Raw genomic sequence first — 67,861 nt, 5'->3', positions numbered from 1 at the left:
CGCCTCAAACGACTCAATTCGCCTATATCTTCAGTCATCGCCCTCGTCCGACACATTTCCGCGGTCTACAACCCGCACGGGCCCACTATCCGACCCAGCGAACCGAGAGTGCTGTCAGCGCCCTCACCGGATCGGACTCCAGCGAGACTTCAACACCGCTCTCACACACAGATCAGATCTGGTACAAGAAGGCCACAGCGGACCGGCCGGTCGACGGGGGACGGAAGGGGGAATACGGACGGACGGACGGTCAGCAGCACTGGACGGAGAGGGAGGTAGGCAGAGAAGTGGTGACGGAGACCACAGGCACTCACAGACCCGCCGACACCGCGTGCTTAATGTCTGACTCGCCGACACAGAGCGCCGGTCACAGGTCAGACCGAGTCGTCAGCTTATCGCCGCGTCGTGAGACTTATTGGTGTCCCCGTGAACAATACCGCGCGGCACAGAGAGTTAGGTCCGTCAGCAGTGAGCTACAGACGTCAGCATTGAGCTGTAAACCCCGGCAGTGAGCCATATACATCAGCGGTGAGCCATACATCCGGCAGAGGGTCCAGTCACTGCGTCACAACTAGCTATATCACTGGACACTGGCCACGCTGAGCGGGACCCACTAACGGCACTAACCCTAGAAACCATACAAGACTAAGCTCCGTGAGCTACACGTTCAAATGGACAGTGAGCTAACACAGCCGCTCAGTGAGCTAAGGAGCTATTCCGTGTCTCAGTGAGCTAATACGTCATAGTGCAACACTTCGGTAACAAACGAAGGGAGGAATACGCAAAAACAATCCAGCACAATACTGGGGGCGCTTCAAGCTGTTTGTGCTTTCATCAAGCATTGGTAAGCATCACTAACAAAATAACAGATCATTGGTCACCGAGATTCAAATGCCGTTTTAGCGGTTATTCCCCCGGTCGCAGAGGGCGCAAATGTGTGTATGGATGACTGCTGCGGACAGCAGCAAACGGGACGTCCCTCTAGGCACTAACACATTGTGCAAAAATTTCTTCAGATCAGTCGGTTACGTAACGGAGCCCACAGAGGCATTGAGATTCCCATAGTACTATTGAGACTAATGAGTCACGAATATACAAGGGTGATTTTTTTTACTTGTTAAAAAGTAATGAGGTTTAACGGCGCTAAAATGCAAATATGTATTGGAAAATTATATACCAGCATGACGAGCATTCTGGGACATTTTGATTTCATGCAGACACGATGTGAAGGAACGCCCATCGTGTATTTTACTTGTGCTTGAAGTTACCCCCTCTCTCACCAATACGAATTAGCCCGCCTGAGCACGTGTTGAACAGCACCATGGACTCCCATGCTCATTAGGCGGACTGAAAAGGCTCCTATCACCCATTTTCAGCTCTGCCTGATATTTCCAATGTTTTCTTGTTATATCTGCCATACCTGGGTCCAAAAACTAGAAGTCTAGAAAGGGCAGGTCGAGGATTCTGCTACTGGCGGCCCTGGTGGTGTCTGATTCGCTGTTTTTGTTTCTCCCTGAAGACTGATTCTTCAGAGGCTGCAGATACGCCAGATGGACCGTTTGAAGGTTATTCATGACTACAAGCTTGTTCGTGCATTATTTAACGTCTTTCTGAGGCATTTCCTTGATGATCGTATGCTTCGAACTGCCTCAATGCTTCAAAATCATCGTTTTGTGTCGTTCCTTACTGAACGGCGGTGGACCATGCGTACCCGATTGGTGGGACATTTTCAGGCCCCATTGGGGCCGAGGCCTTCGGTTAAAAGGGACAAATCATGACACCATGCAAAATGTCCCAGATTTATCTATCACGTGCATTGCTTTTTTGCACAAGATTTTTCGATTTAGGGACCACCATTGACGTTTACTTTTTAACAGTTAAAAAAAATCACCCTGTAGTCAAGCCGAGTTTAACTCAGCTCCCATTCTGACTAGGGATCAGGGATGACTAGCGTGCGTGACGGATTTGTACTGACTTTAGCTGAAAAGGCTCAACAATGCAGTTACACACACATATAAAATGACTAGACATGACTAGATCATCATTCACCGACCAGCAAGATCGCGAAGAAACCGCGAAGAAACCGCGGTCTTGCACTCACTCGCGCGATTCTAGCCCCTCCCTTGCCGCATCAATACAAATAACCACCTATTCAAAGTCACTTAGCTGGAGGTCGGGCGTTGTGCGGTTGCTCGCTGCTCCGTTCGGTCGGCAGATGGCAGGTGTGTCGCCGCTACTGGGCACCGTTCTCTGCTACTGGACGCTGCACGGCCGTCCGTCAGAGACCCGTCTGGCCGGCAGGTGGCGCGCCCGGCGCCGCAGTCCCTCCAGGAACACGGCCCGGTTAAACTGGCCGGCCGCCAGCGGTATGCTGCGGCACACCGGGGCGGGACAGAGGTGTGACACTCAGGATGTGGCTCTGACATTAACAGACACTAAAATAGCACCAGCTCACGTCCAGGGTACGTTAACACATACTTGAAAGCGACGAACGCCCTCGATGTAACCCAGAGTCGTCGAAATGACAGTAATTGTCACTTTACTACACACACTAGCCTCACACACCTGAAACACCCTCTCTTCCCCTTGCCCGAACACACCTCCGTTCCGTGCTTCTATCCTCAGGATACTGAAATCCTTCTCCTCCACGCCGCAACCCCCCTCCGGGCTGGACAGGCAACTTTATCTCATGCGGGCTGCTCCCTTGGAGCGGCACCGCTGCTCCCGAGGGAGCGCACCCCGTAGCCGGGTGCAGTGAGTGCCTTGGGACTGGGTGGCCTGTCCTCTGGATGGGCTCAGCCCCGGCGACTCACTAGGGTGCCTGCCCAGACCAATGTCTCCCCCTATATCCTATTATCCTCCCGGCTCTGAAATGGTCTTAATTGGACCGAAAGGGCCTAACCCAACAAAACAAAACAAAAAACAAAAAAAAACTTGCCCAAACAGCATTCAGTACTGACAGCACTGGACAGTACAGTCCCCAGACTGGTTCATGTTTAATCTAATCTCTCGTCCTTCCTCACGTACTGCTTCACCTCTAGAGGCTAGGCCGTATCCGACACTGGTACAGCCACCAGACGGGTTTGTAATCTCTCAATACCTTCAATTTGTCCTATCATCTGTCTCACCTGTCGAGACTAGGCCGTATCCGACACTGGTACAGCCCCCACACAGGCTTGTGATCCGACGTACTGAACGGCTGAACAGAATCGTACTTGATGCACCTGTGAAACGGGACAAGAAGGGAGGTTAGAGCCTGATTCAACTGAAAAATCGATGTGAATGAACGGTGAGGGGACACCTCGTGCTTGAAATAGTGCAAAACTAACACAGTGCGGCGGGGTATAGCATAGGCTGCAGCGGGAATAGTATAGCAGCGGGAAGCCTGGTTATGTTACCAGTCATCAAAGAAGCTGTCTTCTATCACACATATTCAGCAGAGCCCACTGGCGATCCCTAGCTCTCACACAACCCAAACGGCCGTTCACTATTGTGACATCCCATCTACCGCCGTGACCGGTATTGTGCTCACCGCACGCCGTCGCGCCGGCTTTTGAACAGGATCCGGTCCGTGTAGGCGGGGATGCGTTGCTTGTGTGACGTGTCGAACGTGTTCGTTCCCGGGTCGTACTTGTAGGTGGGCAGGAACGAGATGTCGCCTTCGTTGAAGCCCTCGAAAGCCCGACCTGTCGACCGGGGGGCGGCGTCACTCAATACGAATATCAGATTCCGGCGATAAAAGATGATACTATAAGATAGATCACTACCAGCCATAATTTGGGTTAACGATGACGGCATTATTTTTCCTTCACAATCTAGACGACTCCAGAGTAAAATTAGACTTCCCATCAAACAAGACACTTCGGCCTTTGCTCGGAGTGTGCTCCCCGATCGGAGAGACTTCCCAGATCAAATCCCATCCTCCCTCACCACGGCGAGTGCGCACCTTTGTGTTTGGCGTGGTTGAGCTGGTCCCACTCGAGCAGACTGCGCATACACGCCTCGGACATGGTTCGCTCGCGGAGCAGGATTGTGCTGGAGCTCTCGACGATGGTGTCGATGACGCGCGGCCGGCTCTGGTGCAGGCGGAAGTTGAGGTCGCCGAACCAGAATACGTTGTCGTACCGCTCCGTCACGTCTGTGGGAAGACGGGGGACGAGGGGCATAGGTTATGACCCATGGTCGGTTAGATTTATGAATGAAGAAGCACTGAACTGGATTTGCGTCGATAAATGTGACGTTGAAGCTAGCTGTGCTATGCAAGCGCTACGGGAAATATGACCTTCGAAAAACTTTTAACGCGCATATAAAAAGACTTCGCAATATCAAAAATGCAGTCCTACCCGCTACTGCCCCCAGTACGGCCTGTCGTATCCCTACAGCCGGTGGCGGCCCGCCGGTGCCCACCTCTGCTGCTGCTGCGGCTGGGGATGGCCTGGGGCAGGTCGAGCGCGGCGCAGATGCGGCGCACGTCGTCTATCCGCTGGTTCTGCTTCTCCAGGTGGGCAGTCAGGTGGCAGGTGAGCAGTAGGAAGGTGGTCCCTGCGGGCGCCGGAGGGGTCGGCGGTCACATACCGAGGCAGCGGCGTAGGGACGTGGTGGTGAGCACAGGTCATAAACCCACACACGGAGAAAAGGGGACAGAAGATACATAGATGTGATATTCAATTGTTTAGTTACGAAACAAAGTTATCACCCATATGTAGACCTCTAAAACAATTTTGAAATACGTAGAGGTACGTGACCCAGCATGTCATTATGTTACACAAAGCACTGTTCTGTAAACAACTCACCGAAAAACTGGAACCCGACGGCGACGCATCCTTTTGTCTTGATGGCCGTAGGCTGCCGTATGCTGTAGCTCGCCTCTTCTGGAACTACAGAGAGGCAAAGGTCATCATTTGGTTCAGAGGTACAGCCGGTTGACGGTTGATGCCGGGGAAGATAAACTGATAATAGTGCCTGTTAAACGGAGCAAATAAAAGTAACCGGCATGGCTCGTAGCTATAAGAAATACATTACATTGATCAACACATTAATATAAAAAGGAATCACGTTCTTCGTCTAAATGCACCTTCGAGTGCGCTTATCGTTTCATAGCAAAAGTTTAAGTCTTGAAAAATGTACACGACTCCGATAGCCTCAATCACATATTCTCCCCAGTCACGTCACTGATGGACTCAGTCAAATCTCCCACCTGAGCAGTACCAGACGAGGTCGCGCCGGATGAAGACGCAGATGTGCAGCGTCCCCAGCGATGCCGAGTGGAAGAGCACGTGGCTGGGGCCGAGCGTGGACTGCAGCCTCACCAGCAGGCCGCGGTGGTCGGCGTGCGACTCCTGCGTGCCCAGTGCCACCAGGTCGGGCACGAACGCCAGCGAGTCGGGCAGCACCAGGTCGTCCAGAGAAGCCGGCGGCTCCTGACGGGGGTCGAGGACGCTGTGTCACGGGCGACTGACGACATGGAGGATAGGCGGCCGACCAACCGGCCGGCCGAAAGTCCAAAGCTCGGTGTCCGTACCCCCAGGTTTTCGGTCAGTAACCAAAACTTTCTGATCGGCGGAGGAACAGATGGACGGATGAATGGACAGACCCATTGACGGTTGGACGGACGGACGAACAGACAGCCGGATGTAAGGACAGCCAGACGGACGGTCTCACAAGTACAGATGCAAATATGGTAGCGGACAAAGAAGGAGAAACTATGAGGATGGACAACGTCTAGTCAAGCCGGTCAAGGCCAATCGACTGAGCTTCAATCACACACAGGTTTGCAATTTGCATACAAAGCGTCACCGACTATGCAGTCTGCAATATGCAGCGTGATCGCCGTCGACCATATGCGTCTATCGATCGTCCACCGCACACCGCAGACTCAGCGAGTGTTTGTTCGATTCCCCAGCTGCGGTTGCGGTGTGGAAAAATAAGGCCAGAAGTCCATTCGGCACAATGGAAACAGCCCCCGAGTACACAAACAAAATAAACGAGGGTCCCAGAGCTCATCGACCAGGCGACGACACTGCACACTAACCGGTTATGTTGAGAATGGAGCACCACATTCAATGCAAAACAACGTTCAACTTCTGCAGTCTGCAGCACAATGCCATCAATATACGTTAGATATTGGATCTGCGTGGCAGCAGACACAACACCAGCTTCAATTCAGACCAGAGCTCCGTCATTAAGGGCTCTATTTCTCTCGACTGACCTTGGCGTTCATGTTCCACGTGCCGACCAGCACGTGCAGCTGTCTCTGTGGCAGGCTGGCGTCCAGCTCCTCGGCAGAGAGCAGCAGCGCGCTGCCCGTCTGGTTCACCAGGTAGCCCCTGTCGCCGTCAGCACATGTCAAGGACAAGTCAGCGGCTGCAGTAAATAACATGTAAATGTAAATTCAAACAGCTGTGTAACGCGTAGGTATTTTCAAAACTCATGAGTTTTGGTGCCATGGATATAATTATGAAAATGAACGAAAGAGAACCCGCACAGACGAACGAACGGTTCGACGAAAGATCAAACGAGCGAACGAACGAAACGAACGAATGGAGCAGTTTTCGATGACAATCTCAGAAACCATCTTACAACTCCTTCCGTCGGGCCATCCGCTCTGAGATTACCGCTCACTCGCATTGGTGACAGCGTGCGGCGGTGTGCGCGGCACCCACCTGCTGCGGGCCTTTTGAACGGTGATGCCGCTGAGCGGACTGCCGGCAGACGGCTCCGAGCAGCTGCTCAGCGTCTCCACGCTGCCCGCCAGCCCGGTCGGGAACGACCTGACACAAACGGAGAGGCGTCACCGCGAGAACCAGCGCCAACCAACAGAACACATCTTTAGAGCGGTGTTTGACGAGAAATGATGAAGGGGAGAGAAAGCTAACTAATCGTATTTGATATGACCGCATAATAAAAACATTAAGGTCAGTGACAGCTCAACAAAATTTTAAAATAGAACACAAAACCTCCTAAGTCATAAAAACGATGCATTCATCTAACGACATAATCATCGATCAACCACGAGCTCGGCCGATACTGCGACAAATCGCTTTGTAGCTCAATTCTTCACTTACGTATTTATACTCGACACAAAGAACTGTCTGCGGCCGGCAGCCCGACGCAGTTCACCCACCTGGCTCTGTGTCCGGCGTTCATGGGCTCGCAACAGGCCGGGCCGGGACTGCTGTCCGCCGGCCGGCCCTGCAGGTCGTTGGTCGAGTGTGCATGGTGCATGGCGCGTGCAGTGAGCAGACCCGACTGGCTGCCGTCGCCGCTGCCGGCCGACGAGCCGCTGCTCGCCGACGGCGAGACGCACGGCCGACCGTTCTCGGCGCACGGCGCGGCGGGCCCGTCCGAGTCCACGGGCGGACTGAGCGACAGCGCCGGCGGACTGCCGACGGCCACCGGCGGACTGCCGACGGCCGACGGCGGACTGCCGACGTCCACCAGCGGACTCCGCTCCGCCGCCGACCGCTGCAGACGCTCCCTGGCCGGCCTCTGAGGTCGACTGTCGCCGGCAGGAGGCCCCACTCGGCTGTGACTGTGCTGGCCCGCTGCGGACGGGTAGGAGTGCCGGCTGTTGTGGGTGGCCGCCGCAGCTGCGGGACCCGGCTGTATGCGTTGTTCCCCACTGCTCCTGGCCGGCCGCCGCCGGATGACTGCGAGGTGCCGCTGCGGCGCCGCTCCATTGCTGGCGCCGGAGGGTGGCAGCGGCTGCCGATCGGCGGCCCGTTCAGCGCCGCTGTCTCCCCGCACACCCTCGACCACAGCCAGCTGGCTCAGCGGCCGGGCGTTTGACGACGAGCGGTGCAGGGGCTCTTCTGCGGCTTCTTGGCTGCACTGGGACCTTTCAAGTGCTAATCGTGCCAAGGATTTTCGCTTGGACATCTCTAGACCGGATGATATAATATCTAGTGGTATCTGTAAATACAAGAAAAAGGCCAATGAAGAACATACACTTATATTTGATACCTACAATGAAACACTTTATCAATGGTCTCACAGATAAATAACAAAATGATGTAAACTAGTTTACATTGGAAGTAACAGTGTCGCCATGATATGCTGCTGGAATTTCATTTCCATTCATAAATGTAAAGAAAAAGAGAATTGGAAGCACATACAGTGTTAATATCATGTAGGCACCTAATTTCAGAAATTGGTAAGCCAACAGAGCAGTTTCACATGGTGGTACCAGCCAATGCTGTAAAAACCAAATCACCCCACAGCCTGCACCACTCCATGCAAAATCTGCAGTTGCTGCCTGACTACAATACAAACCTAAAAAAAAAAAATTGTCTAGCTTGCCATGCTTTGCAGACTTGGGGTGCCTCTGCGTGTCAAACAGCGACTCAGAAAACAGCGACTTAAAAACAGCGACAGAAAAACAGCGATCACTTTTTGAGCGACCTCTAGAAGAGCGACTATCACGCTTGAGCAATTCTAAAACGGCGATCCGTAATACAGCAGCTTCAGAGTAACAGACTATTCTAAGCTGATGGGGATTGGAAAAGCAAGGACATCAACATCTTGACATTCTCAGATATCCCAGCGCAATCGGAGGAAACTTAGCAATCAATTTGTCCCGATCAACGACGTCAACGAAAAACCACTTATCATCATCGAAACGAATTAACGACTGAGTTGAAACGAACCAGTTTTGCTGGGTTAGGCCCTTTCGATCTGATGAGCCATTTCAGGGCCGGAAGGATGATAGGAATTAGGAGGAGACATTGGCCTGGGCCAGCACACTGGTGAGTTGGCGGGGCTGGGCCCGTCCAGAGGACAGACCGACCACTCACCAGTCCCCCGAAGCACTCATCGGGCGCACACTTACAGGCATTTCCGCATGGGATAAAGCTGCCCATCCAGCCCGGAACATGGGGCTGAGGTGTGGAGGTCGGAGGAGAAGGACTTGAATGTCCTGAGCCCTGAGAAGTGAGGATGGAAATGATGGAACAGTGAAACGAACCTGCAAGTAGGATGTTAGGAAATTTAGTTTGATATGGACTCCAAACTGATTTTTTAGTACATAAACAATGATGCAAAACAAGCACATTTTATATAAAAATATTATTATGCTTCGTAAGAAATCTTCGATTTTTGCTTCTCCAATCACCATAGCCTAGAAAAGTCGCTTCGCTGTTCCTCTGAAGTCGCTCTAGGTATTACAGATCAAGATTTTACCGATTGTCCTTTCAAGCGCTCAAAAATGTGAGTCGCTATTCTAAAAGGTCGCTCTAAGCGCGGCTGCTGTTTTGAGCGAGTTGCTGTTTTTTGTTGCTTTTTCCAAATCCATGTTTTCTGAGTTGCTGTTTGAGATGTCAGCCGCCTCTGCGGACCACAGCAAAAAACAGCAACCACCTCAAGGGGAACCTCATCAGTGTGTTAAGATGAACAGACTGGTGCAATGGCTCTCTGGAAATGAAATAAATAAAATTACATGCTTAGATCAGCTTGAATAAGAATCAACATACAAATTGACATTCACAAATAATTGAAGAAATTAACCAAAACCATCCACGACCACATTCTGCTTTTCATTTATATGGGAGATTATGCACATTATGCACTGGGAGATTTTAACTTGAACTCCCAGTGCAAATGAATTGAATTGAAACCCTGCAGAGATACTTGCAATTCTTGGTTTTACAACTATATCAATATAATATTTCTTAACTTTCGCAATAACAAAACTGCATCAGGGCTATGAAACAAAAATAATTAGAATCGACACGACATACCTCTCTTCTCCCCCGTGCTCTTGCCCAAGGCCCTATATCTCTTGCCCGTGCTCTCACGTTCATAAAGTTGGCTTCAAATTCGGATTCGGATTCCAGCACCATATTCGTGGAAAAAATGACAAAAACGGACCCCTCAGAATCAATTTAAATTAACAGGGTAGATAGAGCAGGACATGCTCATAATTACCGGGGTTACATGAGCGATCCGTTCCAAATACGCACTACGCTAATGCGCATCAGCTCCCCACAAACGTATCTACGGCACCGGTTACATGATACTAATTCGTTTTATCTACGTCAAACGGATCTTGTTTGGCTCACCCGGGCTGACTCCTCGACGGCCGATAATTCGCATCACAAACGGAATAGGATTAGCGTACAGTCATGGCGCAGTTGCGGCATTTACCGGGACGACTGAACTAAATTTTAAATACTTATATCAATTGATAGGCTCGAAAACATTTAAAATTAGCATGAAATCAAAAAATGAAAACAAAGTTTTCTTGTTTTAAGTCACTGTGCACTGATTCGCCATGCAGCGACAGCAGGGTGGTCAGAAAAATTATCTATCAAAATATTTCATTCATTTTATTTCACATGCAAAGACTAAACCAAAATACCAACATTTTTTTGCTATTTTCTACGAGGCAGCCAATAAAAAAAAATGCTTAGTATTTTGCATTTTGACGCTTCCAGTCAGCAAAGAATAGTTCTTGTGAAATACGGCCCGAATCATGTTCCTCGGACGTTTCGGTTACATGAGCGAGCCGTTCCAAATACGCACTACGCTAATTCGGATCAGCTCCCCAAGAACGCATTCAGTGCACCGACTACATGAGCAAATTCGTATCAGTGACGTCAAACGGATCTAGTTTGGCTCTCGGCCCGATGCGCATTACAAACGGAATAGCATACAAATGTGGCGCACTTCCGTAGCAATAGAGGTGACTAAATTAAAAATTAATTATCTTATGTCTTTTTTGCATTTAATCTGCTCAAAACATTCTCAATTAACTTAACAAAAAAAAGTTGAACATAAAGTTGTCTTGCTTTGACTCATTGGGCAATTGCCTCTCTTGATTCGTCTGTAGTGCTGTCAGAAAAATGTTTCAACTGAAATTATGTGGATACTTACTATTTGGTTTTCATTATATTTATTGTTGAAAGCTTGACGAAATACCGAAATATTTTTTAAATATTATTTCAAAAGAAGAAAATGAAAAAAATACCTATTATTTTGCATTTTAATGTTTCTTTTTGCGAAGAAATAGTTCCTGTAATACGTATCTTGGTCCTATTCGCTTCTAAGCCTCTTTCCCAGCGGATTTTGTTCGGACCGCCGATTCGTATTAGCAGGTGGATACATGAGTCGGTAGTACGCTCCTGATTCGCATTAGCGGTGAATCCGATCGTGATACGTATTTGCTTTGCTCATGTAACCGCGGATCGGATCGCCGATTCGTACTAGCAGGTGGCTACATGAGTCGGTAATGCGTTCCTAATTCGAATTAGCGGCTAAATACGTATTTACTGTGCTCATGTAACCCCGATATATGAAAATAAATCACCTAGGCTTGGCACCCCCTAAGAACTGAGGAATCTTAGGTCAAAGTTCAAGGTCATTCTCGGCGGACCCTTTGGATTCTCGTAAAAATTGGTACAACTATAGTCCATGAAGAGCTGATTTCAAAAATATCAGTTTCTTACTTTGGCAAGCAGCACAAACTGATATATAGTAGGTCAAAGGTCAGAATCAAGGTCACGTATGTGTAATACAAGAAGTGGAAGTGACCACGTGGCCAGGTGAGAAAGGAGGACCCCTTAGATTTCAATAATTTTTTGCTCAATGATGCAACCAATGTTGGAGATACTACTGCTGGTTTTTCTTGTTTTGGCAAGGTCAAACTACGGAGAAATGACGGGTCAAAGGTCAAGGTCATTTTTAGCGGACCCTTTCGATTCACATATAAATTTTTATCCCAGTACAATTTTAAATGCTGGTTATTATTCTGCGTATTGTTAGGCTTGGCAGGTCTTAAATTATTTTAAAATATTTAAATAATTTAACCTTTAATTCACCTATCCCAACATGGCTACCGTGCGAGCACCTATCAAAACCTTGATGAAAATAACAAACCGAAAATCTGAGAAACGCGATTTGACCTTGGACGTGCCCCGTGCCAGTGCACTGGCCTTAGGGGTGCTGAAGAACTTGATTTGGTAGGTATAGTGTGTTTTGGTGTGGGTTATTGTAATTTTAATGTATTGCACGTTGCCTGATTTGCGACACAACTTACAAAATTGAAATAGCAGTCGTAAGTAGTGTCAGTGTCGCAAGTTGGGTAAAAGTATACATTAAGTCCGAGTGACTGTTAAAAGATAAAGTTTTCATATTCTTACATTATTTGACATCCTGAATCCAAAAATGATACTTATATGTCCTGGAAATAAAAGAAAAACATAATCAAACCTGACCTAACCTTACCTACTTACCTACAACCTACCAACCTACAACCTACAAACCTACAACCTAACCTAACCTAACCTACAAACCTACAACCTAAAACCTAAAACCTACAAACCTACAACCTAACCTAACCTAAAACCTAAAATTTTTGCTGTTACATATTTGTATCAACAGCGTCACAATTGTCCACTCGGACCTAATATATACCCAGTAAACATGCCGACGTCGGCCCGACGTCGGGCCGAGGCTCGGCCCGATGTCGGCCCAACGTCGGTTCAACCTCGGCCCGACATCGGCTGGACGTCGGATATGCCCGCATGTTCCGACGTCCAGCCGAAGTCCAGCCGACGTCGAGCCGACGTCGGGCCGAGGTCGTTTGCCGAGGTTGACGAGATCGTTTGTCGTTGGACCGACGGGGCCGACGTCGGCATGTTTATTGGGACAACGCGCCAAAAATATCAACCGGCGGCGGGATTCGAGCCCCCCAGTCGCCGACGTCGGCATGTTTACTGGGACAACACGCCAAAAGCATCAGCCGGCGATGGGATTCGAACCACGTGTCATTTGAACGCGAGGTTAGTGCGCTAACCACTACACCACGCAGCCAGATAGCGAATTTAGTTTGTTTTGTTGGGTTATGCCCTTTCGGTCTGGCAAGACCATTTCAGAGCCGGAAGGATGATAGGATGGAGACATTGGTCTTCTTGGTGAGCACCCTGGGTCCAGTTCATATAGAGTCCTTGGTCCCATTGCTGTTACGTGACACTTATTGGAAAGGGCGACCCCGCAATGGATTCATATAGCCACTCTTACACACCTGCACCAACGTTTCCCAAAGTGTCCCTTTGATAAGTGGCACTTTGGCAAAGTGACACTTGCCGACTGGCCTTTCTATATGAACTGGGCCCGGCCCTGGTGAGTTGCCGGGGCTGAGCCTGACCAAAGGATAGGCCGAGCAGCCCCCAAGCACTCACCGCACCCGGATACGGGCGAGCTCGGCTTACGGGCAATCCCAACTGGGATAAAGTTTCCCGTCCAGTCCGGATCAGGGGGTTGCGGCGTGGAGGAAGATTTGAGTTTCTTGAGGATATTTTGAATACAGAAGCTCTTTATGAAACATGAAACATGTATTTTATATTATTTTAACGGTCAAAACAGCGGCCGATGTCGGTCCGACGTCGCCCCGACGTCGGCCCGACGTCGGCTGGACCTCAGCAATTGATCTCGGTCCGACGTCGGCCCGACGTCGGCTGGACCTCGGCTGGACGTCGGAACATGCGGGCATATCCGACATCCAGCCGACGTCGTGCCGAGGTTGGACCGACGTCGGGCCGACGTCGGCATGCCGATGCCGAGTTGCCGACGTCACCCCGACGTCGGCCGACGTCGGGCCGACGTCGGCATGTTTACTGGGTACTAATACCGCAAGTTGACCTTGCCTTGGGGTATACCGAATAGGTCACAGGTCATTCGGGTCATTGCCTCAAAATTTACGTGGTACGTGTAAAATTGTTTGAACTTGAGATCCTGAAAATTTTGTTGCAGCCCGTTGATGCTAATGCAAGTTATAGAGCTTGAACTGACAGGTCGTCTATGAGGCCTCCATCCATGCCAGCGAGGCAGCAAGAGTGTTGAAAATGGTCTATAATATGCTATTTCACATTTATTGGGGTATTCAGGAATTGGAAGTAGCCTAACACCATTCCAGCAACTACTGGCGAATCCAGAAAGGCGGTCTTGGACGTTGCAAGGGTCATCCCCCCAAAATTCTCCTGATTCCAAAAACGTGTCCCAGATGACCCCCATGACCTCCAACGAGCTCTGCGATGACCCCAAGTTGACCTTTTTGACCTGACATGTCCCAGATGACCTCCGTGACCTCCAGTTTAGCTCTGATAACTCTAAGCTGACCTCTGTGACCTGGCATGTCCCAGATGACCTCCATCAGAGCTCTGTGATGACCCCAAGTTGACCTCTGTGACTTGACGTGTCCCATATGACCTCTGTGACCTCAAGTGACCTCTCTGATGACTCCAAGCTGACCTCTGTGACCTGACATGTCCCATATTGCCTCTGTGACCTTTAAGTGACCTCCCTCATGACCCCAAGTTGACCTGTATGACCTGACGTGTCCCAGATGACCTCCGTGACCTCCAATTGAGCTCTGATGACTCCAAGCTGATCTCTGTGACCTGATATGTCCCAGATGACCTCCAATTGAGTTCACTGATGACCCCCAATTTGATCTCTGTGACCTGCCGTGTCCCATATGACCTCTGCGACCTCTAAGTGACCTCTCTGATGACCTTAAGCTGACCTCTGTGACCTGACGTGTCCCAGATGACCTCCGTGACCTCCAATTGAGCTCTGATGACTCCAAGCTGACCTCTGTGACCTGATATGTCCCAGATGACCTCCAATTGAGCTCTTTGATGATCCTAAGCTGACCTCTGTGACCTGACGTGTCCCAGATGACCCTCAGTTGAGCTCTGTGATGACCCCAAGTTGACCTCTGTGACTTGACGTGTCCCATATGACCTCTGTGACCTCTAAGTGACCTCCCTCATGACCCCAAGTTGACCTGTTTGACCTGACGTGTCCCATATGACCTCTGCGACCTCTAAGTGATCTCTCTGATTACCCCAAGCTGACCTCTGTGACCTGACGTGTCCAAGATGACCCCCATGACCTTCAATCGAGCTCTGTGATGACCCAAGTTGACCTCTGTGACTTGACATGTCCCAGATGACCTCCGTAACCTCCAATTGGGCTCTTTGATGACCCCAAGCTGACCTCTGTGACCTGACGTGTCCCAGAAGGGCCCCAATTGAGCTCTGCGATGACCATATGTTGACCTTTGTGACCTGTCGTGTCCCATATGACCTCTGTGACCTCTAAATGACCTCTCTGATGACCCCAAGCTGACCTCTGTGACCTGGCGTGTCCCAGATGACCACCATGACCTTCAATCCAGCTCTGTGATGACCAAAGTTGACCTTTGTGAATTGACGTGTCCCAGATGACTTCCGTAACCTCCAATTGAGCTCTTTGATGATCCCAAGCTGACCTCTGTGACCTGACGTGTCCCAGAAGACCCCCAATTGAGCGCTGTGATGACCATAAGTTGACCTCTGTGACCTGACGTGCCCCCCAAGTTGCCCTTTGTGACCGACGTGTCTCAGATGACCCCCATGACCTTCAATCGAGCTCTATGATGACCCCAACTTGACATCTGTGACCTGACGTGTCCCATATGACCTCTGTAGCCTCTACGTGACCTCTCTGATGACCCCTAAGCTGACCTCTGTGAGCTGACGTGTCCCAGATGACCCCCATGATCTCCAACAGAGCTCTGTGATGACCCCAAGTTGACCTTGGTTACCTGACGTGTCCCAGATGACCTCAGTGACCTCCAATTGAGCTCTCTGATGACTCCAATCTGACCTCTGTGACCTTAGGTGTCCCAGATGACCTCCAAGTGAGCTCTCTGATAACCTAAAGTTGACGTCTGTGACCTGACATGTCCCATATGACCTCTGTGACCTCTAAGTGACTTCTCTGATGACTCCAAGTTGACCTCTGTGACCTGACGTGTCCAAGATGACCCCCATGACCTTCAATCCAGCTCTATGATAACTCGAAGCTGACCTATGTGACCTGACGTGTCCCATATGACCTCTGTGACCTCTAAGTGACTTCTCTGATGACCCCAAGCTGACCTCTGTGACCTGACGTGTCCCAGGTGACCCCCATGACCTTCAATCAAGCTCTGTGATGACCGAAGTTGACCTCTGTCACTTGATGTGTCCCAGATGACTTCCGTAACCTCCAATTGAGCTCTTTGATGATCCCAAGCTGACCTCTGTGACCTGACGTGTCCCAGAAGACCCCCAATTGAGCTCTGTGATGACTATAAGTTGACCCCTGTGTCCTGACGTGCCCCCAAATTGCCATTGTGACCGACGTGTCTCAGATGACCCCCATGACCTTCAATCGAGCTCTATGGTGACCCCAACTTGACATCTGTGACCTGACGTGTCCCATATGACCTCTGTAACCTCTACGTGACCTCTCTGATGACCCCCAAGCTGACCTCTGTGAGCTGACGTGTCCCAGATGACCCTCATGATCTCCAACAGAGCTCTGTGATGACCCCAAGTTGACCTCTGTTACCTGACGTGTCCCTGATGACCTCCGTGACCTTTATTTGAGCTCTGATGACTCCAAGCTGACCTCTGTGACCTGACATGTCCCAGATGAACTCCAATTGAGCTCTCCGCTAACCCCAAGTTGACCTCTGTGACCTGACGTGTCCCAGATGACCCTTAATTGAGCTCTGTGATGACCCTAAGTTGACCTCTGTGACCTGACGTGCCCCCAAGTTGCCCTTTGTGACCGACGTGTCTCAGATTGCCTCCGTGTCTCCAATCGAGTTCTGTGATGACCCCAAGTTGACCTCTGTGACTTGGCGTGTCCCATATGACCTCTGTGACCTCTAAGTGACCTCTCTGATGACTCCAAGTTGACCTTTGTGACCTGACGCGTCCCAGATGACCCCCATGTCTCTCTCTCTCTCTCTCTCTCTCTCTCTCTCTCTCTCTCTCTCTCTCTCTCTCTCTCTCTCTCTTTCTCTTCACGTGCCGGTGTCGCGGATCCTATAGGCAAATTTTGTACATACCAGTGTTGATCCCAAGTCTCTGACCGGACATGTATTTTTCCTTCCCTTAGGATGCCGGCGGCGGCGACGACAGTGCGCCGGCGCACATCTCTATGGAGGTGGACGGCGACCCGTGGGCGACCGCCGCTGCCGCGGTTTGCTACAGGTGGCCATGGCCACTAATCTGTTGGAGGAGGCGCCCCCGGCACAGGTCCCAACCGCCGGGGAGACGCGGCAGAGACCGGGCAGTGGGCTTGCTTCCAGTCGCAATACGACGCGGTCGTGACAGCGTCTCAGTGCACAGGAGCCGCGGCTGTGGACGATTGTTGAGAGACGGCGCGGGGCACGGATAGAAGCTTGTCTGCTGGAGATCAAATCCTGTCTGCTGGTGGTATATAATGCCGCGTAGCCCCGTGTCCGTGATGATCTTTTAAGGCCGAGCTAGCTACACTAAGCGTGACCGTCCAGGAAACTAGAAAGCACCCACGTGTACTGCGTGTTCGTGCTCACTGGATTCCCTTGATACCGGCTTCTACGATTATCCATATTTTCCTTGAGCTACCGTATGCCCACGCAAGCGTGATAACGAGCGAGTACCATGCCGATAATACGATGAACAAGAATATCTTGTGATTGAAATTGCAAAGCCATGCACTACCGAAGTTCATCGCTGGAATTGCATCTAGACCTGTGTAATTTCTTACTAACAGTAAGAAGCTCGACAGTAGTTTCGGTAGCAGACAGTATGTAGACTACTTGTGTCTTGTAGACAGTAGAGCTCGTCTTGACGGCGAAATGTCATTGTCCAATTTTTCACTGTCCGGCGACCGCGGGATGACATTAACACTGTATGTCACGCCGCGCACATTATGAGCTGACCTTTCCGTGACCTCTCACTGGTAGCCCGCTACATAGCGCCATGAGCGGTCGTTGTGTCTGTCGTTAGGCGTCCCGGCCGGTCCGCCGGTCTCCGGCTTCTGGGTGACGAGCGGCGTCTGTGGCGACCCCGCTCAGGACGCACCAGCCGCTGGCTCTCCAGCAGACGGCGCACGACCTGGGTGTTACCTGCTGCCATTATCCATTATCCATTAGCAATCCACATGTGCCTATGTCTGTTTTCGTTGTGAATAAATGTTTGCCTTGACAAGCGAGCTGAAACATCTTTCAATCGCCCAGTGTCATTCGATGCAATACCCGATCACATGCCGTCGAAAAGGTTATCTCACTCCACGCTGGGGCTCCTAGATTTTCGCGCCTGATGGGGGAGGGGCTGAACCGTGAACCCCCCAGTGAAGGGGCTGAACAGCCCCCCATCCCCTCGATTTCAACTCAGCTCCTTGACTAGATACGTGTGTTGGTACTTGGTAGTATTAGAACGAGTATTAGAACTCTACCTGAGACGAGGCCACTTGAAGCACCTGGTGCCCTCACCCTGCTGACCTTGAAAGACACGAGCCTAAACTTTTAGTGTAGCACATATGCATGCTAAGGCGTGCCAAAGAACGGCGGCGCTACCGTCTGATCGCTTTCAAAATGACCTCACTCTATTTCCCGTCAAAAACTGTAGCTTGATCACCAGGGTTCTATATTTACTTTGAAACTGAACACGCCCAGCGCTGGCACACACGCGGAGCGGCTTCAGATGCGTATACACTCGGTCATCACATGTGGGCATTACACGAGGCCCGGCCGAACAGAACTTGGTGCCGCTAGCGGCCTGGTAGTGCACGGTCAGGCACGGCTCGAAGCCGACGCCACTGACGACGGCGAAGCGCTCCATGTCCTTGACTAGCTGTGCGGGACCGATGCGGTCCACGAAGCGGAAAGGTCCGCCGGTGAGTGGCGGGAAGCCGAGACCCAACACGCTGGCTTCGAGGTCGCCACGTCGAGACCTGTCAAAATGCGGTGCACTTAAGGCCTACAACTGAGGCAACCACAATCACGAGTCAGGAGTCAGGTTAATGGTGGCAATACAATTCATATAAATAGATTAAGGTAGATAAATCAGGCTATGAACTGAATAATTCGAGTCACATCCACCTTCTCAGCTAGCAATGTGAATCTCTCACCGACGTCGGGCTCGTCTTCCATAGCCTGTTCGGTGAGCCCCAGAAGCCGGGCGCCATCCACAGAGCGGGCGACGAACGCGACGGCGTACTGGGCCAGACCGAGAGAGCGCAGCCAGCCGCCCACCGGAACGCAGCTCCATTCAGAGACCTGACAAAGAACGGAACGGTCACTCTACCTGTACCATAACATTGCAATATTTTCACTGTCCACGTAGCCATCGGGAGTCGGTGTGCCGAACCCTACCTGTGTGGTAGCAGCGCGAAGCGGAGCGCCGGGCGTCGGGTGCACCACGACCGGCGCCGGCACTCCCACCGGCCACAGCATCACGGCTCAGTCTTAACAGCCTAATATCAGCAAACATCCGTCTCTAGAAAACTAGCAGCACGTGACGTACCGCTAGTAGCCCTGTAGTGCTCGCAGCAGCGTCAAGCTCTCCTGGCGCCAAAAGCGCAGACGGCGTCACGTGGCTCCCGCAGCTGCCATCCAACACCAGGGGGCAGGCGCCGTCCAGGGCCACCGCCAGCTGCTGCAGCTGGGTCAGCAGTTCGGCCTCCCGGCGCGGCCGGCGCAGGGTCGGAGGACGAAGCGACAGCGCGCCGTCAGCCAGCGGCTCCAGCCGGGTCAGCGCCGGCAGGTCCTCGGGCGGCAGCTCGCGGCACACATTCTCCTCGGCGGCGGCACTGAGATCGCGCACGGCGCGCTGGAGCACTGAGAACTGGTGGAACGACGGGTGGTACCAGTCCCGCGCACGACCGGCACACAGCGCAACGAACTCGCCCGGAAAACGCACACTGTCACACGGTGCATCTCCGTCACTTTATTCGACGGGCGCGTCCTCACATCCGAGAACCGACTGGCGTTCACTGTCAGAAGTTCGTGACAGATTAGTGGCCATGGCCACCTGTAGCAAACCGCGGCAGCGGCGGTCGCCCACGGGTCGCCGTGTCCACCTCCATAGAGATGTGCGCCGGCACACTGTCGTCGCCGCCGCCGGCATCCTGCGGGAAGGAAAATACATGTCCGGTCAGAGACTGGGGATCAACATTGGTATGTACAAAACTTGCCTATAGGATCCACGACACCGGCACGTGAAGAGAAAGAGAAAGAGAGAGAGAGAGAGAGAGAGAGAGAGAGAGAGAGAGAGAGAGAGAGAAAGAGAGAGAGAGAGAAAGAGAGAGAGAGAGAGAGACATGGGGGTCATCTGGAACACGTCAGGTCCCAAAGGTCAACTTGGAGTCATCAGAGAGGTCACTTAGAGGTCACAGAGGTCATGCGGGACACGCTAAGTCACACAGGTCAACTTGGGGTCATCACAGAACTCAATTGGAGACCACGGAGGCAATCTGAGACACGTCGGTCACAAAGGGCAACTTGGGGGCAGGTCAGGTCACAGAGGTCAACTTAGGGTCTTCACAGAGCTCAATTGAGGGTCATCTGGGACACGTCAGGTCACAGAGGTCAACTTGGGGTTAGCAGAGAGCTCAATTGGAGTTCATCTGGGACACGTCAGGTCACAGAGGTCACCTCGGAGTAATGAGAGAGCTCAATTGAAGGTCACGGAGGTCTTCAGGGACACGTCAGGTAACAGAGGTCAACTTGGGGTCATCACAGAGCTCTGTTGGAGATCATGGGGGTCATCTGGGACACGTCAGCTCACAGAGGTCAGCTTAGGGGTCATCAGAGAGGTCACGTAGAGGCTACAGAGGTCATATGGGACACGTCAGGTCACAGATGTCAAGTTGGGGTCATCATAGAGCTCGATTGAAGGTCATGGGGGTCATCTGAGACACGTCGGTCACAAAGGGCAACTTGGGGGCACGTCAGGTCACAGAGGTCAACTTATGGTCATCACAGCGCTCAATTGGGGGTCTTCTGGGACACGTCAGGTCACAGAGGTCAGCTTGAGATCATCAAAGAGCTCAATTGGAGGTTACGGAAGTCATCTGGGACACGTCAAGTCACAAAGGTCAACTTGGGTCATCACAGAGCTCGATTGAAGGTCATGGGGGTCATCTGGGACACGTCAGGTCACAGAGGTCAGCTTGGGGTCATCAGAGAGGTCATTTAGAGGTCACAGAGGTCATATGGGACACGTCAGGTCACAAAGGTCAACTTATGGTCATCGCAGAGCTCAATTGGGGCCCTTCTGGGACACGTCAGGTCACAGAGGTCAGCTTGGGGTCATCAAAGAGCCCAATTGGAGGTTACGGAGGTCATCTGGGACATGTCAAGTCACAGAGGTCAACTTGGGTCATCACAGAGCTCGATTGAAGGTCATGGGGGTCATCTTGGACACGTCATGTCACAGAGGTCAGCTTGGGGTAATCAGAGAGATCACTTAGAGGTCGCAGAGGTCATATGGGACACGTCAGGTCACACAGGTCAACTTGGGGTCATGGGGGAGGTCACTTAGAGGTCACAGAGGTCATATGGGACATGTCAGAACACAGAGGTCAGCTTGGGGCTATCAGATACATCAATTGGAGGTCATCTGGGACATGTCAGGTCACAGAGATCAGCTTGGAGTCATCAGAGAGGTCACTTGAGGTCACAGAGGTCATATAAGACATATCAGGTCACAGAGATCAGCTTGGAGTCATCAGAGCTCAATTGGAGGTCACGGAGGTCATCTGGGACACGTCAGGTCACACAGGTCAACTTGGGGTCATGAGGGAGGTCACTGAAAGGTCACAGAGGTCATATGGGACATATCAGGTCACAGAGGTCAGCTTGGGGTTATCAGAGAGCTCAATTGGAGGTCATCTGGGACATGTCAGGTCACAGAGATCAGCTTGCAGTCATCAGAGAGGTCACTTGATGTCACAGAGGTCATATGGGACACGTCAAGCCACAGAGGTCAACTTGGGGTCATCACAGAGCTCAACTGAGGGTCATTTGGGACACGTTAGGTCACAGAGGTCAGCTTAGGATCATCAAAGAGCTCAATTGGAGGTCATCTGGGACATATCAGGTCACAGAGGTCAGCTTGGAGTCATCAGAGTTCAATTGGAGGTCACGGAGGTCATCTGGGACACGTCAGGTCACACAGGTCAACTTGGGGTTATGAGGGAGGTCACTTAGAGGTCACAGAGGTCATATGGGACATGTCAGGTCAGAGAGGTCAGCTTGGGGTTATCAGAGAGCTCAATTGGAGGTCATCTGGGACATGTCAGGTCACAGAGATCAGCTTGGAGTCATCAGAGAGGTCACTTGATGTCACAGAGGTCATATGGGACACGTCAAGTCACAGAGGTCAACTTGGGGTCATCACAGAGCTCAATTGAGGGTCATCTGGGACACGTCAGGTCACAAAGGTCAGCTTGGGGTCATCAAAGAGCCCAATTGGAGGTTACGGAGGTCATCTGGGACATGTCAAGTCACAGAGGTCAACCTGGGTCATAACAGAGCTCGATTGAAGGTCATGGGGGTCATCTTGGACACGTCAGGTCACAGAGGTCAGCTTGGGGTAATCAGAGAGATCACTTAGAGGTCGCAGAGGTCATATGGGACACGTCATGTCACACAGGTCAACTTGGGGTCATGAGGGAGGTCACTTAGAGGTCACAGAGGTCATATGGAACATGTCAGGTCACAGAGGTCAGCTTGGGGTTATCAGAGACCTCAATTGGAGGTCATCTGGGACATGTCAGGTCACATAGATCAGCTTGGAGTCATCAGAGAGGTCACTTGAGGTCACAGAGGTCATGTGGGACACGTCAAGTCACAGAGGTCAACTTGGGGTCATCACAGAGCTCTGATGGAGATCATGGGGGTCATCTGGGACACATCAGCTCACAGAGGTCAACTTGGGATCAGCATAGAGGTCACATAGAGGTTACAGAGGTCATATGATACACGTCAGGTCACAGAGGTCAGCTTGGGGTAATCAGAGAGATCACTTAGAGGTCGCAGAGGTCATATGGGACACGTCATGTCACACAGGTCAACTTGGGGTCATGAGGGAGGTCACTTAGAGGTCACAGAGGTCATATGGGACATGTCAGGTCACAGAGGTCAGATTGGGGTTATCAGAGACCTCAATTGGAGGTCATCTGGGACATGCCAGGTCACATAGATCAGCTTGGAGTCATCAGAGAGGTCACTTGAGGTCACAGAGGTCATATGGGACACGTCAAGTCACAGAGGTCAACTTGGGGTCATCACAGAGCTCTGATGGAGGTCATCTGGGACATGCCAGGTCACAGAGGTCAGCTTAGAGTTATCAGAGCTTAACTGGAGGTCACGGAGGTCATCTGGGACATGTCAGGTCAAAAAGGTCAACTTGGGGTCATCGCAGAGCTCGTTGGAGGTCATGGGGGTCATCTGGGACAAGTTTTTGGAATCGGGAGAATTTTGGGGGGATGACCCTTGCAACGTCAAAGACCGCCTTTCTGGATTCGCCAGTAGTTGCTGGAATGGTGTTAGGCTACTTCCAATTCCTGAATACCCCAATAAATGTGAAATAGCATATTATGGACCATTTTCAACACTCTTGCTGCCTCGCTGGCATGGATGGAGGCCTCATAGACGACCTGTCAATTCAAGCTCTATAACTTGCATTAGCATCAACGGGCTGCAACAAAATTTTCAGGATCTCAAGTTCAAAGAATTTTACACGTACCACGTAAATTTTGAGGCAATGACCCGAATGACCTGTGACCTATTCGGTATACCCCAAGGCAAGGTCAACTTGCGACACTGACACTACTTACGACTGCTATTTCAATTTTGTAAGTTGTGTCGCAATTCAGGCAACGTGCAATACATTAAAATTACAATAACCCACACCAAAACACACTATACCTACCAAATCAAGTTCTTCAGCACCCCTAAGGCCGGTGCACTTGCACGGGGCAGTCCAAGGTCAAATCGCGTTTCTCAGATTTTCGGTTTGTTATTTTCATCAAGGTTTTGATAGGTGCTCGCACGGTAGCCATGTTGGGATAGATGAATTAAAGGTAAAATTATTTAAATATTTTAAAATAATTTAAGACCTGCCAAGCCTAACAATACGCAGAATAATAACCAGCATTTAAAATTGTACTGGGATAAAAATTTATATGTGAATCGAAAGGGTCCGCTAAAAATGACCTTGACCTTTGACCCGTCATTTCTCCGTAGTTTGACCTTGCCAAAACAAGAAAAACCAGCAGTAGCATCTCCAACATTGGTTGCATCATTGAGCAAAAAGTTATTGAAATCTAAGGGGTACTCCTTTCTCACCTGGCCACGTGGTCACTTCCACTTCCTGTATTACACATACGTGACCTTGATTCTGACCTTTGACCTACTATATATCAGTTCGTGCTGCTTGCCAAAGTAAGAAACTGATATTTTTGAAATCAGCTCTTCATGGACTATAGTTGTACCAATTTTTACGAGAATCCAAAGGGTCCGCCGAGAATGACCTTGAACTTTGACCTAAGATTCCTCAGTTCTTAGGGGGTGCCAAGCCTAGGTGATTTATTTTCATAATGAGCATGTCCTGCTCTATCTACCCTGTTAATTTAAATTGATTCTAAGGGGTCCGTTTTTGTCATTTTTTCCACGAATGTGGTGCTGGAATCCGAATCCGAATTTGAAGCCAACTTTATGAACGTCGTGCTCTCCCCCTACTTGTTCTGCTGCGCCGAAATTGTCCCCAGCTAAACGATGAAACCGAATAATGCTTTTCTAAGTTCCAGCTTATTTTTCGGTCAAACATTCCTTTATCATTCACAAAACAACTGTTTTCTCACATGACCTTTCAATATGTCATGAACATTACATTGTGTGTTACAATACATTTAAAATATAAAATAGTTCACTCCAATATCAAAACAGTTATTTCGTGACTATTTCTATTTAGTGGTTGACAGCTTTTTTGGTTTTGTCTCAGCTACACCATTTTTATGTTCTAATTACTTGTTCAAAAATATCATCAGCAGGTAGTGTACGCAGGATACACTGAACCATAGCGGGCTCAACTGCAAATTATTGAGCATAAACACAACGCTCACAGGATATTCTGAACATGTCTTACATGAAGGTCACGCCTTCTTGTTTATTGACTCAGCTCTGCATGTTGGCGGCTGTATCATGGCTGTATGGTGAGCGATTGCATTATCTCAATCTGACCCAGGATAAATAATCATTTCAGTGCTACTTTTTGAACCAGTCCCTGGCCTCTTTGTATAGGGTCTTTCAGCTACATTATATTAAGAAGCAAGTGGAACTGGAAGCCGTACTCCTTTGAGGGTCGGAGGCGAAAGATTTTGTCTCCAAGGAACGGTGTCGGTGATCACCAAGGCCCTAAAACATAGGTATCGGTGATCACCGATACCTAGTCGATTCATTGACCAAATTGAGATTGTTGGGCTACTTAAGATTCAACCAATTAGCATTCTGATTCAGCTGATGGTGTGTCAAAATGGATGTAAGTAATTTGCAAGAATTAGCCAGTCTGCCATGTGTGTCAGTGTACAGGGTGATTTTTTACAGGATCAGGGTTATTACAAAAAATATCAATTTTCTTGCAGTTGATGTGTTTTCTGGCACCCCCATTGCTCTTTACTTTTTGCCCTGTATAGAAAATCACTGGTTAATTGATGGTCGCGTAGGACAGGTACTGCGTAGGACATAGGTAGCTACTTTAGTAACATAAAGCTACATATACCTACCTGCTGCTAAGTGCAAAATAAGTGTTATTTTGAAATGCTGCTCCAAAAATTGCAAGATTTTTTCTCTGAATTTTTGTATGCATACTTAAACATCTCTAGCAGTGGCAGTGCTGCACAGTGCACCAGCACTGTAATTCAGTACCTGCCTATGTATTGGCCCACATTGGTCCATGCAATATGTTCATGGCTCCACAGAAGTATGCACAGGTAAGGAAAATAAGAATTGTGCCTTTTTTATTCATCTCAATCTTCCCTCCAAGAGGCTACCAAGAGGTATATTGTCTTATTGACAGGAGAGCTCCCTTCTATTGTCCTTCCCCATTCCCCTGGGCTATGGCTAGTGTGGGAGCCTACTCCACTCCTGGTGATGCATGATGCATGTGGAGCAGACAGAACTGAGGATCAAACCTGGAACTTCCGGTACCGTGGGACAATGAGTGAGCCAACAGCACCACTGGGGCCTTAAAAAAATATGTGAGCAGTCAGCAGACTTAATCAAAACCAATAGTACAGACTTACTAGTATTTTTGTCAAAACTCAAAATTATCATTTGTTTTTTTTAACCTTTCATTCCTCTCTCCTGAATTATGAATACCCATCATCTATTGTCAGTCCACATGTACTTTGTCTAATGTTTACCATGTGCCTGCCTGTGTTACACTGTAGACAGCTGATTCTGGTGAGATGCAGCACCCTGAACAGACTCCAGCTGCCAACACAGGACCCATGGCTGGGGAGGAGGAAGATACAGCCTATATTGGGTTTGATTTCAGCACTCAACAGGTGACACATGCAAAATATATCCATTTTGTATTTGAATTTGGCATACAATATGTTTATGATTGTTAACAATTAGCACCTTCATTACATACTTCTGGAATGTTAAGTTTGTGTGTGCTGACCTGGATCCATTGTTTCTTTACAGCTGAAGGCTTTAGCTATTGATTGCCACCTGAAAGTGATCTGTGAGGCCTCAGTTATGTTTGACAGGGAGCTTCCTGAATTCAGGTAAGATGATTGGAACCTGTTATAGCATGTGGTGTGGTGTCAGGGTAATGGATATATTGTAAATCTGATTTGTAGTCTATGCTTCTCATACGAAATAAATGACATTTTACTCTTTGCTGCAGGTACTTGGCTCATTTTGTACAGTTGTGTGGCCTTGGTCAGTTTCATCAGGTTGGCCAGATTGATCTGCTACTGGCTAAAGTCAGCATTCAGTCATGTGAAGGATAGGCACAACTTCAAATTTCAATGCACTCTGACTTTCATTATTTAGGCATGCTGCTGTGACCATTGACCATCCTCTTGATGTACTGTGCTAGCATTGCTGTTGGTGTGGCCAGTCCTATTTGGTGTTCACCTCTGGCTTACTACTATGGTGATTGATGAATCAATTGTTCTGTTGTGCTTTCTCTGTAGTCCAAATCCCCCCCCCACACACACACACACACTCCCCCCCCCCCCCTCGGCCCTCTCCCCTCTGCAGGACGCACGGCGGTGTGAACGCCGGCGCCGACGGGCTGACGTTCACTGCGCCCGCCATCATGTGGGTCAAGGCGCTCGACATGCTGATGGACAAGCTGCGCGTGGCCGGACTGGACTTTGCCCGTGTGGCCGCCCTCTCCGGCGCCGGCCAGGTGCGTGATCTGAGCTCTGCTCGGTCGCTGTTTTTATCAGCATGCTGTCGGTTTTTCTCATATAAGGAAGCTATTGCTGGCGCTTCTTGGCCTCCCATGGTCAAATGAAGAGACCACGTGACTTTGACCAATGAGGAGCCAAGAAATAGCAGCATGCTCGCAGCCTGCTGGTAAAAAACTGCGACCAAACAGGGCCCAGGACAATCTTTTTTGTCATCACCATCACAGTCTGTTCAGCATTGATATCGCGCGATACTGTCAACCAAACTCCGACGTTTAGCGAGCAGTCGGCTTAAAATCAGCTGACACAACTGACGCTCGGTTACCAAGCTTCTGCCCAGTGCATTTCCTGTGATTACCCGACCGCAAGCTGTGCCTGACTGACAGCCCGCTTTGTCCTGTGTATCCGATCAGCGGCATGACTGTGCGCTAGCTGACAGTCTGTCGGCTCATAGTGTGTCAGCTCACAGTGTGGCAGCTCGCTGTGTGTCCTCATGTTTCTGAGCAGCAACACGGCTGTCTGTTAGCTCACATTAGTGTGACAGTCTGTGTCCCCGTGCGTTTTTTCGAGCAGCAGCACGGCTGCGTGCTGTGGCGCGCCGGAGCCGAGGCCACGCTCGGCTCCCTGGAGCCGGACCAGTTTCTGCACCAGCAGCTGGAGTCGGCGTTCAGTGTGCGTAACTCACCCATCTGGATGGACTCGAGCACCACAGCGCAGTGCCGCGCGCTGGAGCAGTACGTCGGCGGACCGCAGGTGCGTGCCGGGTACACCGAAGTAGCTGGGTCTTCCCTTTATTTGTTTTATTTGTCTTGTGGATCTTACATCTTAAGACGAATACGTTGCGTTTGTAACGTTCTGCTTTTTTTTTTTTTTTTTTGCTCACTTTTCCGATGACGGCTCTCTAATCAATTTAGTCTTGTGTTTACAAGCGTACGTACCATATTTGCTAGCCAGATCACGCTGCAGCTCCCATGTCCCGCTGCTGCTGTCTTGGTATCTGACCGGGGGCGGCTGACTTTTGCAGAAACTGGCTGATATCACTGGCTCGCGGGCTTACGAGCGTTTCACCGGTAATCAGATCGCCAAGATCCATCAGCAGAGCCCGGAGGCCTATAAAAATACCGAGGTCGGTGGAAGACGTTTCTGTATATTTTTCGTACACATGGTGGGGTCAGTTCTGTCGCGCTTTTTATTATTAATCCTAATTCAAGGGCCATTGCTGTCAATCATGCTCTTATTTGTGTCAATTGCGTCCCTGTCTAGTGTCTTAAGTGTCTAGCGTCATTTACCGCCGAATTCGGCATAAGTCCCAATTCATTGCGCACCGTTCTTGTCTCTTTCAGCGTATCTCTCTGGTGAGCAGTTTCGGGGCTTCGCTGTTCCTCTGCAAGTACGCCGGCATAGACCTGTCGGATGGCTCCGGGATGAACCTGCTGGATATCGGCAAACACGCCTGGGACCAGCACTGTCTGGACGTGAGTAACACGCCTGGGACCAGCACTGCCTGGACGTGAGTAACACGCCTGGGACCAGCACTGTCTGGACGTAACACGCCTGGGACCAGCACTGTCTGGACGTGAGTGCCGGGACAGCGGGTCAGCCGGATGGGGCAAGACTAGACTGGAGCGTCAGTCAACCCGCAGCACAGTTATAGATGGGATGTCGGGTATGTCAACATCGTGCGTATGACTAATAAATGAGAGGGCACTTATTGGTTGATTTGCGCACTGCCTCCTCACTGTCAGTGCTACATCGTTCTATCGATTTGTTTTACATTTTTATCTATCTGTGCATACCTAAATATCTATATTTGCGTGTTGATTGTCGAATGCTTGCTGCTCATCTCATTTCGACTTCCTACCTGACCGGTTTGCCCCATTTCCATCTGATCGTATCCAATCCCGGGTCCTCCCTGTTCCATCTGACCGTGTCTCTCCGTTCAGGCGTGCGCGCCGGGCCTGGGCAGCCGGCTGGGCGCGCCGGTGCCGGACGCCGGCCGCCTGCTCGGCCCCATTGGCGAGTTCTGGGCGGAGCGGTACGGGTTCCGACCCGACTGCGGCGTGGTGGCCTTCACTGGCGACAATCCGGCGTCGCTGGCCGGCCTGCGGCTGCGGCCCGGCGACCTGGCGCTCAGCCTGGGCACCTCGGACACGGTGTTCGCCTGTCTGGAGCGGCCGCGGCCCGCGCTCACCGGGCACGTGTTTGTCAGCCCCACTGACGCCGACAAGTACATGGCGCTGCTTTGGTGAGTACCGCGCGTAATAGGGCGGGGCTCAGGGGTGGCACTGGCGACGGTCGCTGAAACTGAGCTGTGGAGATCGTGATTGTAAGCGGTCATAGTTGACGCACCCGAATGTAGCAGTCATGATTGATGGCACCGTCTTTGTATATTTGGGTGAGTGTTTGTTTGGCGACTTAATGGTAAGACGTTGACCTCTAACTGAATTGTTATCCGATCGCTAACCTTAATCGATGTGGATAGCCGTTTACCCAACCCTGTTTGCGGTAGTGTCGTGCTGCAGGCCTTGTGCTGCGTTACTAACGTGTTTCTGCCTGTTTCAGCTTCAAGAACGGCTCTCTGACGCGGCAGAAGTACCGGGATCAGTGCGCTGGCGGATCGTGGGACACGTTCAACCAGCTTCTGTCCACCGCACCGCCGGGAAACCTGGGCAGCATCGGTTAGTGCCGTAACAGTCGGTCCATGCAGGCCTAAAACTAGTATCGCACGTCTGGGACACTGGTCACTATTTCTCATGGCGTTGTTTGTATAGCAGTAATGGTGTTATGCATTGCTCAGTTACACATGTCCGAGGCATTGATAGCTTACTACATAAAGTAACGTCCACGGCAGCTCCATCGATAAACAGCTGCCGTATGTTTGTGTGTATTAGGCGTACGAGTATACTGGCTGGAGCAGAAGATCACGCCGCACGGCTCCGGTGTTTCACTGATGTCTGTCTGTCTGTCTGTCAGGTGTGTACTGGCTGGAGCAGCAGATCACGTCCCATGGCTCCAGCGTTTGATGTATGTGTGTCTGTTTGTCTATCTCTGTCAGGTGTGTACTGGCTGGAGCAGGAGATCACGCCGCACGGCTCCGGTGTCCACCGTCGTGATGCCAGCGGCGCCGCGGTGGAGGCGTTTGACAAACACACCGAGGTGCGCGCCGTCGTCGAGGGCCAGCTGATGGCCAAACGCGTACACGCCGAGAGCCTGGGCTTCCAGCTCGGTGAGTGGAGGGGCGGAGAGGGGTAGCCCGGTTGGGTCATGAATCACGATTTGTCACAGTGGTGGTAGGTTTGCTTCAGAATTCAAATGGTATTGGGTTTCATTAGAGCATGAGGTAGTGGTTTGGCTTCTGAGTGTAATGGATTTAACATCAGAGCATCGGACTGTGGTTACCGTTGGTCTTCCTGGTAGCCATGCTGCCATGTGTTTAATAATGACTCCCCCTTCAGGTGAGGAGAGTCGCGTGCTGGTGACCGGCGGCGCCTCGCGGAACCCGGCGCTCCGGCAGGTGGTGGCCGACGTCTTCAACGCCCCGGTCTACACGCACGTGAGTTGGACAGAGTTGAGCTCAACTCGCATTGGAACTGGGCTTCTTGGCCTCGGTGGCCAGTCGTCTAGTAAACTAAGCTAAATCGTCGTTTAGGTCTCGACTAATTTGCGTTTGTTTGACATCGCCAAAAACTTGAGATGCGGACGTCTTCCCGTGTAGGTATCTCCCGTCTTGCCCCCTGTCCGTAGCGGGTGTGTGCGCACCGGGCCGCCCGCGCGCGGGAAAGGATAGTGTCTGTTCGCTGTCCAGTCTCGGGAAATGACCGTGTGTGCTACCCGCTCTGTCTCAGGACGTGGCCAACTCGGCGTGTCTGGGTGCGGCGTACCTGGCGCGGCTGGGCCGCTGCCGCTCGGCCGCCGCCGCCGCAGGGGACACCGACGCCGTCACCTTTGACACGGTCACCGCTGCTGCCGAGCCGTTCCATCTGGCCTGTCAGCCCCGACCGGACGCCCAGCAGGTGAGAGCCTATTGAGCTCATTTAGTTATGTTTTGCTCTTCTAACATTGAATAAATTAATATATATATATATATATATATATATATATATATATATAACATTCGAACGATGCCTGGTGTTCCGAAATAAACTGTACCTAATCAACATCCATCGCACGTCCAGCGGTCTCTTTGTAATTACAGACGCCCGTTGGTTAACGGTTGTGAAGTGTTCACTGTTCAGTGTTGACTTGCCGATGCTGACCGGTCGCCGTCTCCCTCAGGTGTACGGGCCGCTGCTGGAGCGATACCGGGCGCTGGAGGCTGAGCTGGTGGCCGAGCAGTGACCGGTCAGCGGTCAGCGGTCACCGGAGCTGCACAGGTCACCGATCAGCGGTCACTGGAGCTGCACAGGTCACCGGTCAGCGGTCAGCGGTCAGCGACCACTGGAGCTGCACCGGTCAGCGGCCACTGGAGCTGCACAGGTCACCGGTCAGCGGCCACTGGAGCTGCACAGGTCACCGGTCAGCGGCCACCGGAGCTGCACAGGTCACCGGTCAGCGGCCACCGGAGCTGCACAGGTCACCGGTCAGCGGCCACCGGAGCTGCACAGGTCACCGGTCAGCGGTCACCGGAGCTGCACAGGTCACCGGTCAGTCGTCTGTGCGGGCCGCCGGGGTGACGTACCGTCTAGAACGGCCGCCGCTCGGCCAGCTTTATCGCGGTGGGGACCAGTTTAGGGGTTTTGGGGGTAAAGTAGTGGGAGTGTTTGAAGGGCAATGTTTCATGCCGAGGTGATCTCGGGTGATTTTGGACTAGGGTTTGGTGCGTGCTGTGCGGTGTTTTCTCGACGCGGTGTTTTAGCCAGTGTCTACTTACTAGCGGCGGCCAGTTTGGTCTGACACCCTGCACAAAGCACTGCTCTCAGCTGGGCACCGGGCACCCGTTGTTCCGCGGTCGGTAAAAGGCCGGGACGTCCGCCGCTCCGTATCCGGTCGGTACCGGGCACCGTGCACCCTGAGCTTAGTTACCGAGGCGCCGTTTTGCTGGAACGGACGGCAGCCGTAGATGTTGACGGGGCGTGTGACCAGCGCTGTGACTCACTGTGCTGGATCGTCGACACAGCAGTTAGGCCACCCACGGCTGGTTTATGGGAACAGTAACGCAATAACGAATTGGCTGCTTTTGACAGCTTCAACGAGCGACTGCAGGACACATTATTTAATTTATTGGTGTAATACGTTGTTGAGGCTGCCTTCAGTATTTGTGCGATATTGATAGGGCAATATTCCGCCTCCGGTGCGCAGGGTAATGGTTTTTGAAACCGACGCCTGCTCCTTGTTGATGTTGCTTGTTAACGGACCAAATCAAACTGAAGCTTGTTTTATTAAGCTTAAAGCAGATAATGTTACGATGTTTCTAAAGAGGTGCCTTTGCATGACGCTTGTTAAAGGGAAGGCATATTATGTGGATGTGCTTGTTACGGGTTAGCAGGACAGTATTTACTTAAGAAGTGGCTCAATCACGCCACTACAGCACTCACGCTTTTCGTAGGACTGTCGAGCTAATATAGTTTTTTATCTCTGCTTTCTCCGGCGTTTATGTGTGAGAACTGAAGTGAACTATCAGTCATCAGTGAGTCGGTCGGAGGCTTGCCTGTTGTTGTTGTTGTTGTTGTATTTCCCTCCGTCCCTTAGCGGGACGTAGCCGTCCGGCTCAGGAGCGACCTGTACGCGGTCACTATGGCCGCCATGATGTCGCTGCTCCGGACGTCCTCCTCTCTGGGGTGTATGGATCCCAGCAGTCTGAATCTTGTAGTGATTAGAGCCGGGCAGCGCAGCAGGACGTGCCTTGGGGTGTCTGCCTCCTCCCGGCATACTAAGCAGCGGGCCGCAGGGCAGCTGTGGTCCGGACACTGCTCGCACTGCCGGGAGGGCGCCAGCCCGACTCTGTGACGCCACTGGTTGGAGCTGGACCAGTGGCCTGCTCTCAGTTGGTGGATATCCACCGCGGTCGACCGGTCCTCACCCGATACTGGTGGTGGGAGTCGGCCGCCCATCAGGTCTCTGTACCACCCGGCCGGCCAGGCCTGGGCAGTACGGGCGCGCGCTGACCTGGCTGCGGCGCGGTGGATGGTGCGGACGTCCACCATGGTGTCCTCCTGGTCGAGGGCGCCGGCCTCTCCCGCGAGTCGATCGGCTTCCTCGTTGCCGCCGAGGCCGCAGTGGGATGGCACCCACTGGAGGTGGATTCTGCGGCCACCCGTCGTCAGCCGGCGTAGGGCGTCCCATATCTCGGAGCCGAGCGGGGAGCTCTGGGCCGCTGGCCCCTCTCGGAGCGCCGCTAGTGCGGACTGGGAGTCCGTGCATATGACGACGGGGTCTTCCGTATGCGCGGGGTGTTCCAGCAGGTGGTTGAGAGCCGCCCGCAGGGCGACCATCTCGGCCCGGTAGCTGGAGCAGATGCGGCCGGCCGGTGTGCGGATCTCCGCCGTCTCGTCGTCCGGCCACACGATGAGGGCGCCGGCGCCTCCGTTTGTGACCCCCTCCGTGGCGGAACCGTCTGTCCAGACCCACGTGGCACATTGTGGGAGACCCGCAAGGTGGTGTGACGCGGCGTCTCTTCGTTGTTCGTCGGTTGCTGACGGTGGTAGTGCAGCACCGACGTCGAGGCAGAAGCTGACTGGTGGGGGCGGCTCCCATGGCGCGGCTGGTCGGGGGAGTAGAGGCTCGATCGAGATCGGCGGTGTGATGCCCGCCTCCCTCCAGGCCTCCTCGCCGACTCCACGCCAGCCGGTCACTGTGCTGAGGCGGGATCGAACCTCTCGGTCCGCGACGGCACGGAGCGGGTCGTCCTCCGGCAGGGCGCGCGCCTTGGCCAGCAGACGCGCCGCTAAGGCCGTGCGGCGCTCAGCCACCGGGGCGAGTCCCGCCTCCGCCATCAGGCCATGTGCCGGGGTGGACCGGGGGCATCCGGTCACCACTCTGGCGGCCGCGCGCATCTCCACCTCTAGGAGACCGAGGTGGGTTGGCGATGTTGCCGGGAGCCACGCTGCTGCGGCGTGTTCGAGGGCTCCTCGAACGTAGCCGGAGGCTACGACGCGGAGCTGCTGCTCTTGGAGGCCCCATTCCCGACCGGTCAGCTTCCTCAGATGGGCAGTCCTTGGGCGGACTCTCTGTCTCAGGCTGCGGCAGTGGGGGCTGAAGTGAAGTAGCCGGTCCAGGGTGACTCCCAGCAGCTTCAGCTGATCTCCCGCGGTTACGGTTTCCCCTGCCACCTTCACGGAGCAGTTAGCCGCATCACGGGGCCACTGGGACAGGACTAGAGCCTGTGTCTTCTGGCCGGCCACCGTCATCTTGTTGGCTTGGGCCCACTGCGCGAGGGTGTCCGCAGCCTGCTGCGCTCGTTGCCGGGCGACCTGAATGTCGTTACCGGCGCAGAGGGCGGCTGTGTCGTCCGCGTAGAGGAACGCCGTGGTGCCTGGGACTCTCTGCAGTTCCGCGGCGAGTGGGGCGGCCCACAACAAAAACAGGGCCGGGGACAGGACGCTGCCCTGAGGCAGGCCCGCCCTGAACACCCGCTCGCCGCTGGTGGCGCTCTGGTACTCCACCGTCGCTCGGCGGTCGCGCAGGAACTGCCACGTCCAGTTGTAGAGGCACCTGGGTACCCCCATCTCCATCAGGCGGACTCTCAGCAGGCGATGATCCACGGTGTCATAGGCTCGCGCAAAGTCGAAGGCCAGGAGGACCGGTGCGAGCGACTTTAGCGAGTGTCATTTGAGCGAACGTCATTTGAGCGAACCATTTTCAGCGACTGGCAACTTAGCGAATATCAAATTGAGCGACTATCAAATATAGCGATTATCAATTTAAGCGAAAGCTATGTTTCAGCGACATCTATTTCGTCGACTACAGTTTGAGCGACTGTCATTTCAGCGAAACACTTCATCGTCGCGTAACGGTGTTTTTTTTTTGCGAGCACACGTCCAACGAATGTTTCCGGAACTTTTCATGGTTATCTCCGGAACTGAATGGCGGATGTCACATTCAAAGTTCAGACATTAAGCTCCAAATTTAATGCCACACTTCTAAAAAAAATCCAGCGGTTCGATTTCACCCCCCTGCTGTTTGCCAATAATGGTGACCAAACGTTTGTCCAGTGATTCACATTGCTTGTGCTGTTTTTCGCGAAATTCCCCCGCTTGAATTTGGATCAGTCCCATGTCGTAAAAATTTGTTCTTTCCCCAAGCAACGTACGAATTTTCAGATATTTGGGTGAGGTCCCTGAAACATAGACCGTGCCATCCCTCGAGTTTATTATTGGTCCTTGGCATTCCTTCCGTCGTCCTATCTCTCACGTACCACATCTCCAGATCAAAGTTGCAGAATGAGGCCAGATATTTTTGTGGTTTCCAAGCTTAAAAACAAATTTTTAATTTGTCGCGCGCAGCTTGAAGCATAACACATACTAAGCGGGTATTCCAAGGGCAAGAATTCCCGGAAAGTAGCAAATAATTGACTTCCGTCGCGTTCGGTTTCGCTGTAACTGTATTCGCTCAATTGGTCCCCCATTGACCTCCATATATTCGCTCAATCTGGTTTCGCTGATTCTGGTCCTCGCTTAAGTTAATAATCGCTGTGATTGAATTCGCCTACTTGACAATCGCTGAAAAAGTCAATCGCTTAAATTGATAATCGCTGAAAAGGCTTCGCTCAAATGTCGTTCGCTGAAATGCCGCTCGCTCAGGTGTCGCAGAACCCAGGAGGACGTATTTCTGTGCGGTGGTGCCGTCGGCCACGCGCTTGCTGCGGGACTTGGGGAGGTTCCAGCCGTCCTGTACTTGTTGGACCAGGCGTCCGATGCTGTCCTCCACTGACCGTCCAGCGCGGAACCCCACTTGCTCGGCGGGGACCAGCCGGTCGCGTTCCACGATGTGGCGCAGCCGTCCCAGGACCAGCCTCTCGACGAGCTTGCTGAGGTGGCTCGTGAGGGCGATCGGGCGGTAGCTGCCAACATCCCGCCTGTCCTTCCCGGCCTTCGGGATGGGGACGATGCGAGCTCGGCGCCATTCGCGCGGGACCGCTCCCTCCATCCAGGAGGCGTTGATGAGCTCGAGCAGCGCGCGGCGGGCGATCGGTCCCAGGTGCTGGAGGTGTTCGTTGGAGACGCCGTCCGGGCCGGGTGCCTTCTTCTGCTGAAGGTGACGGAGCTGTTGGACGAGCTCGTCCTCGGTGAACTCCGAGCAGCAGCCGGTGCGACGGTTCTCGCAGGCGAGACAGCGTGGGGTCCGGAGCTCTTGCAGTCTCCTCTTGCAGGCTCGGTCCACCTTGGCTGACCTTACTTGGCGCGAGACGTGTGCGTAGGTCGCGCAGAACGCCTGCGCCTTCTCGCGGTCAGTGACTAGAAGGCGGCCTCCCGTTCTCATCGCCTGTCCAGGCTGATGCTCGTCTCCAGCTCCCTCCCACTTCTTCAGGATCTTCGTGACCCTTCCCAGGCTGGCTGGCTGGTTGAGGTTGTCCTCCACGAAGGTCCTGAAGAGTGCCTGGGTCGCTCTCCTCTCGACGTCGGCAGCTCTCCTCTTCGCCGCTATCCACCGCTCCTTGGAGGCCGGGTCGTCCACTCTGATCTGGCGCCGAGCCTCTTGTCGATCTGACACCGCCTGAGGCTTGCCTCGTTCGGCGCATCCAGTGCTGAGCGGACAACTGCGCTCCTAAGTGAAAAGTATCGTGGCACTTGGTGTCGTTATTATACGACAATTTAGTAAGCAGAATCATAATTGGCCACACCGCAACATACGGAAAATATCTGAGCAGTGAGTATGCAACCTGCGCGTGTGCGCAACCTTGGCTCGAGGGAGAGAGACGGAGAGAGACGGAGAGAGATGGAGAGAGAGAGAGAGAGAGAGAGAGGCGTTTCGTTGTGGTCTCGTGTATTGCTTCCCTATAACGGCGTACCGTTGCACCCTTTTCGACAAGCATAATGACACGGACAATGCCGTCAGGTTTAACAATGCACGTCAACAATGCACTATGGTAAAAATGGCAAGGCGCAGAAGAAGAAAAAATTATGGAAACATGGATCGGCCTCTATGAGGGCCATGGACGACTACATGGTAGCATTGTTTTGGAAACAATGGGTTATGCTTGTAAAATATAATACTTAATGTGTTCTCAAGAAAAGGGAAAGGGACAGCATTGGCAACGAAAGAATGAAGAGTCGACATCGTGAGAACAAAACAAAACAAATGAGATCTGATAAGCACGCAAGCGAAGGCGAGTCGAGGTAGCGCAGCGAGCGATAGGAGCGTTGATGTCGACTGATGTGCGGGCTGCGCCGGCCTCCGGCAGCGGCCGGGGGACCGGGAAGGCCAGGGCGAAACCGAGCCAGACAGAAAATATACCGAGCTGTAAGCAGCGCGTCGCGGAGTACACATTGCACATAGCAGAGTCCTCAGCAGAGCAGAGTCGCCAGCAGAGCGGAGAGCGCGCGGAGTCGAGGCGGGCTGTGCAGAGCTGGGCAGAGCAGATGGCCGGGCTGTGCAGAGCTGGGCAGAGCAGATGGCCGGGCAGAGGCGCGCTGGCCGGAGCGCCGCGGCCGGCCGGGTGAGTTCGGGGAGAGCGGGAGCCGCGGACACCAGGGAGAGGCAAAACGAGACGGAGAGATGGAGCCAGAGAGAGGCGTGGCGCGTGAGAGAGAGAGTGAGTGTGAGAAGGAGTCGCTGCCAGACCTTACCGGAGCCGCTCAGCCCGTCATCATGGCCATAAACTCTGCCGGAGAGGGGGGCGCTCAGGTCAGTTGCCTGCTGGGGCACGGGGTTGTGATGACTGATGAGTAGGTGGTACGGCGCCGTCGCTGGCCGCAACCGTTCGGACGGCTGTACGGTGACGGCGAACACGGCAATCTCCAGGCCGAGATTAGACATAGCCACCAAGGATAATAGCAGGTACTTTCTGGATATAAAGTTTGACAATCAGAATGAAGTTAAGGCTGACACGTTTTCCCAAATATTATGAATACGCACAATTCTACTCTTTGTAAATTTGGTGGAAATGTAAACGTTGACGAGTTGCTAAATTCCTGTCTTCATCACAAAAAGATGGATGAGGAACTACCCTCAACGACATACTAAACAAGCTAATTATGTATGCGTAGCGAACACGTTTATACAGGATTCTGACAAGGGACACGTCTACAGCACTCGTTGACAAGGGCCGCCGTCGGCAGCAGAACACTGTGCAAATCCCTCACCACCTGCCAGTAAGAGGGTGAGACAGACGCTGCGACACGGGAGAACGACCGGGCGGCTGTCCGTACCTCAGCCTCTGGTAGGACGGCTCGTGAACGGCTACAGACCATGCTCCACAACCAAACGAAACAAGCAAACGGAAAAATACGTAGCGAAGGCGCGGCGAAAAATGAGTAGGAGGCTGGTTAGTCGACACTCGGTTGTCGGTAGTCACTTGAGCTCGCTGCCCGTTCCCGTTCCCGGCCAGTCGACAGAGCGGGAGCGACCTGGGGACGGCCGCTGCTCCAGTCTCGGTCACCGCCAGGTCGGCGCCCTGACACGGGTCAGGACGGAGGGACGAGGGCGCCTCCTCCGATCACACGACATACACACACCAGCACACGACTGGACGGCCGGAAGGCGACAAACACTGAGCACGGCTAGCGCTGCACACGGCTACGGCAGGGCACGCCGGACGGCTGCGGCGCTACGGACGGGACGGACGGACGGTTACCGTGGCCGGACGGGCGACCGGCGGCACGCAGCCGCGGGTGCGCGCGCGCGCACTCCCCTCTAGCCGGTCATCATCTCGAGGAACTCTGCAGAGACACCACACACGGGCACACACCGTCGGGTGACCGGCTCCGGCAGACAGCGAATCAAAGAGTGAAATAAAACGGCAACCGAAAACAGACGCAAATCAAACCAGGTGCAGAAGTCAACTCAAACGCATCCAGAATAAAGTGAACAACAGTGGCATGTCCAACTGAACATAATAGGCGAAACAAGTCTCGCTTCATACGGAGAATACACTCTGCAGAGTAAATACACTCAGCGAAGATGTTAATATGATTAAAGCGTGGTGGTGTGTATTAGGTGGCGGTAAGGGTTTTGAGCACCACTTACGACTAAAGGAGCCGCCTCGTGCCCTCACAACCCCCATCTTACTGAAGAAATCCAGCCAGCGGCTGCGCGGCGGCTGCCCCAGCTCTGGTCGTGGTCTCCCTCCCGCCCCACCTGCAGTGAGTCACCGCTCTGGAGCCAGGGTCTGATGGGACGCTGATCGCAGGACATCTCTCTATAAATACGCGCCGGGCTGAGGGCGCCGGGCGGACGGCCAGCTCCGCCGCCGCTCCTGTCCGCCTGAAACCCGACCCCGGCTGTCGGCCGGCACCCGACTCCTCCCCGGCCACTCACCGTCGAAGTCGACGGTGCCCGAGCCGTCCTCGTCGATCTCCTCGATGATGCCGACGAGCTCCTCCTCGGTGAGCCGCGGGTCGAGCTCGTGCAGGATCTCCTTCAGAGTCTGAGTGGTGATGTAGCCGTTTCCTGGGACGCACAGGGGTGACCGGTCAGCGGACGAAGGGGTGTGACACTCCTAGCTCGAGAGGACCTCTCGAGACCCGATGAACTCAGAGAGGTGATAATCAGCAGTCGTAAAACTTTAAGAGGAGTGTTTGGAAAGACATTCGTTCCCGGATGGTCATGATATTGATGGTGGGCTAAATATCAGACGATATAACTGCAGATTGCCGCTCTGTGCTGTGGCCCAGGTTATCCTACGGCTGTGCAGACGTCTGACTGCCGACAGTGGCGGACTCACCTTCCTTGTCGTACAGACGGAAGGCCTCCTTGAGCTCCTTGAGCATTGCCTCCTCGTCCTCTTCAATGAGGAACTTGGCCGACAGCTGCAGGAACTCTGGGAACTCGATCTCTCCCGAACCTGAGAACCAAGTGTCTTTCATCTCTTATCCGTCTTTCAAAATACGCCATTGCCGTGTTACTATGTAAACAAGCAGATTTATTTATTCAGGAAATGCTATTCAGCGTTGCTTCGTTCCTGCTCACCATCATTTTCCTGTTTCCATGATGAAAATTGAAAAACAAAACAAAACAAAACAAAACAAAGAACGATCAGTTGATACTCGATTTTTAGCTGTGGATTATTATCAACCGCGGTGCTATTGCTAATGCATGAATCGGCTTCTGTTCCGTACCGTCCTCGTCGATTTCCTCGATGATGGCTTTGAGTGAGGACGAGGAGACCTTGATGCCCATCATGCGCAGGATGTCGCCGACGGTGACGGCCGTGATGAAGCCCTGCTTATCCTTGTCGAAGCTCTCGAAGGCGCGGCGCAGCACTACAATCTGCTCCTTCTCCAGGCCGGTCTCTTCCTGCGAGCAGCCGGACCGGGGTGGGGTTAGGGGTGGCTATTGAGTTCCTAACCAAACAGCAGCAAATACAACGTTCGCTGTTCCTTTGATGCTACACATGCAGACAGGCATAGCAAAGTTAATCATGTTTTAACGATTGCCGGCGTTCGCTGCGAAGCGGCACGGCTCCAGCGGTCAGCAACTCACCGAGAACTTCTCATCCTCGTCCGACATGGTTGTTGTCTGAGTGTGCGGGTCGGCGGCAGGTGCGGGCGGGCGGTCGGGTCCGGGCGGCGGCGGCGACTGCGGCCCGACGGACAGCCGTCGGCCGGCGCTGCGACACGCCGTGACACCGCGCGCGCTGCTATTTCCGTCCGGCCGCGCCGCCGGGACCGACGCGCCGCGATTCCAGTCGTTTGCTGCCGCGGCGCCGGCCGACGCGTCACCGCAGAAACGCGACACCCTTTGGCGGCGTCGGCGCCATGGCCCACGGGTATTTTTGTGTTGCCTTTCTGGAGATGAGAATCCAGTCGCTTGCCAGTGAGGCTTCGACGCGCTGTTTATCCAGGGAAGGCCGAGCAGAGAGCGTTGAGATATTGATGGATCATCCAGAATAGAGTGGTCATTACCCGCGATAAGTGGGTTGGATTAATTCATTTTAGCAGTATCCGCCCATTCATTGAGAAGAGGTGCAGGTTACACATGAGGGGTTAAGTAAACGGTTGTAAAGCAAAGGTTCTGTAAACACTTACCCGACACTCACTCGACGTGTTGCCAAAACTCGGGTCGTATTGCCGGCCGCCGACAAGCGCAGTGCAACAGGTGCGGGCATGTTTTGTTCGGCGCCGAGCAGCCGCTGCCACGGGCCACCGGCCGAGTCGGCGGAGGCCGCGCTTTGATCTGGGCGTCGGGGTGACATCAGCCCGAGAGCACCGCCGCCGCGCCCGCCCGGAGTCCATCCGCCCGTCACGGGGAGGGCCGGCCGCCGCGCGCTGACAGCGGAATCCGCGTGTCGCCAATCGGAGGTCGCCGACGGAGTCATTTCACGGACAGCTGTGAGTGACGGCTCCAGGACAGTGGACACGCCGTCTATCGCCAAACTTCAGCGGACCTCTTAACGGCTCATCGCGCTACTTTGTCACACAGTGATAGGGCGATGGGTCCCTCGAGACGTAGTTCAACTAAAGAAAAAAAAAAGATGGGAAAGTAAAGATAAGCCTAATACAGGACTGACGACACATCTCTCGAACTGTTCTTCTAAATAACTGTAAACATTTCTATAAAAAACGATAGCTTGTTTGAAATCGATAAGGGGTTAGTTTGTAGACGCTCGTTTGCCGTATGCCGTTTCAGTGGTGCCCCAGGGTCCGTAGGTCAGCAGCGTCGAGCCGGTGCGCGGGTCGCGCTGTCCTGGAGATTCAGTGACCCTCGGCGCCTGGCTGGCGGAGGAGAGGGTCGCCCCTGCCAGCCACATCTGACCCAGCTGGCCGCCAGCCACCGCCGACAGCCCGTCCAGAGCCCGGCCCCGGACTGACAACTCGCCCAGGGCCGGGGAGGGGAGGGCGCCCGTCCATGGCGGCCCGTCCCGAGTGGCGCAATGCGGAGTGTCAGCCCACTGAGGAGTTAGTGTGTAACGTGTAAGTGGTAATCCCATTGAGTAGTACCCTGTAACTTTTACAACGTTTAAGGACTCTGAGTCGCCCAGACTGGCCACTTACCAGGGTGTGTACTAAGTTGCGCCGTTCGCAGGATCCCGTCCATGGACTAACGCCGTTCGACGCCGTACAACGCACGGTCAGAGACGAGGCAGCGTCACAGCTTACAGGTGTGCCGTTTGAAGCGGTTCGTCTAACTCGAGAAGGGGTCAAATCATCAAGACATAAAAAGTATATTGGCAAGGTCAACATCGTATGGAAGAGTTGATGAGACGTGTGGAAACCATAACACGTAAAAACGTCGAAAATCACAACACTCTTCTCCCAAATGGTTTTGCCCAAACACTCACAAAGAAAACATTCTTCTTCAGGCACTTGGAATGGCTTAGGTTTTATCGTGGTCGGTGGCCGTGAGAGGACATGTCACCCTCAGCAGCATCAAATGGCAACTGCCTTGTGAGCTGATTGGAGCATAAGGCAGTCTTACACAGCCTCCCGGGAATACTTTACCGTCAGAAGTTCATAGCCGGCTGCTGAGCTGGTATTTCGGCCCCGCGTCAAAGAAAACATCAATCTTGAACACCTCACAAACACCGGCAAACCCAGTCCCCGGCAGTAACCCGGTGGTGAGCTCGCAGACCTCCGCATCGGCTGGTCGAGAGATCTTCGCGGCGGGTGTCTCGGAACTCAAATCTGTCTCCCGTCGCCACATAGTTATCTGGGAGGGCGGGTAAGGCGCGCGTGGCATCTGCCCACTATCCTGTCATCTGTCACTGGCCACCCCGCGGCCCGGCTGTCACCGGAGAGATGGATGGCAGTGTACAGTGGCGGTCACACCGCCGCAGGGGACGACACTGCGGGACACGGACTGCAGAGAGAGCCCGGCCAATGAGCGTCCCTCCCCTGCCGTACCGCCCGGGTCTCTCACCGGTCCACTTGACCCGTCAGGAGCTCACAAACGGCGCCCACACACGCCGTCTTCACGAGTCCAACGCGCCCGAGCTGGGCACCACCTGCTGCACGTCCAGGAAGTACGAGTGCGAGAGCGCCGCCTTGGCCGAGACGCGGCGCGCCGGGTCGTATGTGAGCAGCGCGCTCAGCAGGCTCAGCTCGGTCTCGTCCAGGCCCGGCACGGCGCCCGATAGGGGCGCGCGCTCCCAGCGCGGGAACGTCGACTTATAGTCGGGCAGCTGCGAGATGCCCGGCCAGACGCGGTCGTCGGGCGTACCCAGCGTGCGGAAGATGCGGAACAGCTGGTCGATCTCAGAGTCTCCCGGGAACAACGCCCGCTGCGTCAGCTGCAAGGCACCAGGACGAATAGTCATACACGGTCAGTGCGCTCAGAAGCCGGCAGCGGCGATCACACGGTCACGTGTGATCAAAAAGTTGTCACGTATATGTCAATGTCACGTTGCATGTCACAATGAATGAGCTCGAACACTACCTCGACGATCAATATCAGGACCTCGTTTTCTACGTTGAATGATTTATATATTATTATCACGTTACCTATGCGTTAATTTGGTTAAATATATTGGTAATCATCTCACCATCTCGGCGAAGATGCAGCCGATGCTCCAGACGTCGACGGCCACCAGGTAGACCTTGCTGCCGAGCAGGATCTCCGGCGCGCGGTACCACAGCGTCACCACCTCGTGGGTGTAGGTGCGCGCCGGCACGCCGAACGTGCGCGCCAGGCCGAAATCGGCCAGCTTCAGCCGGCCTACCCGAGCACAGGGGCCGTCAGAGGGACTGTTCGTCACAGGTCACCAGTCGTCGGCTGCTACCGGCCATCACCAGATTCGCGAGAACTCGAAACACTGCTTTAAGGTGCGATTGAGACAGACATAAGACTACTAAATGACGTACAGCTAAGAATGAACATCACAAACATGACGATAATGAATGAAGGAAGCACGTAGACACTCATACTAGCACAGTTCGACATATTGTATAACTTGCTTTAGGATATCACCAAATTAAATGTGCGTTATAATGTGGCTGGTCCAACCCTGCACGTCCTCTGTCCCGGTGCGCTGGCCGCCGGTCCGCGACTGACCTGATTTATCGATGAGCAGGTTCTGCGGTTTGAGATCGCGGTGCAGTACGCGGTGCGAGTGGCAGTAGGCGATGCCGCGCATCATCTGCCACAGCAGGCTCTGCCGGCGGACACGGGCGCCGGTCAGCCGACACGGGTGAACACGCGCGGCAGACGCGGACAGGGCAGGGCAGCGGCTGACGCCGAGCCAGCGGCTTACGGCGTTCGACTGCTGCGGGAAACGGCCCGCGCTGCAGGACACAGCCGCAGTTTGAGGAACAGTGCTGTTAGGCCTGCGGGGTGGAGTGGATACTACTGGAGTTGAAAGTCTTTCAGAGACAAAAGCGACATTGTTACTTCAAAGCCACTCTGAAAGAAAAAATCCTTACCTTTACCAAAGGTTTGGAGATGCCTTTCGGCTTGGCCAGATCCATGAACTTGCGGAGATCATGGTTCAGGTACTCGAAGACGAGGTAGAGTTTCATATCACTGTGGACGACATCGAGCAGCTCGACGATGTTGGGGTGTTGGAGTTCCTTCAACAGCGATATCTCGCGGATGGCAGTGCTTGGAACACCTTCACAATCGCTGCAGGCAGAAAAAGACAAATCGTGTTTGGTAAATTTGCACCAAAATGTTCAACAATAGAGCTGTAGAATAACAATCAAGAGCTGCTTACAGCAGCTAGACTGGGGTTATCAAATTTTCAGCTGAAGTGACTTGAAAAGTATAACTTGCTTTCTATCACAACTAGCTAGTTAGATGTGAAACTTTAACCAAAAGCATGCTGAATCATGATCAGATGAAACCGTATTGATCAATAACAGGCACTATTGATAAATAGGAAAATGGAATACTTACACATCCAGACTGATCTTCTTCAGTGCCACTATCTTTCCCGTTTCTTTGTCTCTTGCTTTATATACAATACCATATGTGCCTTCACCAATCTTTTCAATTTTTTGAAATTTTTCCATTGTATCTCACCTGGTATCGTTTTGATTTATATTATAGGTACCAGCCAGTGAATGCAAGTCACAACTTGGCTATAGTCTATGAAACAGGAGGAGTCATATACAAAAACTAGCATACCAACAAGCAAGACTGTAGGACTGGCAGTGCCCTGGCATTACAATGCTGTTCCCAATCTTACTCTCAGTGGTTCTGCAGGCTCCCTATGCTGTTTGTCACCTGTGAAAGGCATAATTATAAGTGAATATAAATGTCTTGGATTATGGGCAAGTAGGTATGCAATGTAAGTCAAGAAGTTTGGGATCAAATAAATCATAATTGTGCTTATGGTAATTCAACTAGAGTTTCCATTACCCTACAATGGTATATAAGATAATGAAACTGAACAACAAAGCTTAATGCAATGAGGTGATTAACAAAAAGACTAAATTACTACCTTATGCCTTTTCAATAAGTTAAATTAACAGATCCTCAGCAGGGTAACAGCAATATGTGACTAGAAACGGGCATGACAAAGCTGAGTGCCTTCCCATCCCACTCAATGCAATTCAGGCAAGAGGCAAACACCAGCAAATGGATCTGAAAAGCATCAATTACCCATTTTGGGGATATGCATCATGCTTGTGCACTTTCGACTGAAAGGATTTATTTTTAATGAGACACTTCAACTCAACACTCAACTGTTATTTTGAATTGTACTTGTTCAACCAATTTGCCAAGCCATCACCTTGGTTTTGTTTGGATTTCACTTTTAAGCATCTACACCTACCTGTGTTTAAATGTGCTCAATGCAAAGCAAATATGACCAATGAAGAAAATGCATAGGTACCTATCCAATCTAGGACTTGCCACTTGATGCAGACTTGATACTTGAATTTGTGAACGCATGGTGCAGTCCAATGCAGCAGCATGAGCCCTAGTAAGTTGGTGTATACTTCAATGATCCACTACCAAATGGCAATAAAAAAGTACCTCCCTTGGTTTCATCTTCCAGGGATCTACCTCTGTAGGTGTTAAGTGTTATATAGGCAAGTGTTTGGCAGGAATTAGATCAGCTCATGTTAGTTCAGGTTAATTTGTAATATGTTCATCCAACAGCATATTTGTTCAATGATTATGTGACCCATTTGCTGCATAGATCCAAACTTCATGGCACTTGGTAATTGGTTAATAATAACATTTTCAAACTTCACCATGGACTTAACCAATAAGAAAATGAGGAATGCCAATAGACTAGCATGTTGACAATTGAAAAACTATGACAAAAGACTTAAGTGTGCACTGAGAATAAGCAATCATTAAAAGCAAAACACAGTTTCATGGTAGGTAGGTACTACCTACCTAGCTACCTAACTGCTAACATGACTCCTTTATCATAGAACAGTTACCATACAAAAAAGGAAATATAATCACACATCAGCATGCATCATAGCTATAACTGGCTGCTGCAACAAACATACATAAATCACTTTGACCATGCATCAATCTCCCAATAAGTACTCATACAATAAATCCTGAAGCAGAATAGTCAATAGAGGCACCAACATTTCTTGGCACAGGGGAATTGAAGCTACAAACACGTAGTCACTGATGGGAGCCAGACTGGCGTTTGATTCATCTGTGATTGAATTGATTGGATTGAATCAAACAAAATTTGTTGAATCAAAAAGGTTTGATTCACTGTCAGAATTGGGATTGTTTGATTCACAAGCCATTACTGAATCAAACGCATTGGGAATCAGGATTGATTGAATAAAAAAATTAATGATTCATGAACTTAAAAAATTGAAATGAACAAACATTGTTCATTATCAACAAACACTAACACTACTGCAATTAGGTACATGACAACAAAAAGAACACAACAAATACAATACTATCCCTAATCCCTGATATTTTGTATATTTTATTTTATTAATTGAATCAAAAAAGAATCATTCAAAAAAAAAAATTGGCTGAATCAAACATGAATCATTCCTTTTATTGATTTTTGATTCTCTGAATCAAAAGGAATCGATTCACCAAATTTTTTGAAGGAGTCAAACGGTGATTGAATCAAACAAAAATCAAATGAATCAATGATTGAATCGATCCAAAAAGGTGAATCAAAAACCAGTCTGGTGGGAGCGCCACAGAGCGCCAGGGCTATTCGAGGCAATGCCCCCTCTGCCTGCATCGCCGGAAATCAACGAAAAGTTGTGATTCTGTAATGCAAGATAAAGATTTAACAACTTTTATCTGAAAGTTTGATTCAATCAGTAGAAAAGTGCAATAGGAATCGAAATTAATTTGGAGGGCTTCTTTTTCGGGTACCTATGCCGGATACCCCCCCCCCCCCAGATTTGGGGTTTCTTGATCTGCCAGTTAGTGGAAAGGTTCGGCATACGCCATCAAACATTAATCTTCGGGTGCCGCGATGACATAAAACCTGAAGCATTGTTCAAAAATTATTAAATCACTCCAAATTGAAGGCAAAACTCCACATGTCATTCAGATCTCATTAAAAACTTCAACTTGCCGCCATGAGAGTTTCTTGAAAATGCGCGCCAGGCGCGCCGAAATCGACGAACTTCAAGTTCCTGTTTTATGTCCGTCAATCTAGTAGCAGATTGATATTTACGAATGTGCTGCTGGCAGTCAGGCTGGCACGGTCCGCCGACATCAAAACAACGGTGCGTAGTATCTAATATCTATGACCGTGCTGGCAGTGGTATTCGGTCTGGCGGAACATTATGCGCCCCTCTGGCAGCGAATTCGCCGAATGTCTTCCACCGGCAGATTCAGAAATTCACCGGCGTCGTAGCAGAATATGCTTCTAACGGCAGCGGATTGCATATTGGGACCGATACCATAATTTGCGCCGTGGAGCACCATATACCTAAAACAAACAATATTCTAAGATCTAGCGATGTTTTGCTATCTGTAGGAATCTTGGCCTTTGCTCGATGTTATAAAACATTTCTTGGAAGGCTTGTTAACGGTTTAAAATGCGACGTTTGACCTGACCTGCAACATCATGGGTTGCACCTAGGTTAATGAAATTTGGCCACATAGTATTTATTTCTAACACCGTTTGAATTTTGAAAATCCCTAGGGGACCTTAACACCCTTCCTACACAGTACACACTCACTAAGGTCCGGGAATTGACCAACGGGGCGCGGGAATCTGCAGCCAAGCAGCGAAGCGCGAAGAAGAGCTGGCAGATTTCTGAATCTGCTGCCAGATTGACGGACATCATCGGTTTCTTTTCCAGCAGGTTGCCAGGTAACTTGCAAATATAATGCAATGAGCTTTTGAGATCAGAGTTTCTGAACAGCCCTATTTGTTCAAATGGTTTATATAGCCTTGGTTCAAATATACGCCGCTCGGTGGAGATTTCCGCGGAAATTCCGGAGATTCCCACGGTGTGGGGGATTGCTGTGATGGGATGGGCGGTGTCTGCAACGAGTAGTTAGGTAAGCTAAGCAGTAAATTTTTAGTGGAAAGGAATGCTTGTAATGGATTAACGCGTTCACATTCGGTCTCACAGTGGTCTGGGCCTGCTCTTCAGTCCACTGTCTTATTTTTAAATGCTCCTTCGGTCTTCCCTCAGAATTTGGTTAAATGCTCCTTTGGCCTTCCCTCATAATTTGGTCGTTATAAGTACCTACCCTACCTTCCTGCCCAATGCACTCACTATACTCTGTTTCCTTCCAAGCTTGCAGCCGAAGTGCCTTGCTCAGCAAGGCTTGCTGAAGGCAGTGCGTGATTTCTGTATATGCATCTCTTACATTCAAAGACGCAAAATATTGAACTGAGGAGCAAAATGCCGAAGGAAATCCGACCGCAAGCTTGCTATGGAACAGAGTATAGTCACTCTTCAATTTAATATGCTACTTGAATTTGTATAGCAATTTTAGGATGTTTTTTCTGTGGTAACTTGTTCATTTAAACACAAAGAGCTTATGCTGTTCCCACCATCCAGTCCCTATATCTTTGATTCAGATCAGGGCAGATGTTTCACCACCACGCTGCCAGCCACTGACAGTGCGTTTCGAGAGCTGACATCATACTTGTGGTAGTGTTGGAGCTATGGGCTTGTCGATGCTTCCATGGAAACCCGAATAGCCATGTGTGCTGTCATCTTAGGTGAAACACCAGCCAGGTGTTACTAGGTCTTACATAAGTAGCTTCACATATGTATGTAGAAATGGGCACACTGCGTTGTTTTGAGGAGTGCCTGGATTTAAACGGAAAATGTATATTTAAAGATTTTCCTTGGATATTTTTACCAATGTCAAGTGTTGAAGGACCAATAGGTACCTAATTGGTGTTATTGAAAGCCTTGTGTGAGTTTGTGTGCCCTGCCCTGTGGGTGTTAACCATCTAATGCTTAGTATTTGTCTGGTCTTGTGATGAAGTTGTAAAAGTAAATGCATAGTTTTAACACAATTATTTTATTTTTTAATACAAACTTGCAGTATTTATATATATATATATATATATATATATATATATATATATATATATATATATATATATTGCTTGATGTGAAATTTGTGTCATTTATGATGTTGCATTTATGTGCTGCATCTGTTCTTCCACAGGTTATTTATTTTTACCTTTTACACATTTCTGCTATTTGCTGGTAATCATACAGAAGAGATAAGAGTTAGGTATTCCTACAAAGCATAATGAAGCTGCTTCTTTTGGCTGTTTTTTGTGCTTTCTTTCAACCTATACATTCAAGTAAGTACCTATGAATTTAGCTTGTTATATTGCATAATTTATATCCAGTGCTTTATATGAAAGCTCATTAAAAGGCCTTCATTCCTGGCTTTATCAAGCAAATGTTGTAAATCTCAGTTTAGTTGGTTAAGTACTCTGTATCTGAATTTGTTTCATATTCCTTCACTTCTTACTAGAAATATATGCATTTTATCCATGCATAGGCACCTTGCAATCTACATCTTCATCTACTCAGCCTTTTATATGTGCGCCTGTCACAGCTTCCTGAGCATTTATGTGTTTGTGTTGTTTTTTTGCAGCATGGTGTGACAATCCTTTGATGGAGGGCTCTGAAATAGTTGCTACATCATCTCTGTCTGGAAAGGAAGCCAAAGAAGCAAGGCTTTTTGGTAAGTACCTTCCTGCCCGTTCATAGATTTTCTAACCTTTTGATAATTATTCATAGATTATTTGTAAATTGTGATGAAATGAAAAACAAAAGGTGATGTTTCTGCACTAACAACCACATTTAAAATCCAGCAATAGTTGGGATTGAGCTGAAATGCCCAATCACAGTGTTTTTCTGGTCTTTTCACACTGCTCGCATTGCTAGACTATTTCCCTTCAACTGGTCAACTGGCTTCTGTGGTGGCGCTGGCTGGGACGCGTGCCTCTTCGTTTCAGAGGGCGCGCTCCCGGCCGGCCGACGTTGACTGCATTTGGTCGGTGCACGTGACAACGCTCTGAGGAGCGGACGACAGACGGACGGGTGGACGGACGGACGGACGGACGGTCGGACGGCGATATGGGCGCTGTGCGCTGGGCGTTCAACGTGGCTGCGTGGGCGCCGGGCCGCGCCGAGTGGTCAGCCGCCATGCGCGCTGTCCAACCGGAGGAGAGGGAGCGCATCGGGCGCTTCCACTTCCGCGGCGACGCGCGCGCCTCGCTGGCCGGTCGGCTGATGCTGCGTCGGCTGCTGAGCCGCCATACCGGGCTGCCGTGGAGCCAGCTGCGGCTGCAGCGCACCGACAAGGGCAAGCCGTTTCTGGCGGCGGCCGGCGGCGGAGACGGCGGTGGCCTCGTGTTCAACGTCTCCCACCAGGGCCGGTTCACGGTGCTGGCCGCCGAGCCGGCCGCCGGCGCGGACGCGGCGCTCGGCTGCGATGTGGCGCGCGCGGTGCGTCGGCCCGGCGCGCCGCCGCCCGCCCAGTTCTTCGCCACGATGCGGCGCCAGTTCACGCCGGCCGAGTGGGCGTTCATTTGCGGCCCGGGCACGGAACGGCAGCAGCTGGCGCGCTTCCATCGCTGCTGGGCGCTCAAGGAGAGCTTCGTCAAGGCCGAGGGTGTCGGCATCGGGTTCAGTCTGCAGCGTGCCAGCTTCACGTGCCGGCCGGCCGAGCTGCCGGCCGCCGGCGCGGTGACCGGCACCGCCCTGCACGTGGACGGCGCGCTGGAGACGCGCTACCGGTTCGAGGAGAGTCGCCTGGACGCCGAGCACGTGGTGGCGGTGGCTGCGCGGGCGGCGGGGTCGGGCGCCGGGCCGCCGCCCTCCTTCGAGCTGCTGACAGCCGACCAGCTGCTGGACAGTGTCGGGTACCTCAGCCCCGAGGACCCGGCCGACTGGGAGCGCTACTTGGCCGCGGAGGAGAGGGACGACGGACTCTGACGGACCGCCCGCCGACAGGATGCTGGAAAGGCAATGGCTTAGAAAACAGATAGTCTCCCGCAGGGACACTTTAACTCAATGTCTAGGGGGTTTTGATATGCTATGGGTTTTTGGAACAATCACAGAAAGGTGCTCAAACCATGTGACAGGACGCAGTAACAGGGTGTTCACTGTTCAGTGAGGACATGAACCTCAGACCTTGGTGGAGAATTCGTCCACTGCGACTCGAAGCTTACTCCACACAGACGCTGCACTGACGGCTGTCCTCTTCTGCGTGGAGCCCGCATCCTGGGTAGTAGGGCGACTGCCCTGTGGGCTGTGTGTTTATGGTGTGTCGATGATCAGGCCTGGGGGCAAAGTGAATCCGCTAAGGCACGATTGTGTGCGGTTGGCATGCTCCTCAGCAGTTGTATCAAGAATGACTCAGTTTACTTTATTGTTATGTAACGGCCAATGATCATTTGTGGTTTGGTTCACTTCTAGTCGGTAATCTCGTTTCCGGACTTCCGGCGGTTACTGACCATGGTGTTAATGTCCAAACCGCGGCAGGAATCATAGAAGGGGGCCTGCCGATGCATCTATGAGTACCTATGGGTATTCCGATCTGAAAATAAATAGTATAGTCAAAATTGTTGAATCGCTTCGTTGTGATACGATTATTCATTCAAATCAGAAGCGACGTATTTGGACTATGTCCATCGTGTATTTAAAGGAAACTGCTGCTCAAGCCTGTCAGGTGGGCTCGCAGACGATCTTCCTCACTATTGCTTACGTAATGTAGGTAAGTTATGGTATCAATCTTTCTATCGTATCGTCAGAGGACAATTTCCTTCTGGAGCGCACGGTCAAACCGCCCTTGTACTCTGCCTTCGCGAAGGAACCGGTTTTTGTTTGAAATCAGACTACACATGCGGCGAGCGTTCGCTAGCTGCTCGCAATCTGAAAGTCAAATGTACAGGTATGCCGGCCAGCCGTGTGAGGATGGAGGCCAGGTCCCCGTGGTCGGAGCGGTAGGCCAGTGCCCTGCCGCCGCCGCCGCCGCCGCCGCCGTCTCGACAGGAACCGACGGACGGAGGTGCGCGGTGGGCCGTCACCGCCGCCCGGCCGGCGCTCGGCGGTACTCTGCCGGGTGACTCAGCACTGACCATATACGGCGCGCCGCCACGCCAGTGATGCCTGCGTCGTTCACCTGTCATTCAAACACTGACGCACGCGCCGCGGGAGACTCATAAGGCCCTGCGCAGGACCGGCCCTAGCGAACTACGTAATGCACATTGGCCTCCGCAGGTACACAGATTCTGCTCGAGTTGGCTCTGCATAATAATGAATACGACTTCGCGCCTTATGGTGAGTTTGCATTGATACTGCTCCTCTTTGGAATTTCTCTTTTATCGGGTCCCATTATTGGCAGAAGGCGATATTTACAGACGAGTGTATAAAAGCAACCAAAGTATGTAAGTCATGATGCGTGAGAAATGCTGAGCATTACAGATCTAGCTGACACTGAGAATATTTTTATTGCAAGAATTTTCTCATTACATAAGCATTTGCATCGCACGTAAACTATGTGGCCGGATCCGCGACTGTGCACTGAAGCCCGCGCAGTTGCATGTTTCCACCGGCCGCGGTCTGGCCGCGGTGAGGCCCGCGAGCGAGCCCCTCGCCCGTACCGTCTCAGCGCCGTGGTCACGGTTGGGGTCTGTCGGTGGGACTGAGGAGATACGGCCGAACGGACTGGCGCTGCGGTCAGCCAGTGGGGAGGGGAGGCGGCTGATCAAAACGGTTGTTGGATCAGAGAGGATGAGGTAGACCACAGCACTGTCTGGTGACTGAACCGACCCGACGGAAGGCAGGGACGAGAGAGGCCTTAGGGGTGCCAGGTGTTGTATCTCATGGAACCATGGTGGATCGTGGCGGGTCATCAACGGTAGAAGGACACTCCGGATCTGGATACAGATCACGTAGATTAGCCCTGCACAAGTCACACTGAACCCCGACTGTTGCAGGCCCCAGGTCACATCATCCACAGCCCAGCGAACACCAGCTCTCGCCGCCGGCACGACAGGTCGCTCGCGTCCGAACGCCGGCTCGAACCGGCTCCCTGCTCCGGTAGACCGGAAACACGTGGCGACAAATTGCCCCGCACCCCACACGCACCGCGGGAGGGGGGTGCTTCGATTGTTGTGCCGGGAGGGTAGAGAGGGGAGAACGAACTGCGTGGGATAGGGGTAGGGGCTGAGAGAGGCTATTACCCGACCAGTGAGTGTCGTATACTGACTGACTGGCTGTGGCGGGGTTATAGACTGTCTGACACTATAATACACTGCGAAATTGACTGACTGACTGACTACATGACCTTCCGTCGAATTGGCTGACCGACTGCGGCTATACCTTACCACGGGACTGATTGGCTGACAGTGTACAGTAGGCCTACAAAATAAGTCCCCGTCGTATGCAGGTCACCAGTGGGCAGTTAGCGCCTGAGCGCTACTCGGGCGCCGCCTGCCCGCATACGGAGAGGACTGATTTTGTAGACCTACTGTACGACTCGTATCATAGCGTTGGATGGATTGACTCGCCGTTCAGTGCCGCACGGGCTGTCCGAACGCGCCGGAAGCACAGCCGTCCGGCAAAGCCGGATGAACCCTTGATATGCCATGCTGAATGAAGAGATCATGGTATAGCTATGGGGATATTGTGCTTCCGCTGAAACTGCGCCGTTTGTCACGCTAGCAGAGTTGTTGGTCGTGATGTGACCGACAACGGCAACAGATCAGCATGTGTTACCGTATGGGCGGCACGGCAGGGCTACGCGGCATGACCGTTCACCGTCGGTTCCAAACGGCCCGCTCCCGGCCCCGTGTACCGCGCTTAACTCACGGTAGTACTGTGCCGCTTCTCAAGATTGCTCCATGAGGCCTTTTATTGCCGGGTTTGGCATTTGATTCTACTTTTCCAACTAGCAGCCCATGTATGTTAATTTCTAGACGATTGACGAATGCCATGCATTTCATGTTAACATGCCTGTCGGGTGAGCTGTAATGTTTGTCTTATGTAACTACCGTTCGTGTCTTGACCAGTCTCAAGTGCTGGCCCGTACTGACCCTTCACTCCCGGTCATGTCTCCCCCAAGGAAACTCGAACTAACTGTCCGCCGTGCCCCCCCCCCCCCCCAGGAGACCGGAAATGACCTTCCGCCCCCGGCCGTATCTCCCCCGGCAGAGCCCCCCCCCCCCCCCGAGACTCGAACTGACCCTCTGCCCCCGGGCCTTGTCTCCCATCAGGCGACAGCGCATGGACGGCGCGTTTCTCCAATGTCGGCCAGAGCATCACGGTCGACCTGGGGGAGGTGTACCGGATCACGCGAGTGGCCACGCAGGGGCGCCGCCACTCGCGCGAGTTCGTGCGCCAGTACAGTCTTCAGTACGGCTTCAACGGCCGGGACTTCATGGACTACCGCGGCCCGCACGGCGGCGCCTGGGTGAGAGAACGGGGGTCGTTTGTTATAGGGGACTTAAGAAATGGATGTCAGGAGTACAGAGCGTCAGGTTTGTTGATTTAGTTGTTCACCTGCCGGGTACTGAACTGCTGACCAGCTGGAGACGGAACGTCCCAGATCTCTGGCAACTCAGCATGTATCGTAGGTAGTGTGTCAGCGGCAGTGCCCAGTCATGTCCGTTATAAAGAAGTATATTCCCGTGCCGATCTACCCCGGCCGACAGTGTGTACCGTGCTGTGTCGTACCGCTGTACCGGTACAGGGGTGGTACCGAGTCACTGCACCGGTGATGGACTGTGCAGAGCTGCTGACGACACTGGCCCAGTCCGCACCATTGACCAGCCTCCCTTCTCAGCGGCGGTAGGCTGCGGCGGGTCCAGGACGGAGCCGCCTCCCGTATGATCGGTGCGTTCAGTTGGTCTCCCACGGCATGCTACTGTCCGTTGGTTCGGTGTTGTCCAGTTCTGGCTGTTTGGCGCAATTCTGTTTATTTTCCAGCTTTTTTTCGCTCAGATCGGTAGACGCCCGGAAACAGCTAGACTGTCTGATGGAGCTAATGTGGTTTGCCCGCAGCTCTTCAGTTTCATGCCAAACTTATTCAGCTAGAGCAAGTAGATGAAGCCGAATGACTGTGCCACATCCCTTGTTCTCATCCAAGCTGAGTGTTTTTGCTTACATAGGCTCACCCTGTGAAACGCTTTGCTAACGTTATTCTACCGATCCAGTCAGCATTTTTTTCCGTCCGCACAGCAGGCTGGTCCGGCCTGCCTCGTCTGTAGTGGGGTGAACTTCGCGTTTTTGTTATTGCTGCGACTTCTCATCGTTTCTTTTTTGTGGTTTATCGAGGATTGCTTGGTTCGCTGCTGAGTGAGCTCGACCTCAGCGCTTGTGTTGTGAGGCTCGTGGGACTGGCGTTGTGATTGTATGCCTTTGGTTCGAGCCAGCGTTGATGGTGTCGTATATGCACGCCGTGCATGCTTTATCGCTAGCCCTGTCCGTCCCACAGCCGTGCGACCCTGTGTCTTCGTCAGTGTGTGTCCCAGCCATGGTTTGCGCTTTTTGTCATTCAATTGACACTTCTTGGAACCTAGCTTTTGATGTTAGTCATAAGTGATGTTTTTTTTTTTTTTTTGAAAATTTGTTTTGCCTCCTCATTTGTGCTAATTGATTACAACTTACTCTTTGCTCATTATGTGTTGCCCCCTTCGGCCCCTGGCGGCTGAACGGTCCGTGCTCCCGCCGCTCGCTGACCGCCGTATCCGCCCCGTCGCGCCGCCGCAGGGGTTCCAAGCCAACACGAACGACAACTCAGTGGTCTCGAACCGGCTCGAGGTGCCCGTGGTGGCCCAGTACATCCGAATACGGCCCACACGCTGGAACGAGCGCATGTCGCTGCGAATGGAACTCTACGGGTGCACGTTCAGTGAGTGATTGCAAAAGATGGGACGAGTCATAATACAGACTACAGAGCCATAATACACGAGTGATTATCAACGTAGGTATTGTGTTTTGCGTCAAGGATTTATGATGGAGCTTGTTGGTGTTGATTTTTTTTCTTCCTTATTGAGTAGTTAAGAAAAAAACTGCCCTATTTCTGCGTCAGTGCAGTCAGTTATCTTCTCCACTGACGTCATTGACCCCACTCCTGCCGCAGCGGCCACCACCATGTACTTCACCGGTGAGGCGTTCGTGGAGAAGGACCTGTCGCGTCATCAGGTGCACTCGTACCGCGACTCGATCCAGTTTCGGTTCCGCACCGACCGCGCTGACGGCGTGCTCATGTACAGCCGCGGCGCGCAGGGGGACCTGTTCGCGGTGCAGCTGGTGCGAGACAAGCTGCTGCTGCTCATCGACCTCGGTACGGACCCGAACCTCGGCCTGGGTGATGGGTGATGATGTTCAGAGGGGCATGTGGGAACTTTAAATTGGGGTATGGGCAGTCTGAGTGTTATTGACCTGGCTTTAGTGACTGACGGCTTATAAGCTAATTAGTGCTTACAGATAGCAGTGTTGATATGTGGTCGAAACTGAGGTTGGATTGAATTGCATTTTAGCCTGTCGCAGGTATTTCAAGTAGTGACCCTGCCGTTCGGTCGTTGTCGATTTTAAGGCTCACTTGGCACTGCCCATGACGATGATTGTGTCCCATCACTGACCTCTGCCCACGTCCAGCGCTGACCTCTGACCCGGTGACCCCCCCCCCCCCCCGGCAGGCTCTGGCCGTCCGACGTCGCTGTCGGTGGGCTCGCTGCTCGACGACCACCTATGGCACGACGTGTCCATTGAGCGCCACGAGCGGGACGTCAGTCTCACCGTGGACCGAGTGCGAGTGACCACGGAGATCAGCGGCGAGTTCCGCCGGCTGGACCTCAACAGCAAGGTGGGTAGATGGACGAGCAGGGCGCTGAGCGGGGAAGGCAAACGGGACGAGCGAGGGGGACGGGTGAGCGGGAGGAGCGCTGTGTTTGGATGGTGTTGTATATTAGAGAATTAGGGGAGAACAGTGCCGTTGAACCTAGTGCATGATACAATATGTGTATGTTCCTAGTGTATGTCTCCGACGTGCTGACTGCGTCCAGAAGCCTATACCGGTCCCGGGTGCTCGATGGGCTGCTGGTGGGGTCGGTACTGGCTGACTCCAGTTGCGTGATTACTGTCAGTTTTGTCTTCATCTCAGAGAGGCGCTTTAATTTATGGTTATCTTTTGCGCCGATCCACCACCACTTGTAAGCTGTTTTTGTTTCTATTATTCAATAAAATTGAAGTGAACTGAACTGACTGGGGCGGCGCTGGTTTCAGTTTTACCTGGGCGGCGTTCCATACATCAAGGACGGTGTTGAGGTCTTCAGCAACTTCACCGGCTGCATCGAAAACTTCTACCTCAACAGCTCCAACTTCATCGCCGAGCTGCGCCAGGGTAACCGGGACGACTTCAGCAGCTATGGAGCTCTGGCCAACTGCCCGGTGAGGAGACTAGCTGTGTCCTCAACTCCCCCTGCTTCACTGCCCGTGCATCACTGCCCCTTGAGTCTCTTACCTACTCAGCTCTGCTCTCGTAAACACTCCCGGGTGCCGATAGACTCTGAAGTTCGACCGCCATAAAATACCTAGCACTCGATTTGTTATGGTCATAGCCTACACTTCTGGCTCTCTGGCTGACCAAGTTTTCCATTGGCTGATTCCTGTCCTGACTCGTTTCTGTGACCCCGACTGACGGTGCCCTCTGCTTCCGGTCGGCAGGCGGTGCACGTGGTGCCGCTCACCTTCCAGGACCGCGGCGCGCACATCAAGGTGGTCGGCAACGAGGGGCAGACGACGCTCAACATCTCCTTCTCGTTCCGCACCTACGAGAGGGACGGCATGCTGGCCTTCCACAACTTCCTCAGCGACGGATACGTCAAGGTAAGCTGCGGCACTGCCGCCATTCAGGGTCTCATAGGCATGGCTTTGGTACATTTCATATCGTTCGCGAGTATCTAGAAATTGACGTTATTTTCTTCGAACTATCGATTGCTAACATTTTATGCACTACAGCTCATAGAGTTGTGTAATGAAGCTCTAGTCAGCACTCAAATGCAGACTAGCAGAACTTGTCTTTATGTGTGTTTGTGTTTGTAACGTCTCTCCAGACAGATTCACTAAGTGACCCTTTGATCGTCTCTGTTCACCGCTCCCACTCTCTAATGCCACCATATCCATTATCCAGCTATAACACCCCCGCCCGTCGCCGCCGTGCAGGTGTACCTGCAGGCGGGCCGGTTCAAGGTGGCCATCATGACCACGGGCATGAAGCAGCCGGTGGTGCTGGACGCGTTCGAGCAGCGCTACAACGACGGCAGCTGGCACGCGGCCATCGTGGCGCTGGCCACCAACCGAGCCACCACCATCCTGGACGGCTACCCGACCGAGACGCGACGACTCATGAAGTTCACCACCGGCTTCGAGTACCTGTTCGGAGGTCAGTGGATGCCCGGGAGACGTGGTGCGAGTATTAACCACCACTTAGAGTACACTGTTGGTACTGAGTGGTGGATAATATCGCCATATTGGATGAGAGGTGTGAAGTGTGGTAGCTTTTTGTGTCGTACATATATCCATAATTCGATTTATCTTATCCCGGTCGTTTACTCGATATTTGTTCTGTGTATCTAACGTATTCAACTGGGATATGCGTGCTTATTTAATATGCGTTTGTATGTGTGTTGTACAGGCGGTCTGCCCGGCTCGGAGAACCCCGGCTTCCTGGGCTGCATCAGGAGCATATCTGCCGGCGGTAACGAGCACAGTCCACTACAGCTAGGACCACAGGTAACCAGCACAGCCCACTACAGCTGGGACCACAGGTAACCAGCACAGTCCACTACAGTTGGGACCACAGGTAACCAGCGCAGTCCACTGCAGCTGGGACCACAGGTAACCAGCGCAGCCTCCAAAGCTGGGGCGACAGCTAAACAGTACAGCCCCTAAAGCTCCTGCGCAGCCTGTGTGGGCGATGCGTCCTGTTGCACGTTACAGAATAGGGCAAGGCTAGTCTTCTCGAATATGCGACGCTACTGAACGTTTTTCTTGAGTCTAAAACGGTCAGGACAATCTGAACGGTCTTCTGAAATCCGCAATAAGATTTTGCTCTTATTTTAACGCCGCCCCTACAGCACATCAAACCGTGCGTCCTGCCCCGTGCTGTACTCTCTAGCCGCCCGCTGACGCCCTGTTCTCCCGCCCCCACGGCCCAGAACATGGTGAAGTCGGAGTTCATTCTGATCGACGCGTGCGACATGGAGGACCGATGTAACCCGAACCCATGCGAGCACGGCGGCCTGTGCACTCAGACCTCTCAGGAGTTTGTGTGTGACTGCAGCGGCACGGGCTACACGGGCGCCGTCTGCCATGCCGGTGGGTGAGGGGCTCCGACGGAGGGAGAGGGAGAGAAACTTGCGGGTAGAGGGTGAAAAGTTCGTCATTGTGATGACTGTCGTATATGATTAGTGATCATGAACAAGAGATAGGGCCGATGCCCGATTTCATGCATGAATTAGTTAGTGCTTGGAAAAGTACTGACGATGACCTGAGATATTTCAAGCAGAAGCTACGCCAAGCTCGGTCGGGCTAACCGTTGGAAATTACGCAAGTGATGGTTAACTATTAACAGCAAACGGGCCCCTGCGTTTGTCGTGTCGCCCTTTTATTTAACTTTGACCTGACCGTCGCCCTCGGTGCCCCACTAACCCACTATTCCTCCGGCAGCGACCAACCCGCTGTCGTGCGCCCAGTACTTCATGCACAACCGGGGCTCGCGGCGCGCGCGGGTGGCCATTGACGTGGACGGCTCGGGCCCGCTGGCCGCCTTCCCGGTCAGCTGTGTGCTGACGCCAGAGGGACAGGTGGAGACACACCTCGACCACGATGCGCTCGGCGACCAGATCGTGGACGGCTTCGACCGGCGCGGCAGCTACGTGCGAAACATCGACTACGACGCCGACATGCGCCAGGTCGGTGATGGGCTGCACTGCACGTGGAGCGATGAGGGATTGGTGGGGGAGTTAAGTCTGTGTGTGATGGTAGTAAAAGGTGAGAGCTATTTAGTGGTCTCTTGACAAGCTACTTTCGTTGGTTACATTTAGTTATAGCTGTCTGTTGTCAGGAGCTGTTGCCCATAAGCTGCCTTCGTTAGCAGCAGCTCTCCGGAGTCCGGTGACATTATATCTCCCCACTCCGGCAGATTGACCGTCTGATCAACGGCTCGCTGAGCTGTCGTCAGCAGCTATTTTACGCGTGCTACAACGCGCGCCTGTTCAACTCGCCCGTGCGACTAGACGAGCCGTTCGAGCCGTACTCGTGGTGGGTGTCGCGCAACAATGAGATGATGGACTACTGGGGCGGCTCTCAGCCCGGCAGCAGAAAGTGCGCCTGCGGCATACAGGGCACCTGCATCGACCGCGCCAAGGACTGCAACTGCGATGCCGGTCAGTGGTGGGATAACAGAGTTCGGAAATGGATGATGAGCATGAGCTTAAGTATGACCGTTGTGATGTTTTTTATCGGTTTACAAGATTTGTAGTGAGACAAACGTAGTGTTTGTATATCTGGCTGTTCACTGTTCAGGCTGCGAACCTCCGTTGACGGGACCGGTGGCCGGCCCGTCTGACAGTGACCCCTCTCTCACTCTGCAGGTGTGGCGGAGACGGCAGACGGCGGCGACCTGATGTTCAAGGAGGACCTGCCCGTCAGACGGGTGCACTTTGGCGACACGGGCGCGCCGGGCGACTCGCGCAGAGGCACCTACCGGGTCGGCTCGCTGGTCTGCGAGGGAGATGGTACGTGACCGGGCGCGGCGGGGTGATTTTCAGCTCGCATCCTGAGCCTCTAGCGGAGTCTACAGCAACTGGGTATCAGAGTCCTGTGTGTATTAAATCCGTTTTGTATTCTACGCTGGTCGTGTGTGGACGAGCGATGTGTCTGTGACAGGTAATTGTCTGACTGCCATGTACTGTGACGGGTAATTGTCTGACCGCCCCGTACCCTGCCGTCCACAGCTGTGTTTGACAACACGGTCACGTTCCGGCTCTCGGACGCCACCATCGACCTGCCGCCCATCGAGATGGGCTACAGCGGCGACATCTTCTTCGAGTTCCGCACCACCAAGGAGTCGGGCACCTTCCTGCACGTCGAGGGACCCGAGGACTTCCTCAAGGTCTCCATCGTCGGTGAGATTATCTTCCGCACACGATCAGTGTCCAGGTTTACAAAATAGTATTATCGGATGATATTCCATCTTTTATTTTTCGTTCACTTTTCTTCTTCGAACATCTCATTGAATAGTAATACCCAATTTGTGTAGGCATTATAAATTTGCCCGATTGATAGTCGATCGTCTCGTGTTCAAGCTTCCGTGACCTCGGTAAGCCCTTTGCACCAGTTGTCGCCCATAACAAGCTGACCGACCGGTCTGTCCCCCTCAGGCGATAATTCGATCCAGCTGGAGTACCGGGTGCCTCTGTTGACCCCTGTTGACCCTGTATCTGCCCCTCAGGCGGTAATTCGATCCAGCTGGAGTACCGGGTGGGCTCGATCCCGCTCAGCGTCACGGTCGAGGTCAGCAGTCGGCTCAACGACGACCGCTGGCACTCTGTGTTTGTCGAGCGGAACCGTAAACAGGCGCGCGTGCTGCTCGATAACTCGCTGCACAAGCACACCGATGAGCCTGAGGGACCCGTGCGGCCGATCAAACTCACCTCCAAACTGATCGTCGGTAGGTGATGAATCTGCTGGCCAAGTGGGTCTGGGGAGTGGAAATTGGTGACCTGATATGAGCAGCTGTCAGTAGGGTGATTTATTGATGTTTGTCATTTAAAAAGCTGTAACGTAGTTAGCTGTGTGATTCACTATTGCAGGTGGCTCTCACTCACGTGCAGCGTCATGTTTTATCGAAGAAAGAATATGTTTTTGTATATCCTCTGGCTTTCTCCGGAATATGTGCCTTCTCAGTTTGGCCAGATCAACTCCAGTAACATGCTCTGCTCATCAGCTGACACCAAGCTCCCTTCCCCGTCGCTCGGCAGGCGCTAACACCAAGTACTCGAACGGCTTCGTGGGCTGCATGCGCGCCCTGATGGTGAATGGCCGGCTGCAGAACCTGAAGTACCTGGCCGAGCGGGGTGTGTGGTCGAGTGCGCGCCACGGCAGTGTGTACCGCGGCCCGCTGTACGGCGTCTCGGTCGGCTGTCAGGGCAAGTGCGCCAGCTCCCCGTGTCTGAACAACGGCACCTGCATCGAGGGCTACTCGGACTACGAGTGCAACTGCCGCTGGACGGCCTTCAAGGGGCCCATCTGCGCCGACGGTACGTGACTGAGAGGTGGAACGCGGTGGGGTGGGGAGGGAAGGTGGGGAATGAGAGGACAGATCGACGGCGCGTAACAGTATAAATGGTATAATTCATGGTATTTGCTGTTACTGACTTCACTGACAAGTGACAACTGTGGTGTGTTGCGTCTAGGACTGTATCGGTGAGCCGCATGGGGCGAGTGCCGTTTCTGATGTTTCTTTCAATTCCTAAATCATTAACGCCGGTACTAAGCGCCTATGCCGCCATTTATTCCCCTGAACATCCATGTGAACCTATACGACTCAAATGCGCATCTGACACGCACAACCTGTACTTTTTCACACCACCCGTCCATCGCCGTTTCCAGAGATCGGCGTGAGCATGACGCGCAGCTACATGATCAAATACGAGCTGGAGGGTAGCTACAAGTCCACCATCGCCGAGAACATCCGGGTCGGCTTCACCACCACCAGTCCGTCGGGCTTCCTGATGGGCCTCATCTCCAGCGTCACACAGGAGTTCATGACCATCATGATTTCCAACAGTGGTGAGTGGCACAGCAGGATGGGCGGGGAGAGGGTCGACGAGGTGGCACAGGGTGTTCTTTTTTATGTGTCGCGCATGGATTTTCAGATCGGTAAGTGACCTAGAAGCCCAATGTGAAACTTGTTCATTGTTCAAGTTATTATGGGTGATTGAATACTCGGGATAAGTGTTTGTTAAGTAACGTGCTGTGATAAATTCGACCACCGAATATATCGAAAAATGGATTTCATTTTGTGTTCACAGACACCTTGGATTCAATTAGCCACTTTTCGTTTCATTCCGCCGCCGTGATTTTCACTATAGCCGCCATCTTCATTATAATTATCAATCACTACCCCTGTCACTGTGGCCGGCAGGAAGCCTCCGCGTGGTGTTCGACTTTGGCTTCGAGCGGCGCGACGTGGTGTACCCAGAACGCATCTTCAACGAGGGCCAGTTCCACGACGTGCGCGTGCGCCGACTGAACGGCGGCTCCACGCTCGAGATACAGGTGAGGACCCGGGGGTGGGCGTGGATGTCTCAGCACAGCCGCTGAGTGGCTCTGGGTGTTCGGGACGGACGGCTGGAGTGTGAGGTGATCGTGGTGTTTTGCTGATGATGGGGAGAGCCCATATGTAGCGGGGTTCGTTATGCATTTGCAGTTGTATGGAGGCTGCAACTCAAAAGCTTCAACGATCAAGTTTGTTTTGATTGCATCCTGAGAGGACAGCGGTCGATCATGTTACTTATTTAATAACCTATTTTATTGGTACTACTCTGGTACTAGAATGTAAAACCCTGTGGCTCGAGATGCACAGAGGACATGCGTGACCTGACCTGACCTGTCGCCAGGTGGACGACTACCCAGCCTACCAGGAGACGTTCAACGTCAACCCATCTGCCGACGTCCAGTTCAACAACATCCAGTACCTGTACATCGGCAAAAACGAGTCGATGCAGGAGGGCTTCGTCGGGTGCATAAGTCGCGTCGAGTTTGACGACATATACCCGCTGAAGCTTATGTTCCAGGAGAACCGGCCTTCCAACATCAACGGCAGCTCGCGTAAGTGGTGTCCGTTGGAGAACCGGCCGCCGGTCTGGGCTAGAAGGGTATCCTGGTCACGGGTGGCGGTTCCTGCGGCCAGTAGCCGCCTCTGTCAGCCTCCAGAGGAAGGAGCTATGTGGGGCCCCTCAGAAGGACCTGTTGTGTATTCATGTTTTTCGTTCGTGGATGCTGCGGTGCCACCACCACCCTTTCATTCATCGATTCATTCATTGATGAAGCGTCTCTCTGTACCTTGCCTGACCAGTGTGTGACGTCCACAGCCAAGATCCACGAAGACTACTGCGGTATCGAGCCGGTGCGTCACCCAGAGGAGGAGCAGGAGCAGCGGCCGCCGCCCGAGGTCGACGAGGACATCGTCAGCTCGCTCTACAACGACATCAACTTCGCCGTGCTAGGAGGTGAGCAGCGACGCGGGAGGACGACTGGTCGACAGTGTGCGTCGCTGTAGGGTGAAAACGAAAGTTTCAATCTGAGTCTAACTGTCCTAATATGTTATGAAAGTAGCTTGTGATGGGAGCTATAAAGTCTTCGAGGGTGTGCTGTGTGATTTTCTCCCGGCTGTTCGTCGCCGCTGTCGGACGCTGTAGATGGCGCTGTGTGGGCCGCAGTTTCCATCTGTCGTTCGGAGTGGTCTCATTGGGGTTGGGATATGTGTGGTGGGTAAGAACAAGGCTCCGTTTGTTTGATGATAATCCTGCACCACCCTGGCGCTGACGGTGATCCCAGATACTCAGGTACCGACATGTCAGCTGTGTATGGCTTGTCGCACATTGTACCAGCCCGCTCAGTCCCCCTGTTGTGAGATCATCACTCCCTCACCGCGATAGCTCTCTGTGTGTTCGTCCTCAGTCGGGCAGGGGTACTGCTTACCCGCATAGTGCGATACGGGCTTACTTCTTGCAAGGTGTCTGGTGCGTTGAGCGTGGATGAGTCGCTGAACGATCATTCAGCGGTGTGGCGAATTCCGCTCTGGCGCATACCGTAAGCGTCTATGGTGACCTCTGTTCTCCATCAGTCGACCTTGTTGCGGTCGATTGGGACGGGGCGAGTTTGTTGGTCGCCTTTTTTAGCTACACTTGGTGAATCAGCTAGACGTGCGGATGTGTTTTGCTCTAGGTCGTGTCCGATGTTCAGCGACGCCGGATGTGGTCGCTTCAGGTCGACAGACTTCTTCATACCGAAGAAAGAACTTGTATTCACCGGTACACAGAGATTTTTGCTCTGTCTTACCTTGATTAGCCTCAGTTGAGATAAGCAGGTCGATATTTTCACGTAGCCGTCTCAACCTGTGAGCCTGCGGCTAAATTGCGCTGACATAAGATTACCTGCCCCGAAGGTATGTTGGCGCTGCTGCTGCTGCTGGTGCTGACTGGTGCTCACGCTCTGTTCCCCGCAGGTATTCTGGCGGCACTGCTGCTGCTGGCGCTGACTGGTGCTCACGCTCTGTTCCCCGCAGGTATTCTGGCGGCACTGCTGCTGCTGGCGCTCCTCATCACTATCATGGTGGTGCGACGACTCTCCCGGCGCAAGGGCGACTACATGACCCGCGAGGACGCCGGCGCCAGCGACGCAGAGGACGCGGACGAGGCCGTCACGCAGGGGGAGACGGGCGCCCAGGTGCAGAAGATGCGCGAGTTCTTTATCTGAGCTGACCGCGGAGTGGCCAGTGCCGGCCGTCTGAACTGAGAGGACGGCCTCGAGGGGTACGCTGGACAGTGCGGTACGAGCTCCGGGCCGCGGCTGTGTAATGGATGGACTCCAGAGACACTGGACTGTGTTGTGAGCGTTTCCGAGCCGCGGCGGTGTGGGGCTGGGCCCTATGGTCGCGGCTGTGTTGGTCCGTCCGTGGTGACCTGCCGCCTCGTCAGTCAGTCGGCGGGTCGGGGCCGGCCCGGTCGGCCGCCGGCGCTCTCCGCCCCGCCCCGCCCGGCGCCGGCCGCCGTTTTTGCGCCGCTGGCCGCGCCTCTGGGGAGCCGGCCGGCGGCGCCGAGTCATTGCAGCGCATCGGCCGCGATCGGCGCGGCGCTGCGCCGTTTTTGCCGCCGTCGCTGAGTGCGTTCCGGACGGGCCGCGCGCGGCGTGGCCTTTTTACGGCCGGCCAGCGGGAGATGGGCCGGAGCCGCCCGTGTCTGCTGCTGCCGCCGGTGGGCGGTCGCTGTGCTTCTACTGGGCACTTGGCCTGTGTACTGGCCGGACGTGGGCATGACGTATAAGAGGCTCGTTTTAGGTCGCGCTGGTTGATGTGTGTCTTGTATGAGTGACAAGATTGTAAGGTACCGTAAAGTGGGGCTATTTGAGACAGTGGGGCTATTTGAGACAGTATTTAAAATCGCTATAAAATGAAGATCGTTGGAATTTTGTGTGATATTTTTGCTCAGGGAGGTGTGGAATCGAGCAGTAAATCGCCTGAGCAAAAATTAAGCATAAATTTCAAACGGTTTTTACTTTATAACAATTTTAAATACTGTCTCAAATAGCCCCACTGTCTCAAATAGCCCCACCTTACGGTAATCGATAAGTCCGTCCAGTCATACTTCCATGTATGTACCGGAAGTTTACGAGTCCGTCCTGTTGTGGGGGACCTGCTTAGCGGCCCAGCTGTGCCGGTGTTCTTTGTCGGATTTGAAGACTGTGCATGTCATGTTGTTTGCGTTGAGGCGATGATCGCCCGTTATACGTATCGAGTCGACGGTCACATCATACCTTTTACTCGGGTGCCTCCCATGATCGTACAATTGTACATAACTACATCGATCAAAATGACTTCTCGCTCCTATATTTTGTATAAGATCATGTTTTCAGGTGGTTTTCTGCAATGTCTGCTGTTGTTGATCGTATGTCTACTCGCATTACCTTGTGATGTGCTGTTGTGACCCCGGGCTCTGTCCCCGGGAGCTGCTTCATTAGCCCGCCCGCGGTCGGACGGGTGGCTTTGTCCCTTGTTTGACTGTTCAGCCTTTCTCTGCGGGCGTCGGTGGCGAGTAACGTCTCAGTGTATTGCAGCCACTAACCCCTCGCTCCCTCCCCTCGCCGGGCGTAGCGGCGACCCCGCTCGCCGAGGGCGTGCACCCTCCCTGGGACGGGCTTTGAACCGCTCCCAGCCCAGGATCGCGCCCGGCCGGCCCCACAGTCATCGTCATATCATTGGTTGGCGCTTCCGTGTTGGCTTGTGGAAAATACACCGATGTGCTACACTTTGCTCCCCGCGGTATTTGTGCGTCAATGAGCGTCATGTCAACTAGGCTCCGGTGTTAGCTGACGTGTTGGGTGTCGGGGCTCGGGTGTGGCGTGTCGGTGTCAGGTGACTGAAC

The 67,861-nt window shown here is 52.7% G+C and overlaps 5 protein-coding genes and 1 long non-coding RNA gene across 10 annotated transcripts; 3 read left to right on the top strand and 3 right to left on the bottom strand.

Moving 5' to 3' along the window:
- Positions 1–2,029: 2,029 nt before the first annotated feature.
- On the bottom strand, positions 2,030–9,755 carry LOC122393584 (inositol polyphosphate 5-phosphatase E-like). The gene is made up of 11 exons (XM_043389766.1): positions 9,735–9,755; positions 7,124–7,911; positions 6,663–6,770; positions 6,209–6,326; positions 5,198–5,420; positions 4,794–4,877; positions 4,408–4,542; positions 3,947–4,138; positions 3,533–3,686; positions 3,129–3,224; positions 2,030–2,371 (listed from the first exon to the last, which is right to left on the bottom strand). Exons 2-11 carry the CDS (start codon positions 7,876–7,878, stop codon positions 2,254–2,256), a joined length of 1,983 nt encoding a protein of 660 aa, XP_043245701.1. The 5' UTR covers positions 7,879–7,911; positions 9,735–9,755; the 3' UTR covers positions 2,030–2,253.
- Positions 9,756–11,744: 1,989 nt separating this feature from the next.
- LOC122393583 lies at positions 11,745–17,289 on the top strand. The gene is made up of 2 exons (XR_006258717.1): positions 11,745–11,954; positions 16,930–17,289. It is a non-coding gene; the product is annotated as an uncharacterized LOC122393583 (long non-coding RNA).
- A 7,672-nt stretch (positions 17,290–24,961) lies between these two features.
- LOC122393581 (xylulose kinase-like) lies at positions 24,962–32,808 on the top strand. Of its 3 annotated transcripts, XM_043389763.1 has the most exons (15): positions 25,099–25,198; positions 25,231–25,343; positions 26,254–26,370; positions 26,513–26,595; positions 27,077–27,227; positions 27,802–27,981; positions 28,253–28,354; positions 28,572–28,703; positions 29,172–29,473; positions 29,791–29,906; positions 30,284–30,454; positions 30,684–30,781; positions 31,074–31,241; positions 31,504–31,601; positions 31,737–32,808. In XM_043389763.1, the coding sequence occupies exons 2-14, from the start codon at positions 25,338–25,340 to the stop codon at positions 31,564–31,566; spliced, it is 1,689 nt and encodes a 562-aa protein (XP_043245698.1). In that variant the 5' UTR covers positions 25,099–25,198; positions 25,231–25,337; the 3' UTR covers positions 31,567–31,601; positions 31,737–32,808. The 3 variants fall into 3 exon arrangements, with proteins under 3 accessions (XP_043245699.1, XP_043245698.1, XP_043245697.1); XM_043389764.1 differs by lacking the exons at positions 25,099–25,198; positions 25,231–25,343 and adding an exon at positions 24,962–25,017; XM_043389762.1 differs by lacking the exons at positions 25,099–25,198; positions 25,231–25,343 and adding an exon at positions 25,371–25,794.
- Positions 32,809–37,132: 4,324 nt separating this feature from the next.
- Positions 37,133–41,059, bottom strand: LOC122393582 (troponin C-like). 2 transcript variants are annotated; one of them, XR_006258716.1, is made up of 6 exons: positions 40,807–40,924; positions 40,443–40,620; positions 40,049–40,168; positions 39,643–39,774; positions 38,960–39,044; positions 37,133–37,987 (listed from the first exon to the last, which is right to left on the bottom strand). XR_006258716.1 is itself a non-coding variant. In XM_043389765.1 (5 exons), exons 1-5 carry the CDS (start codon positions 40,831–40,833, stop codon positions 37,962–37,964), a joined length of 483 nt encoding a protein of 160 aa, XP_043245700.1. In that variant the 5' UTR covers positions 40,834–41,059; the 3' UTR covers positions 37,133–37,961. The 2 variants fall into 2 exon arrangements, 1 of the variants encoding a protein (XP_043245700.1); XM_043389765.1 differs by lacking the exon at positions 38,960–39,044 and having other exon boundaries at positions 40,807–41,059.
- Positions 41,060–42,474: 1,415 nt separating this feature from the next.
- LOC122393587 (cyclin-dependent kinase 2-like) lies at positions 42,475–47,776 on the bottom strand. Of its 2 annotated transcripts, none has more exons than XM_043389770.1 (6): positions 47,748–47,776; positions 45,154–45,483; positions 44,682–44,880; positions 44,314–44,413; positions 43,805–43,977; positions 42,475–43,552 (listed from the first exon to the last, which is right to left on the bottom strand). In XM_043389770.1, the coding sequence occupies exons 2-6, from the start codon at positions 45,267–45,269 to the stop codon at positions 43,235–43,237; spliced, it is 906 nt and encodes a 301-aa protein (XP_043245705.1). In that variant the 5' UTR covers positions 45,270–45,483; positions 47,748–47,776; the 3' UTR covers positions 42,475–43,234. The 2 variants fall into 2 exon arrangements, with proteins under 2 accessions (XP_043245705.1, XP_043245706.1); XM_043389771.1 differs by lacking the exon at positions 47,748–47,776 and having other exon boundaries at positions 45,154–45,345; positions 45,446–45,483.
- An 832-nt stretch (positions 47,777–48,608) lies between these two features.
- LOC122393586 (neurexin-4-like) lies at positions 48,609–66,878 on the top strand. Its single transcript, XM_043389769.1, has 23 exons — positions 48,609–48,720; positions 49,852–49,993; positions 50,293–50,382; positions 54,923–55,119; positions 56,418–56,559; positions 56,791–56,994; positions 57,350–57,516; positions 57,936–58,100; positions 58,377–58,538; positions 58,875–59,094; positions 59,347–59,444; positions 59,870–60,029; positions 60,381–60,625; positions 60,856–61,099; positions 61,307–61,450; positions 61,670–61,840; positions 62,167–62,385; positions 62,696–62,974; positions 63,327–63,506; positions 63,862–63,995; positions 64,337–64,547; positions 64,811–64,948; positions 66,007–66,878. The coding sequence occupies exons 2-23, from the start codon at positions 49,939–49,941 to the stop codon at positions 66,195–66,197; spliced, it is 3,816 nt and encodes a 1,271-aa protein (XP_043245704.1). The 5' UTR covers positions 48,609–48,720; positions 49,852–49,938; the 3' UTR covers positions 66,198–66,878.
- Positions 66,879–67,861: the final 983 nt, after the last annotated feature.

This window comes from Amphibalanus amphitrite, unplaced genomic scaffold, assembly GCF_019059575.1.
Source record: "Amphibalanus amphitrite isolate SeventyFive unplaced genomic scaffold, NRLGWU_Aamphi_draft 000543F_arrow, whole genome shotgun sequence".
Classification (NCBI taxonomy): Eukaryota; Metazoa; Arthropoda; class Thecostraca; order Balanomorpha; family Balanidae; genus Amphibalanus; species Amphibalanus amphitrite.
Note: the sequence above shows the minus strand (reverse complement) of the source record. Positions and strands in the feature narration are given on the sequence as shown.

Bases quoted from the DNA above. Each gene is read 5' to 3' on its own strand.
- LOC122393582 (XM_043389765.1), bottom strand. From the start codon at position 40,833: ATGTCGGACGAGGATGAGAAGTTCTCG. The intron at 40,621-40,806 runs GTGAGTTGCTGA...GGCTGCTCGCAG, and splicing joins ACGAGGATGAGAAGTTCTCG to GAAGAGACCGGCCTGGAGAA. The intron at 37,988-39,642 runs GTGAGTGGCCGG...CCTCTCCGGCAG, and splicing joins GGGCACCGTCGACTTCGACG to AGTTTATGGCCATGATGACG.
- LOC122393584 (XM_043389766.1), bottom strand. From the start codon at position 7,878: ATGTCCAAGCGAAAATCCTTGGCACGATTAGCACTTGAAAGGTCCCAG. The intron at 4,878-5,197 runs GTGGGAGATTTG...GCCTCTCTGTAG, and splicing joins CCTCGTCTGGTACTGCTCAG to TTCCAGAAGAGGCGAGCTAC. The intron at 2,372-3,128 runs GTGAGACAGATG...GGTGTGCCGCAG, and splicing joins ATACGGCCTAGTCTCGACAG to CATACCGCTGGCGGCCGGCC.
- LOC122393586 (XM_043389769.1), top strand. From the start codon at position 49,939: ATGAAGCTGCTTCTTTTGGCTGTTTTTTGTGCTTTCTTTCAACCTATA. The intron at 56,995-57,349 runs GTACGGACCCGA...CCCCCCCGGCAG, and splicing joins GCTGCTGCTCATCGACCTCG to GCTCTGGCCGTCCGACGTCG. The intron at 63,507-63,861 runs GTGAGTGGCACA...TGTGGCCGGCAG, and splicing joins CATCATGATTTCCAACAGTG to GAAGCCTCCGCGTGGTGTTC.
- LOC122393587 (XM_043389770.1), bottom strand. From the start codon at position 45,269: ATGGAAAAATTTCAAAAAATTGAAAAGATTGGTGAAGGCACATATGGT. The intron at 44,414-44,681 runs GTAAGGATTTTT...GTCCGCCGGCAG, and splicing joins TCTCCAAACCTTTGGTAAAG to AGCCTGCTGTGGCAGATGAT. The intron at 43,553-43,804 runs GTGAGATGATTA...GGTGCCTTGCAG, and splicing joins GCTGCATCTTCGCCGAGATG to CTGACGCAGCGGGCGTTGTT.
- LOC122393581 (XM_043389762.1), top strand. From the start codon at position 25,765: ATGTTCATGGCTCCACAGAAGTATGCACAG. The intron at 25,795-26,253 runs GTAAGGAAAATA...GTTACACTGTAG, and splicing joins CTCCACAGAAGTATGCACAG to ACAGCTGATTCTGGTGAGAT. The intron at 27,228-27,801 runs GTGCGTGATCTG...TTTTTCGAGCAG, and splicing joins CCCTCTCCGGCGCCGGCCAG to CAGCACGGCTGCGTGCTGTG.